This window comes from Amblyraja radiata, chromosome 2 (genome assembly GCF_010909765.2).
Source record: "Amblyraja radiata isolate CabotCenter1 chromosome 2, sAmbRad1.1.pri, whole genome shotgun sequence".
Taxonomy (NCBI): domain Eukaryota; kingdom Metazoa; phylum Chordata; class Chondrichthyes; order Rajiformes; family Rajidae; genus Amblyraja; species Amblyraja radiata.
In genome coordinates this window covers 68288294-68360382 of record NC_045957.1, presented here as the reverse complement: position 1 = coordinate 68360382, position 72089 = coordinate 68288294, and the positions used below count along the sequence as shown (strand labels likewise).

The window sequence follows — 72089 nt, the reverse complement described above, 5'->3', positions numbered from 1 at the left end:
AAATTAAGCTCAAACCCAGTGGAAGAAGAAGAGGTAAAATCTACACAAGATCTACAACCCCCTGGTATCAGATGGCATCCTTTATTGAACCTTTCCCTCCAAAGGGATGGACGTACTCATTGGAACCCCACACTCAAACATTATTGCAACACACAAAATAATCAGACCTACAATGCAATTTTTAAAGTGACTAAGTCTACCATCTGCCATTTTCTCCCTTTCTCTTTCTCTTTTTCTCCAATGAGTATGGCAAGGACGGCATCCATCCTTTGTTAAACTTTCCTAATTTGATTCAAACTGGCATATCATACAACCCATATCTGTATCACTCCAAGATACCGCTTCTGGAAGGCATTATACATTAGAAACAAGGAACTACAGATGCTGGTTTAACAAAAAAAACACAGAGTGCTGGAGTAAGTCTGCAGGTCAGGCAGCATCTCAGGAGAACATGGACAGGCAACGTTTTCGGTTGGGACCCTTCTGATTGTAGGCAGGTCTTCTTCTTCTTGCATATGGCGTGTACAGCCTAAAGTTGTAAGACAACTTGTTCTGTTTGATCTTCTGTTTGTGCACGCCAGGTTGTTTTCATTTGTCGAAACAGGGTGGGCCACGTGAAGGTTGCAATCTCCCACCCCAGGGTATGCAGGTAAGACTATAGGAATGAAGAGTTGTGAATTGTGAAGCTAGAGGAAGAAATAGAGATGGAAGGGGAGAGGGAGGGGAGAAATAGGTGCAAGTCCAGGTGGGGCACAGGGGAAGGGGGGGGGGGGGGGGGGAGAGGAGAGGGAGTGGGGTTATGGGGGAAGGTTGGGGAGGGTGATGTAGTTACCTAAATTGGAGAATTCACTGTTCATACCATTGGATTATAGGCGACACAAGTCGTTTAGCCTGTTGAAAATGTCACCTGTTTTCCTTCAACATCTTCTTGACATAAATACATTCAATGGGTGTCCCTTCCACAGAATTGATCTTGGTGACACATAGTGCAGATTAGGCAGCATGGTGATGCAGCTGGTAAAGCTACTGCCTCACAGCACTAGGGACTCAGGTTCAATCCTGACCTCAGGTCCTCTCCTTGTACATTCTCACTGTGACGGTATGGGTTCCCTTTGTATGTTCAGCTTTCCTCCCACATCCCAGGACAGGCATGTTTATAGGTAAATTGGCCTCTGTAAATTGTCCCTTGTATGTAGCGAGTAGATGGAATAATGTAGAACCTGTGTGAACCGCTGATTGATGGTTGGCATGGACTGGGCCAAAGGGCATGTTTTCAGGCTAAAGCTCTAATCTAAACTAAACTTGTTTGGCACCATATATATGTTTTATCATTTGATATGCTTAATAATTTAAAGCAAGAGGAAACAGACATGTACCTGTCTATTTGTTTCTTAAACATTGCAATTGTCCCTGCCTCAAATACTGAAGCTGATTCCATACACCCACACCCTTAATAGAATCCCTCAGATTCCTATTAAATCTTTTACCCTTCACCTTTATCCTATGCCCTCTGGTTCTCGATTCCATCCACTCTTGGCAAGAAGCTGTGCGTCCACCAGATCTATTCCTCTAATGAATTTATACATCTCTATAAGATCACCCCTCATCCTCCTGCGCTCCAAGAAATAGAGTCTCAGACTGCTCTACCTCTCCCTATAGCTCAGACCTTCGAGTCCTGGCAACATCCTTGCAAATCTTTACTGTGCCCTTTCCAACTTGACAACATCTTTCCTATAACATGGTGCCTAGAACGGAACACAATACTCTCTCCTTCTCTTGTTCCTTCTCTCCAGAGATGCTGCCTGTCCCGCTGAGTTTCTCCAGCATTTTATAGACAATAGACAATAGGTGCAGGAGTAGGCCATTCGGCCCTTCGAGCCAGCACCGCCATTCAATGTGATCATGGCTGATCATCCAAAATCAGTACCTCGTTCCTGCCTTCTACCCATATCCCCTGACTCCGCTATCTTTAAGAGCCCTATCTAGCTCTCTCTTGAAAGTATCCAGAGAACCGGCCTCCACTGCCACTTTTGTGTCTACCTTTGATTTAAACCAGCTTCTGCAGTTATTTCTTACACAATACTCTAAATGTGGTCTCACCAACGTCTTATATAAATTCTCATCAATTTTTTTGGAAGTATTTTCCATTCCACATTTCTGCTGTTGACCATTCGATATTTCCAGTCAAGTTTTGGATCACTGTTCAACTTGGTCAGTTTTATTTATTCCATTATGCATTATCATTGACCATTAAAATATTCAATGGATATGGGAATAGTGGGGGAACATAGAGCTTTGGTTGAATATCAGCCATGATCTTGATGAATGATGAAGGATCAAAACACAAAATGGCCTCCTCCAGCTCTTAATATTTATATTTTTATGATGTATCTCTGCTGAATTATGCTTTGATTCATGCCACATATTATTTCTGTTAGGAAGGGTCACAATTCAATATCCCAATTCATGCACCTTATATTTGAAGTGCAGTTTGAAGTACAGTTTGATTAAATAATGTTCTAACATTTCATCCTTTAAAATACTGGGAAATAGTTGTTAATTCAAACTAACAAAAATGTGACTTTATTCAAATAATATACCAGACAACATTCTCGCTGTGCCTGTCTTTCATAAAGCCAGACAGCCTCTCTGGAATTTTTCATGTTCAAACATTGTTACAACCCGGTTTGAATCCTTAAAGTGACATAGCCTCACAACAGCAATGATTGGTTGTAACCAGTATCACATATGACATAAATGTTGTATTTCACCGTTCATTCCTCCTTTAGGTAGCTCTTTAAAATATATGGGACAAGTTTCTGACTTGATATCTTCTTATGTAGCTCAGTGTCAAATTTTCTTTGATAATGCTTGTGGGAAGCACTTTCAGGTATGTTACTATATAGTAGGAGCAATAGAAATGTTATCTTGAGTACATTGCCTCCAACTCTCAATTTCACTATCAGTAGTTTCAAGCTTGTAAGTTTATATTTAATTTTAGTCATTAAACCAATTTTGGGAGCTGCAATTTGAGGATAAGGATATGGCATTTATTTCTCAGCATATTTTCAAAACTCAATATTCTAAAGCATGAAACTATTATGCCTCAGTTTCTCTAACTTTTCTACGTGTTATAGTATTAATGAAAATTGGCCAACATGCTCTATGCGTGATCTCGCAGTGAAATTTCTGCAATGTATCTCCAGAATGTTATTCTAAATAGACACACGCCATGATTGAGCATTCACCATCCTTTGAAGTAGATAATTCCAAAAGTTTCCAACACTGAATTATTTCCTCAACTCGTCTCTAAATGGCCAACACCCATAACCCATGATTCCAGATATTCCAGTCCAAGGAAGCCCTCTCCTGGCAATTATCTTGTTACATGCACAATCCTGACAAGGCCAGTACTTATTGTCCATCCCTGATTGACCATCAGAAGATAGTGGTGAGACAACTTCAGTCCTACTGTTGAAGTTACACCCAGAGTTCTGTTGGCCAGTGAGTCAGGATTTAGATCTAACAATGATGCAGGACCAACAATATATAAACAAGACAGAATGATGAAGTGGTGTCCACATGTGCCTACTCATCTTGTTGGTAGAGATTGCAGGTTTGGGAGGTACTGTCAGAGAAACAACCTGACCTCCCTCTCTCTCTATCCCTCCCCCACCAAAGTCGCACTAGCTTCTCGTTTTCACCCAACAAAAAAACAGGTTGCTTTTATCATCATTACTTGTTTGCATTTCTTTCATTCATTGTTCTTTATCTCTACATCATCATCTATATCTCTCATTTCCCTTATCTCTAACCAGTCTGAACAAGGATCTCGACCTGAAATGTCACCCATTCCTTCTCTCCAGAGATGCTGCCTGTCCTGCTGAGTTACTCCAGCTTTTTGTGTCTATCTACTGTCAGAGTACTATTGATCCCCTTTTCCAGATATTACATCCCTTGTTTTGATTGATGTAGCTCCAATCCTGCGGTATTGTTACACCCAAAGCCAACTGCGGCCACATCTTGGTAGCAAGCAATCCATAATGTGAAGGAAGGAATTGCAGATGCTGGTTCAAACTGTAGATAGACAGAAAAAGCTGGAGTAACTCAGCTGGACAGGCAGCATCTCTGGAGAGAAGGAATGGGTGACGTTTCAGGTCGAGACCCTTCTTCAGCAATCCATAATTCTCCCTCATGGCTGGAATTTCTTGTAAGAGATAGTCATTGCCTGGCACTTTTGTGCTGTAAATGCCACTTGCCATTTATCAGCCCATGTCTTGGTCTTGGTCTTGTTTTGTGCAGTGCGGAGTGCTTCTTTTGCTGGAGAGTTGCGAACATAATTGAACATTGTGGAATCATGAGCGAAAACCACCAAATCTGAGGTTGTGCTAAAGGGACTGCAGATGATTGAGGAAAAATGCAATACTTTGTGTCTCTTTTTTGTGAACTAGTATCTGCAATTCTTTGTTTCTCCACCATCCTTGGGAAATTTTGAGAACTGGACATACCTGAGCAATTTTCCACAATTTGGGGTAAATGTCACAGTTGTGACTGCTTTGAAATAACTCAGCTACAAATGCAACAAGTTCTGGAGTTTATGTTTACAGCATTGCAGCCAGGATGGTGTCTGGATGGTGTCTGTTCTCTTTGCCTTTGCTGCATCCAGATGTTTCCAAATGTCAGGTGGATTGAATCAAATGAGCTGAAGTTCGGTCTTCATGATGACAGGGATAAACATAGAGCATAGAACAGTACAACACAGGGACGGCCCTTCAGCCCACAATGTTTGTGCCGAACATGATGCCAAGTTAAACTCAGCTTATCTGCCTGTACATGATCCATATCCCTTTATCCTCTGCACCTCCAAATGCCTATCCAAACGCTTCTTAAGCTCCACTAATGTATCCACCTCCAGCATCAACCTTGGCAGTGTGTTCCAGGCCCTCACCACTCTGTGTAAAAAACTTGCTCTGCACATCTCCATTAAACTTTCCCTCTCACCATGTGCCTATGCCCTCTAGTGTTGGGCATTTCCACCCTATCTATCCCTCTCATAATTTTATGTATTTCCTTCGTCTCCCCTCAACCTCCTATGTGCCGCTGATCTCAGGCGAAAGGCCAGATGAGTTAATTACACACCTTTTCTGACTCAAAGTGACCGTGAATACTTCATCCTTGTCTTCAGCACTCATATAGCAGTCCTATTATATGTGAGGACATGGGTGTCCTTGGAGCTTGGTAAATTGTTTCATAGTTCATCATGATTCTTGACTAAATGCATCGACTCATGACTCGGAGCTTTGACTATCTATTGTTTGTGGTGTCTCTCTAGTGTAAGCCATTTTACTGTTTAGATGGGTGAGGTGCAATGTTGCATCTTCAGAAAGCTGGCACTTAACTGCTAGAAATGTCTAGTCCTGATCTCAGCATGTCCTTCATCATGCCTTGTTGCAAACAACCTATCAAGGTATTAAAGCTCCTGCCGCTCTTTACTCTTTGCTTTCTCCCAGTCAATCACTTTTGTATCCAGAATGTCACTTTCCCATGAATTCCATGAACTTTACTAATTTGATTAATTCGCAATTTGGACCTTGTCAAAGACTTGCTTAAATCCATGTACAATATATTAAATACATTACCTTCATCAATCCTAACTCCTCAAAAACTCCTTTCTAGTTTGCCAGACATAGCTCTTTGTTAACAATCCATAATGACTGTCTTAAGTATTCTGTGCCATTCCAAATAATGTTTTATATAGTCCTTAGGAAGCTTTTCATTAGATTGACCAATGTCAGACCGATTGGATATAATCAAAGATGATAGCTCCGCTCTATCATCTTTGGTTATAATTTCTCAGTCTCCATTAAGCTAAATGTGTTCCATCTTAAAATTTTCGTAGGTCTGTAGCAACCTATCTTTCATTAACCATTATCTTGCATTTATTCAAGTTAAATTAACTAGAATGTTATCCTCAAAAACAGACCACAGCATTTTTGCACCACAGATATCAGATTGACCAGTCCTTATTTTTTAGTTCATGCTCAGATCTTTACTTGAAGCTTAAAATAACACTCATTTACACTTGCTGAGTTGCAAGGAAATTGATTTATTCCTTAGCTTTCTTCTTCCTTCTCACATTCTTTGAACAATTTGGCATTTACTCCAGCAGCTACTTGTGCTTTTATGAATACTAATCCTTCCCCCCCCCCCAGATCCTTTTTTGTTGTGTAAGGGAATAAGAACTTAATTCCATGATGAAGCATTCCTGGTCTTACATAGGGCAACTCGATGTGTAGGAATGCTTGCTCACCTGTGTCACAAGAATATAGCCTGCTGCCAAGACGAAAGGTGCACCAATATTACATGTTTTCTCTGCTTGTCTGATCAACTATCCTATGCCATTCATAGCATCTTTCCTATAAATTCAGAAATATCTTGTCAAGTAAACATATGCCAACAATAAATTGGATTTTTTTCAGAAATCCTTAAAGTTATTATGATGACTAAATGTTTAACTCCTCAATTGGGATAAACTTCAAACCAGGCAAGAGATAGACCAGACTTTCTTATTATTGATAATAATTTTGCTATTACCTATGCTTTTCAAAGATTCTAGTTGCATATCTGCTACTCCCATTGCTGGCAAGCAAATTAGTCATATCAAATGGGAACAAGCCCATTGGCCCAACTTGTCCATGCTCACCAAGATGCCTCATATAAGCTTGTCCATTTTGTCGGCCTTTGGCCCTTATCTCTCTAAATCTTTCCTATTCACTTAATTGTCCTAATACCTTTTATTTTATTTTTTTAAATTGTATTTATTAGACGTAGTGTACATTACAGTGATATAAGCCAAAAATAACATAATACATTTCTTGTACCACTTCTTGTTTTAAACTTTACAACGAAGGAAAGTAAAGAGAGTTAGATTTCGTTGTAAGTAAAGAGAGTTAGGTTCGTTGGTATCATTTAAAAATAAATTGGATAGGCATATGGATGAGAAGGGAATGGAGGGTTATGGTATGAGTGCAGGCAGGTGGGACTAAGGGAAAATAATTGTTCGGCACGGACTTGTAGGGCCGAGATAGCCTGTTTCCATGCTGTAATTGTTATATGGTTATATGGTTATAATAAGTGCGTGAGAGAGTGATCAAGAGAGACCCTTAGAAACATAAAACACGAAAGAGAGTTAAGAAGAAAGCCAAAGAAAAAGAAAAGAAAAATAGAGAACAGATATAAGAAAGTAAAGTAAGATAAAAGGGATATACCTACTTCGTATCTTTAAACACCCCTCACCAGATCCTGAAACCATATATTTTCCAAGTTATGTTGCACCTTATACTTGTAATAAGTCGATAAATGGAGACCAAATCTTTTGGAAATGGCTTGGTTTGCCTGCTAGGAGGAATCTCATGTCTTCCAGGTGTAACATTTCGGACATATTTGCAATTCACATTTTTATCGTTGGTGTGGGTGCGTTTTTCCAGAATTTAAGTATGAGTTTTTTTGCCGTTATTAAGCCGTAATTAAGGAAGCTCTTTTGGAACGAAGTCAGCTCAGAGCTGGCTTCCATTGTTCCAAATATAATCAATTCTGCGGGTTCGGTTTCAGTTTTATTTTAAATAATTTTGTAAAAATTTCAAAGATTTCATTGCAAAATGTTTGGATTTTTATACAAAAAACAAAGGAATGTGCTATAGTTGCTTCTTGGGATAGACATTTATCACAGATGGGGGAGATATTTGGAAAAAGTTTACTTATTTTAGTTTTTGAGTAATATAGTCTATGTAAAGTTTTAAATTGGATTAGAATATGTCTTACATTGATCGAGCATTTAGGCACATATAGCAAGTGTTTATCCCACTTCTCTTTTGAAATTGTTATAGCAAGTTCTTGTTCCAAATCTCTTCTCATTCTATCGGATGATGGTATTTCTATATTTAGGATGATATTATACAAGTATGATATTAAATTAGCTGATTTCGCCTTTGTATTCATTGCTTTATCTAATAAGTCTGGAGACAAATTTTGGTATTCTTGTGTATATTTTTTCAAGTAGTCACGGATTTGAAAATATTTAAAATATTGATTACTTCTCAGATTGTATTTAATTTGTAGTTGTTGGAATGATTAAAAAAAAATCCATTTTCATACATGTCTCCAAACGTTTTAATTCCTATTCTTTCCCAGTATGTAAATGATTTATCTATAATAGATGGTTTAAATGACGGATTATTAACTATTGGGGAAAGAAGCGATAGGTTTCTTAATTTTAAGGTTAATTTTATTTGTTTCCAAATTCTAATTGTACTATGAATAATTGGATTTTTACTGTATTTAGTATTATTCAATTTTATTGGTGAGAGAAGGATCGCTCCTATATTAAAAGTCTCTATCCAATCCACCTGCTGGGCAGAGTTGTCCAACAGGTGAATCATATTTTTGACATTTGCTGCCCAATAATAATACCAAAAATTAGGAAGTGTTAATCCACCAAATTCTTTAGGTTTGCACAAATGTCTTCTTTGAATTCTATGGGATTTATAGTCCCATATAAAGTTTATGATATCGGAATCCAATTTGTAAATGTTGTTATTGTACCTGCCTCAACTACCTCCTTTGGCAGCTTGTTCCATATATCCACCAGCTTCTATGTGAAAAACTTGCCACTCAGATTCCTATTAAATCTTTCTGCTATATATATGCCCTCTAGTTTTTGATTCCCCTCTCCCAGGAAAAATATTCTGTGCATTCACCCAATGTATTCCCCTCATGATTTAATGCACCTCTGTCAGATCATCCTCAATCTCTGACACTCCAAGGAATGAAGTCCTAGTCTGCCCAACCTCTCCCTATACCTCAGGCCCTCGAGTCCTGGCAACATCCAACAAAAGTTGGAATGATATGATTAGATTTTTCTACATTTCTTCCCTGTGAATTTTCTCAAGACATTTGGATAACTCAATTAAGACTAATAGCAATTCTATTTAAAAAAAGTACTGCTGATAGTGAACTATTTCCTGGACATGTAAGTCTATATATTTCAATGGAAGTGATATTTATGAAGGCAGATAACATTTCAGCAAACAAGGCCAAATGTCATAGAAAAATAATCTCTTCTAAGAGTGGATGGCTCAGAAAGTGTGGAAAAAACAGCAACATATTTTCCCCATAGTTTTGTTTCTCTTTCCACTATGTTTCAGGTATTTTCTATTTTTATTTCAGATTTCCAAAGTATTTTCATTTTAATTTCTGATGTAATAATGACTTGGATGTAGGTTTCAGCAGTGGTTGCATTGATGAATATTGGAAATGATATCAGGGAAATTTCCTCAATGAAGGGACTGAAAATAAGATCAGGGGGAAGTCTATGGGACACAACGAGTCTGTCGGACCCGTTGGGTCCCATGTTCACACGGGAGTCACTCATTCATGTGTTTTGTAGTCAATGCCTACTATGTTCTGTATGCTGAAGCAAAGCAACAATTTCATTGTCCTATCATGGACACATGACAATAAACTCATGTGAACTTGAACTTGAACTTGAGGGCTGGTCCCCCAATGCAATATTCCACCTCTCCACCAATTCCAATATTGGTGGCCAGTGGGGAGGAGGGGGGGGGGGGGGGTTCTAGAACATTAGTATGGGTGCTGTGAGCCGGAGGGACTGGTTTCCAGAGAGCTAGTTTGAACATTGTGGGCCAAATGGATTCTTGAGCTGGCAGCTCAGTCACTCAGGCCTGGTGGGCTGGCAGCTCAGTCACTCAGGCCTGGTGGGTTGGCAGCTCAGTCACTCAGGGCTGGTGGGCTGGCAGCTCAGATATGGCCAGATATTCTGCCCAAAACAGGTGAGACTCTGTGAGAGAGAGAAGGGTGAGAGGGTGGAGAATCAATTTTAGACATTTTTCATCTTTTTTTACAGATCACAGCAATGAAGGGGAAAAGTCTATCCTGGCCTCGATCTCACAGGGAGCCAATGAAGGGAGGGAGAAAAATACTGGGGTGAGGTTTAATACTTATAGGGGGAATACTTTCTGATGGTCCGATGGGACTCCTCCTGGGCTACTACATGCCTGATGGGCCGAAGGGACTTAAATTAAATCTGAGTGAAATCTCAGTGAAAGGCACTTTTTGTGAACTTTTCCTGGCCTGGCAAGGGCCTTTAGGGACAAAATGCTCCTCCCGGAGGAACTGTGGGCATTTTGGGCAAAAGTGACGTTTCTTGACAAATAGGGGCCTTGTGGGCCAAAATGAGTGGTTTCAGGTAGGCCAAAGGTGGGCTGGCAGTTCACTCACTCACTCACGGCTGGTGGGCTTGCAGTTCACTCACTCACGGCTGGTGGGCTGGCAGTTCACTCACTCATGGCTGGTGGGCTGGCAGATGACTGACTCATGGGTGTTGGGCTGGCAGTTGACTCACGGCTGGTGGGCTGGCAGTTGATTGACTCACGGCTATTGGACTGGCAGTTGATTAACTCACGGCTGGTGGGCTGGCAGTTGATTGACTCACAGCTGGTGGGCTTGCAGTTCAATCATGGCTATTCCTTGAAATTCCATTTCAAGCAGAGTGCAGGCCACCAAATTCATTTCATACCATTTCAAGCAGAGTGCAGGCCACCAAATTCATGTCATACCATTTCAAGCAGAGTGCAGGCCACCAAATTCGTTTCATACCATTTCAAGCAGAGTGCAGGCAACCAAATTCATTTCATACCATTTCAAGCAGAGTGCAGGCCACTAAATTCATTTCATACCATTTCAAGCAGAGTGCAAACCACCAAATTCAAATGCAATTTCATATCATCTCAAGCAGAGTGCAGGCCACCAAATTCAAATGCAATTTCATACCATTTCAAGCAGAGTGCAGCCCACCAAATTCAAATGCAATTTCATATCATTTCAAGCAGAGTGCAGGCCACCAAATTCAAATGCAATTTCATACCATTTTGGCTTTATACTCCTGGCCCCCCGGAAGGGGTGTTACCTTCATCATGGTGATGGACAGGCGAGAGGACCAATCAGCTGATCTCAAGATTTTTTAAACATTCATAACTTTTTTATTTTTCATCGATCGGAAAAATCCTCAGGCTGCCTCAGCGGAGGAGGATTGTGAGTAAGATGGCCAAAAATCATAGCGATATACGGTAGCGCTTTTTTCTAAAATCAATATACAGTGCAGACAGGAAGTGGTCAAGATGAGACTTTTAGTTATATAGATGAAACATGATCTGACAGAATCCATCATGATTCTTCCAGAATAACATCATGGTTGGCACAGATTTAAGTGGGAGCTGGAAAAGTGTAAATAAAGCAAACAATTTTGATAAATGAATAACAAAATGTTAATTGATATGATCATGGTTGTTTTATAGAACAATTTGAGGTGAAATGTAGGAGAGATCATCCCTACCACTAAAGTACAGCACATAACATTTCACATTACTGATACAACATGGCCTAAGTCTCGGCACAATTTGCTGAATTTGGTTCTTACCTGTTTGTCAATTATATTTGGGGCAATGAAATCATTATCATATCATATTGTCATAATGATCAAATAACCAGAATGGGAGTGTTAATACTGGCCAAATTAAAGACACCATAAAATGGAGGATCCCTGCACTTGTCAGAATTGCTTAACCCTTGTCAGCTAAAATTTACAGGTTTTGGATGGCGCCAGCCAGTCTAGGCTCAGAATGGTATGCAGGTTGGTGAGGGGTCCAGGTGTTCTCCTTGTTTTTCCTAAATTGATAAAATGTATAGCAGTTTTGCAAACAAAACCTAAATGCATAATTTCAATTGGATCGCTGCAAGGGCATTGTAAATCCAATCCAATCCAATCCAACTTTATTTGTTAAGCACTTTAAGACAACCAATGTTGACCAAAGTGCTGTACAGAAGAAAAAACAAGACATCATAAACAGACAACATAACAGAACATAACATAACAGCTCACATAAGGCGCATAAATCACATATGAAATACAACAATAAATCAAAAGACATAAAACATGAGTAAAAATAATAGCCATGCAATAAGCAAACAAAATAAGAAACCAATCAAGCAAATAAAGTCGACATCTTACTGGGTATCAAAGGCCACGGAGAAGAGATGGGTTTTAAGAAGAGATTTAAAAACAGACAGAGAAGAGGCCTGTTTAATGTGGAGAGGCAGATCGTTCCATAATTTGGGTGCCGACACAGCAAAGGCACGGTCCCCTCTGAGCTTCCGCTTAGTTTTAAGCCCACTCAGGAGCAGCTGATTATCTGACCTGAGAGAGCGGGCGGGTGTATAAGGGTGTAGAAGCTCAGATAGGTAGGGCGGGGCAAGACCATTTATGGATTTAAAAGCAAATAAAAGAATTTTAAAATGGATCCTAAACTGAATAGGCAACCAGTGGAGTGAGGCTAAAATGTGCGAAATGTGCTCATGTTTACGTGTGCCAGTTAAAAGACGTACAGCTGCATTCTGTACCATCTGGAGACGGGCGATGGAGGACCCACTAACCCCCACATACAGTGCATTGCAGTAATCCAGCCGAGTGGTAACAAAGGCGTGGATTACCGTCTCAAAGTGCTGCCTTGACAGAATTGGCTTTATTTTGGCCAGCTGCCTCAAATGGAAAAAGCTTGATTTAACAACAGCCTTGATCTGACTGTCAAATTTAAGCTCAGGGTCCAATTTAACCCCTAGGTTTGTGATGCTTGGTTTGATATACTGGGCCAGGGAGCCCAGATCTACAGGGGGGGCCCCAGTGGTGCCACCAAAAACCATTACTTCCAATAGTATAAATAATGTTGCGAAACAATCATCATGTTGGTTGATGATTGGTCGAGCTGTTGAGCCTTGGAGAAATTGTTTGAATCTCAGGGCACATGTTTCAAAGTTTATTCTTGTTTGCTTCCTTCTAGAAATTTCTTTCAAATACGATGTATTGGTTTCCGTAATATTGGGTTAGGGAAATGTCTATCATGTACTGTGTTAATCGATATATTTTATTGGACTGTATAGACACCACCCCCATGTGGTTCGGCCTCTGAAGGTTCGGGGACCTTTAAAAGGCCGGTCCCTCGAGGTCCTGCATCGATCTTCTGGGAGAACGCTTAGGACTGTGTGACCTTCTAGAGTGTCTCTGCTTGCACGAGGCTAGGAGGGCTTGGCCAGGCAGATACAAGGATCGAACCCACGGTGATTAGGTACAGTAGTGGGGAACTGTTATTGTGTTTTTCCAAAAATAAAGTTTAGATGCGCAAGTGCTTGATTCAGTGGTTTTTGACTGAAACTAAACTGGGGGGAGGCCTAGAATGAGCTTTTTACAGGAGGAGTGAAGATATCTCTGGATTGTAGGTTGGGAGGAGATGCAAAGTTTGGGGCAGCAAGGTTAGGGACAGGCAGTGCCTTGAGATGTATTGAAAATAACAGAGAGAATTGCAAAATGTGTGTTTGCAAGCATGAGTGTAATAGGTGAAACAACAAAGAAAGCAAATATTTGGATGACTTTATCTTCATTGAGGATAGAATGAAGAGGGCTGGCCAGAAGTGCACTACTTCAATAGACAATTATGGATAGGTGGCAGGTCTGGAAACCTAGGTGCATTTGCTCCTCATCCTTTGCACTATGAAACTCTAACCAACTGACCTACAGATAAAGTAAATTAAATCTCAACAGTGTGTAGAATAGAATAGTGATTTTCTCAACCTCTAAACATCTCTGTTTAAGATTGCATAGTGCTATTTGAGCCAATAGAATATCTGAAGCCTGAACAAATTATAACACCTAAACGTGTTATTAGAATAATATCGCGGAACTTGCGATCCCTTTGTCGAGGATCGAAGCTCCAACCGCGGGGCCTGTGGACTTTAACATTGTGAAGCCCGCGGTCTCTGGTAAAAAGTGACCGATTCGCGAGCTCCATGCCGCGAGGAGAGTTTCAACCATCACAACGTGGGAGCTTCGATCACCCCGAGGGGGGCTTCGTTTGTCGGCTGTGGGGCTTTGATCGCCCCGATAGCGGATAGCTTGACTGCCCCGACCGCGGGAGAACAAAGAGGAATAAGATTGAACTTTATTGCCATTGATCACAGCGAGGAGTGTGGAATCCACTGTGGTGGATGTTTATGCTAACTTTTTTGTGGTTGTGTCATGATGCTTTTCACTTAGTATGACTGTATGGTAACTCAAATGTCACTGTACCTTAACTGGTACATGTGACAATAAACTGGCCTTGAAACCTTGAAATAATTAAAATAATTATAGTATTAAAATAATTATAAAATAGTTTCATGCAAGACTCTTTTTTGCTACTATGTGACTTTGGACTAAACCTTCCAAACTGTGTGGCCAAATGAAAAAAGAACTGCTGTTAATTTATTTGTATGCAGCATAATGAGAGCTATATTGTGTTGCTTTATAAGCTCTTAACTGCAGTTTGTAAAGTCCAGAGCTTCAACTTCAGAGACACAGTTACTGATGTTTACAGGGTTTCTTCAAGAAATAAAATCAGCAATGAATTGCCACACATATTAAACTTCTGATTTTAGGGCCGTAATGTAGAGCTCTGGAGTTTAAAAACATCCTTAGATTGGTCTATAACAGGCTAGCTCTCGAAACAATGAAAATGAAAAAAAAAATGCATGTTGGAAATCTGAAACAAAAACAGATAATTTTGGAAACACTCAGCGAGTCAGGCAACTACTTTTGAAAGAAATACTTTGTTTAAAGACCCTATGCCTGAACGACTAACTCTCAAAGCAAGTTTTAAATTTGTTTCTTCAAGAAGGTGACACCATTTCCCAATATCCTGTAAAATACTGCCTAGTTAATGTTGTTATAGTGTTTACATTTGTAATTACAGCTATATTATTTAATCAATATCTCTCATTCAATGCAAATTTAACTTGTCAACTTAAAATTGAATGTTGTTCAGAATGAAGCCTGTAGACTTGGGTGGTACGGTGGCATAGAGAGCTACTGCCTAAAGGGCCTGTCCCACCAGCATGCGACTGCATGCGGCAAGCGCGACCTAACGTGGTCGCTTGAGCCGTACGGCCTCGCGGGGCCGGTCCCACTTCGATCGCCGGAGCTGTAATGAGTTGTGCGGAGCTGGTCCCGACATCGCATGGGGTTCCGAAAAACTGACACTGTCCAAAAATTCCGCAGCCGCCTTTAGGCCGTACGCACCGCCTCGACGGGCGTGCGCAGCGTCTCGACGCCATACGCAGCGTCTTGACGCCGTACGCAGCGTCTCGACGGCGTACGCCTAGCGCGAACTTCCCGCAGACTTCGCTCGAACTTCACGTCAACTCGTAAGGGATCACTCGACCTCCGCGTGGCCCCTGCTTCCAGTTTGGTCGTGCTCACCGCATGCAGTCGCATTCTGGTGGGACAGGCCCTGTACGGGGATCACTCGACCTCCGCGCGGCTCCCGCGCGGCTCCCGCGCGGCTCCCGCGTGGCCCCCGCTTCCGGTTTGGTCGCGCTTGCCGCATGCAGTCGCATGCTCATGGGACAGGCCTTTTACAATGCCAGAGACCTGGTTTCGATCCTGACTATGGGTCTATCATGAAATTGTACGTTCTCCCCATGACCTGCATGGGTTTTCCCCGAGATCTTCGGTTTCTTCCCACACTCCAAAGACATACAGGTTTGTAGGTTAATTGGCTGGCATAAATGTAAATTGGCCCTAGTGGGTTAGGATGGTGTTAATGTGTGGGGATCGCTGGTCGGTGCTGATTTGGTGGGCCAAAGGGCCTGTTTCCGCACTGTATATCTAAACTAAACTAAACTAAACTTAAATGCATACTCAGTTGGAATCAGATAATTAATTCCTACACTGTCATAAATACAATATTTTATTTGTAAAAATAAAATTTGCAGTATTAGATATGTTAATGTGACCAATCAGTGCTGCTTCAATTGCTTCTTAAATGATTCTTAGATATTTTCTCCCATTGTCGTATACCTTGCTAGAGAGGTCTACTATATGATTTGACATTTCTGCTGAAGGATTTCTTCATATTTTTAAAGCTTGTTTTTCCACGCTTTCTTTTCACTAGTTTTGAGACTTGAAATAGCTTTCTTTATTTTTCAGTGACATTAACAACCCTGTACAGACAGGAACAAAATGTCACCTTGCAATGAGCTTCAGATTCTGATACTGTAGTATTAACTACATATAACTGAGGTTCCCCATAGATTACTGATGTATACCACATTCTATTCCACCACTCAAGTTAGTTCCTCTAAAGTATCATCCACTATTATATCCCTTCCTTCATGTCACATCTATTCCCAGATATCATCTATGTTTCCCTTCACGTTACTGAATTACTTACTTGTGGAACAATGGAGAGCCAATTTGGTAGTCGATAGGGATTTCTACACTTCACTTGGAATGTCACTTAAATAAACAAGACAAAGACATAACATCATCCTCTTCTGAGTCCATGCTGGTTGCAATTGTTAGTAGGCCACTATCGTGCATGCAATCTGTAAATTAATTCACAATAATAATTTATCACAATAATCGCAGTTATCAGTCTGTTTTTAACATAAACCTGAAAAATCAGACTGTTGAAAATACCCATCAAATCTACTCCACCATTCAATCATGGCGGATCTATCTTTCCCTCTCAACCCCATTCTCCTGCCTTATCCCTATTACTCCTGACACCCTTACTAATCAAGAAACTGGATCTTTGCACAGTTCCTCCCACAGAATTGTATTTATTTCCAAAAATATTATTCAGAATTTAAAAAAAATTAAACAGGGACTGTGCAATGAAACAAAAACTGTACAAGAACTTATCAGAAATCCTCAGCATCTCTACATTCATTAGTGTCATATTCAGTAGTTGGGGAGGGAGATTGCAACCTTCACGTGGTCCACCATGTTTCGATGAATGCAATCAACCTTGCGTGGACAATCAAATAAGATCAAAGAGAACAAGTTGTCCTATATCTTTAGGCTGTGCACGCCATACGCAAGAAGAAGAAGAAGAAGAAGAAAATATTCAGTAGTGCCCTTTAACCAAGCACCCTTGCCTTCTCTTGGTTGATGGGTGACCCACCCACACTCTGTCTTCAATGCCCAGCAGAGGAAGGGCCAAAAGACTGTGGTCCAATTAACCTTCATTTGCACAAAGACCAACTACTCTGAATCTGACTCCGCCTCTCCTTATCGATAAGGCTAATCTCACCCAAGCAATGGAATTTTGATATTCTCTTCATCTTACATAGTTACATAGATACATAGACAATAGGTGCAGGAGTAGATGGCACTCCTGCACCTATTCGCTGTGATGGTATTTCAGTCTCAGTCACAGAGGCCGACGTCAGGAAATCCTTCAGAGGGGTGAACCCTCGAAAAGCGCCTGGACCTGATGGTATACCCGGTCGTGTTCTAAAAACCTGTGCGGTCCTACTGGCTGGAGTTTTGTACGGACATTTTCAACCTCTCATTTCTGAGGTCTGAGGTCCCCACCTGCTTTAAAAAGGCATCAATTATACCAGTGCCCAGGAAGAGTAAGGTGACATGCCTCAATGACTATCGACCAGTGGCACTAACGCCGGTGGTGATGAAGTGATTTGAGAGGTTCATCATGGAGCAAATCAACTCCTAACTCGACAAAAACCTGGACCCACTGCAGTTTGCTTACCGCCACAACAGATCAACGGTAGATGTGATCTCGCTGGTCTTCCACTCCGCTCTGGACCACTTGGACAACAAAAACTCATATGTCAGGCTGTTATTCATCGATTACAGCTCGGCATTTAACACAATCATCCCCTCCAAACTGGTTACCAAACTCGCAGAACTGGGTCTCTGCGCATCCCTCTGCAATTGGTTCCTCGACTTTCTCATTCACAGACCACAGTCTGTTCGTATTGGTGGAAATGTGTCAGACTCGATAACAATCAGCACGGGAGCACCTCAAGGTTGCGTGCTCAGCCCCCTGCTGTACTCACTCTATACTCATGACTGCGTAGCCGGTCACAGTGCGAACTCCATCATCAAGTTCGCTGACGACACCACTGTTGTGGGACGTATCACTGATGGGGATGAGTCAGAGTATTGAAGAGAGATTGAACAACTGTCCATATGGTGCCAGCGCAATAACCTGGCCCTCAACACCAGCAAAACCAAGGAACTGATTGTGGACTTTGGAAGGAGTAGGATGGGGACCAACAGCCACGTTTATATCAGGGTCAAGAGCTTCAAATTCCTGGGCGTGCACATCTCTGAAGATCTTTCCTGGTCCGAGAACACTAATGCAATCATCAAGAAAGCTCATCAGCGCCTCTACTTCCTGAGAAGATTACGGAGAGTCGGTTTGTCAAAGAGGACTCTCTCTAACTTCTACAGGTGCACAGTAGAGAGCATGCTGACCGGTTGCATCGTGGCTTGGTATGGCAACTTGAGCGCCCTGGAGAGGAAAAGACTACAAAAAGTAGTAAACACTGCCCAGTCCATCATCGGCTCTGACCTTCCTTCCATCGAGGGCATTTATCGCAGTCGCTGCCTCAAAAAGGCTGGCAGTATCATCAAAGACCCACACCATCCTGGCCACACACTCATCTCCCTGCTACCTTCAGGTAGAAGGTACAGGAGCCTGAAGACTGCAACAAACAGGTTCAGGAATAGCCACTTCCCCACAGCCATCAGGCTATTAAACCTGGCTCGGACAAAACTCTGATTATTAATAACCAATTATCTGTTATTTGCACTTGATCATTTTATTTATTCATGTGTGTATATATTTATATTATAGTATATGGACACATTGATCTGTTTTGTAGTAAATGCCTACTATGTTCTGTGTGCTGAAGCAAAGCAAGAATTTCATTGTCCTATCAGGGACACATGACAATAAACTCACTTGAACTTGAAATCATTTGGCCCTTCAAGCCAGCACTGTCATTCAATGTGATCATGGCTGATCATCCACAATCAGTACCCCGTTCCTGCCTTCTCCCCATACCCCTTGATTCTGCTAGCTCTATCTAACTCTATCTAACTCTCTTTTCAATGCATCCAGTGAATCGGCCTCCACTGCCTTCTGAGGCTGAGAATTACACAAATTCACAACTCTCTGTGTGAAAAGGTTTTTCCTCACCTCAGTTCTAAATGGCCTACCCCTTATTTTGAAACTGTGGCCCTGGACTCCCCCAACACCAGGAACATGTTTCCTGCATCTAGTGTGTCTAATCCTTTAATAATTTTATATGTTTCTATAAGATACCCTCTCATCCTTCTAAATTCCAGTGAATACAAGCCCAGTCGCTCCATTCTTTCATCATATGACAGCCCCGCCATCCCGGGAATTAACCTCATGAAACTAAACTGCACTCCCTCAATAGCAAGAATGTCCTTCCTCAAATTAGGAGACCAAAACTGCACACAATACTCCAGGTGCGGTCTCACTAGGGCCCTTTTCAACCTCTTTGCTCCTACACTTCACTCCTCTCATTGTGAAGGACAACATCCCATTAGCTTTCTTCACTGCCTGTTGTACCTGTATGCTTACTTTCACTTGGACACCCAGGTCTCGTTGTACTTCTCCTTTTCCTAACCTGACACCTGACACCATTCAGGTAATAATCTGCCATCCCGTTCTTGCCTCCAAAGTAGATAACCTCACATTTATCCACATTATACTGCATCTGCCATGCATCTGCCCACTCACCCAACCTGTCCAAGTCACTGCATCCTCTTCATAATTCACACTGACACCCAGCTTTTTGTCATCTGCAAATTTGCTCATGTTACTTTTAATTCCATCATCTAAATCATGAATGTATATTGCAAAATAGCTGCGATCCCAGCACCGAGCCTTGCGGCACCCCACTAGTCACTGCCTGCCATTCTGAAAGAGATGCGTTAATCCCTACTCTTTGTTTCCTGTCTGCCAACCAATTTTCTATCCATGTCAATACCCGACCCTCAATACTATGTGCTCTAATTTTGCCCACTAATCTCCTATGTGGGACCTTATCAAAGGCTTTCTGAAAGTCCAGGTACACTACATCCACTGGCTCTCTCTTGTCCATTTTACTTGTTACATCCTCAAAAACATCCAGAGATTTGTCAAGCATGATTTCCTCTTCGTAAATTCACGCTGACTTGGACCGATCCTGTTACTGCTATCCAAATGCGCCGCTATTACATCTTTGATAATCAACTCCAGCATCTTCCCCAATACCGATGTCAGGCTAACTGGTCTATAATTCGCTGCTTTCTCTCTCCCTCCTTTCTTCAAAAGTGGGATAACATTAGCTACCCTCCAATCCACCGGAACTGATCCAGAATCTATAGAACTTTTGAAAATGATCACCAATGCGTCCACAATTCTAGAGCCACAACCTTGTGTACCCTGGGATGCAGACCATCAGGCCCTGGAGATTTATCAGCCTTCCGTCCCATCAGTCTACCCAACACCATTTGCTGACTAATGTGAATTTCCTTCAGTTCCTTTGTCACCCTAGGTCCTCTGTCATCTGGGAGATTGTGTGTGCCTTCTTTAGTGAAGACAGAACCAAAGTACCTGTTTAACTTGTCTGCCATTTCCTTGTTCCCCATAATAAATTCACCTGTTTCTGGCTTCTAGGGACCCACATTTGTCTTAACTATTTTTTTCTCTTCATATACCTAAATAATATTTTACTGTCCTCTTTTGTATTCTTGGCTAGCTTACCTTCATACTTCATCTTTCCTCCCCGTATTTCATTTTTAGTTACCTTCCATTGATCTTTAAAAGTTACCCAATCCTCTGGCATTCCGCTCATCTTTGCTATGTTATGCAGTATGTCTTCTCTTTTATTTTTATGTTGTCCTTGACTTCCCTTGTCAGCCATGGTCACCTCTTACTCCTCTTAGAATCTTTCTTCCTCTTTGGAATGAAATGACCCTGCATCTTCTGGATTATTCCCGGAAACACCTGCCATTGCTGTTCCACCGTCATCCCTGTTGGGTCCCTTTCCAGTCAACTTTGGCCAGCTCCTCCCTCATGCCAACAAAGTTCCCTTTTTTCACCTGCAATATTGATACTTCCAATTTTACCTTCTCCCTCTCAAATTGCAGATTAAAACTCATCATGTTATGGTCACTACCTCCTAATGGTTCCTTTACCTTGAGTTCCTTATCAAATCTGGTTCATTATAGAGAAGACAAGCAAGAGGGTTCAGGTGACATTTTGCAGTGGAGAAAAAAAGTCAGCAGCGAGCAGTAGTGAAAATAAAAATAAATAAATGGCGATACAGGTCATGGGAAACTGTGCAGTTTAAGTCTGCACATACAGGCATGTTAAGTGATATAACCAAAGCTGGTAATGATTGACTAAATCTGTTATCTGCACATCTATTCAAATGTGAAGCATTTGGATTAAACTGAAGAGAAAGAGTCAAAGTAAGACTAAGTACTGGTTTTAATAGGCACTTGAGACCGACACAAACATATGGGAGTGCAGTTTAGCCAAGCTGTTGTGGTGAATGGAAGTTTAAAGACAGATAATCGCAATTGAAAAACAACAATATAATTCATAAGGAGCGAGTTAGTTCCAAAAATGGAAGGGTTGAACTGGGATGAAATATCAGGTGTGGGTGAAGAATGGTATGATAAATTGAATGGAAGGACTCCAACATGCAATTGTGTTGTTGGAACTAGTGAGGCCATGCATGAGGTTAAGGCCAAGATTCTGGATGAGGATGGTTGGTAGGAATTCGTAAAGGTGGTGACAGTAAACTCAAGGGAGTGCAATTCTAATGAAGGTTGTTAGAGGTTGAACACACCATGAATGAGAAGTCACACTTGCAGAGGTTAAGGGGGAAGGGGCGTGGGCAGTAGTGAAAAATAAATAAATGGCGATACAGTTTTACATTATGAGAAACTGAATATTGAAAGTTAGTCATTACTATTTACCCTGTATGCCTGTGAAACCATTTCACAGTGTTATATTTCCTTCTTTCATAGGGAATATGTTGGTAAACAGAACATGTTGTGACTTTCTTGTATGTAGCATCAGTATTGAACACTTTCATATCAAATGTTCCATGACCTGAATCCAGGATTAAGTAGCCATCCCACAGGGGGAAATAAAATGTGCTGTCCGAGCACTAACACATGGAGAGAGAAATAAAACCAGTGGGCGGGCACCAAATCAAGCCATGCTGTTTTCATGCACCTGGTACAGAACATCATTGATGGAGATCTGTAGCAGGCTGTTTGCCCAACCTCTCAACTGGGGAATAAGGAATGGCATGCAAAGAGCTAAAAAAAGGAAAGGGAAGAAAAGTATGTAACGACATATGTATAAATTAATGTAAAATCATATTGTAATCCTGTAGCAGCTGCTGTAAATTCACCACAGAGTCAGTAAGATGTGCAACCTACATTAATCCAAGACTTTCAGCTTGTGCAGCTTGAGAAGAGCGTTGCAAAGATAGAATTGATTAATATAGATATGGAAGGGAAGCATGAAGGAAAAAAAACATGAGACCACCCATTACAGACCTTGGTTCAGTTTCTGTACGTTCTTCCTGTATCTGAAACAGTTTCAGAAACCACGTCATTTTGCTGTGCAATGTATATGATATATTTGTTACAATTCCCACGCTAGCAGGTGGTCTTTACATAACACCCTTTTCGTGTTTATATTGTGCAGTCTCTAAAGAACAACTAGAGAAATTAATTTGCTTTAATTAGAAATGCAGTATATGACAAAATACGTCTTTGTAATTAACCAGTAATACAGCATTATTTTCCAGTTAAATTCTTGTGAAGCTCCAAGGGCAGGGCAAGCCAAATGAATCAACATATAAATCATAATCAATCACCATAATAAATGACATCAGTCACAAGCTTGGCTTTACCACCAAATGCTGTATTCAAAAGACAGAATCTTAACTCTGCCAGGAGAAGACAAAGACCCCTTTTTTAGATGGATTGTGGAAATTTAAAGTGACAGTGAATAAAGATTTAATTTACATCTAATCATATCACATAAAATAGAAGATGAATTTGTTCTCCTTGGAGGCACTGCTTCACATTTGTGTGAGCTTTCAAAGACATTTTTATCTCTTTGGTAGATGTTATGTTTGTAATTTGTACTTTGCTAGAAATTTTACATTTCTGTAAAGAGTATATTTCCACACACTTATACATATGTATACATTTATATATTACTGTGAGCTGGTTTGACATGTCATTGCTGTTAGAAGGACAAACATTATTTTATTTTTGTCACATTGAGACCTGAGTGGAAAAACACACAACAGCTGCTCACACACAGTCGTGAAGTTCTTCATAACTTACCATGTTCTTAACAAGAAAATTCCATGCTTTCAATGTTACATGTACAGCATTATTATCAGGTAATGCAGCTGTGTCACAGATCCAGCAACTCAGCTTCAAGTCTGACCTCCAGTATTGTACGTGTGTTACAGCTTCCTCCCACATTCTAAGGACATACTGGTTGTTATGTTAACTGGCTACGGTGAATTACCGAAGTATAGGTGGATGGTGAAAGAATCCATGCGGTATTTTTGTGTGCATGTGAGAGAGAATAGGTTACAGCAAAATAGGTTGGGGAATGGCATAGCTCTTAAAGAAGGCTTAGACTCAATGAGCCAAATAGCCTCCTTCTCTCTCACCAGGAAACATGAACCATGCAAACATGTTTGTACCAAATTCCTTTATCCTTTGTTTTTAAAAGATATTAACTGCAGTAATTTTTTACTGTAAATGTGTTTGGCAGTTTCCGACCAACACCTAACAACGGTCATAACATCAGTACTAAAATTGCTGTAAGATAAGTTACATGCACAGAGAAGTACAACATAGTGCGTTGTTCCATTCAATAACTAAAATATATGTTTCATTAATTGCTCATATAAAGGCAATGTTCATTTAAATTTACAATTATTTTTCTTCCCTATGGAGAATTTCAACCTCAGATTTTCCGATCAAGATTAATTCAAAGCTGCTCAAACAATTTATTTTCCGACAAATGGGACAACTGGTACAATTGAAAGCATTCAGTGTACATTATACCATCTTTAGAGGTTAGTGACATGGGATATAAAAATGATTCAACGTATGCAATTACAAATTATTTGTGTGTTGGGGCTACGACACCTTGAGCAAGATTTTCCATTGAATGGATACCGAGAGAAATTACTATTACCGGATTATTGAGTGTTTCACTCCTCGTACCACCCAATAAATGTAATTGCCCAACTACATTTTTGCTAGAACTTAAAAATGTGCTTAATAATTTTCCTTTATTCTCAGTGGAGTGTCATGGTAACTGTGTCCCAATTCGTTCCATTCCCCCCCCCCCCCCCCCCCCCCCCGAGGCCTATTTTATTTCATTTTTGATGGGTGATGTCAACTCAGCATTATGATCCAGTCCCAGGTATCTGCCTCTGCCATCACCATCTCTGATCCAGCAACAAAGACGAGCAAGGTGGCATGCATATCTGCCCAGCACCTGCAATATTTCATACAAAGTCACACACTGCTTCAACAATGGTCTCTGTTGAAAAATATTGTCTAATAATGGGAAATTGAGGAGTTCACAATTACGTATGCTGATGTGCAGGATGACTATACATGAAAGATAGACACAAAATGCTTGAGTAACTCAGCGGAACAGGCAATATCTCTGGAGAGAAGGAATAGGTGACATTTTGGGTTGAGTCTCTCCTTCAGATCATTTACTCATGGGGATCACTCCCCATTAACCTTGGATCTCACCACACTAAAAATCAAATAACAGCAGATGCTGGAAACCACTGCAGCATTTAAAACAAAATAAAATGTTTTTTATGTAATCATGAACTTCAACCCAATAATCCTCCATTTTGTATGGGAGTCAGAACTGTCAATTTTCTATGGGTGGTGAATTGTCAAGATGACAGCTCAAAAATCTCAACTACAATTTCTAGTAGAATCTAAAGAATGTTACTCTTTCCTCTTTTCTTCTTGGATGCATATTGCCTGCAGCTAAAATTAAATTTGAAGAGGGTCCGTTTGCTTTTGGCAGTCTTCAGCTGTGTGTTGGGAGATATTTTACTCAAACATCACCAAGTAACACTGTTGCAGAGCAGAAGACTGGATTAAAACTATTCCCCACCACTCTGAGACACTATGCAAATACATATGGAACAGAAATCGGCAATGCTAGGAAAATCCATGTATACAATATTATACTAAATGCCATATATTTTTTCTAATTTTTAAAATCATAATATTTATCTTATCAACAAGAAGCATGTGGATGACATTAATTAGCAGTATATGCTTAGTTCAGAAATACAGATAATCTCACTCCGCTGGCTATGTTAATCAATGAAAAACAATTTCAAAATGCTTTCAGACAATAGTGCTATATTTTACAGATTATCAAGATTATTGTATTAGAGATTCATAATATTGCAAAATAAATTACCTTTCCATCACAGAACTACCCCACACAGCATGAAATTGGTGAAGAGTAATGTGTCTTGTCACATTTGTTTTACAATTTGACTGTGTGAATGTCGCACATAATGATGCCATATTATGATAAACTAATTCCTTCTAAATAAACTTCCTGTTAGACAGGAATATTGCCAAGAAACAACTGAAAATTGATCTAAATTAATTCTGCCTTCTTACACAATTCAAGGGCGCAACTTCCAAGAGCAATATTCCAAAAACACCATTTCACTAAAATCAAACTGCTGAAGGGATTTAGCAGGTCCTTGAGCATTTAGTTTTTTTCCTCAAGATTCCAACATCTGCAGTCTCTGTGTCTCCATCTCTCTATAATAATTTGTTGGTTTTAATGCATTGTTCACTACCACTTCACTAAGTTGCAAACTAATTGTATGCTGCTGTGCCTCATGTTAAATTAATATATTTTTTTATTTTTTTATTTATTCAGACCTCATCTTCTCTAAATTTTTCAAATCTAAACAATTTTAGTTTCGAGATACGGCATGGAGCAAGACCTTTCAGCCCACTGACTCCACGCTGACCATCGAACTTCCATTCACACTGGCGCTATGTTATTCCACTTTCACATCCTCTCTCAAAATACTACAGGCAATTTACAGAGGCCAATTAACCCAAAAACCTGCATGTCTCTGGTATGTGAGAGGAAACTGGAGCACCTGGAGGTAACCCATGCGGTCACAGGGAGAACATGCAAACTCCACATAGACCGCATCTGAGGTCAGGATCGAACCCAGTTGCTGTGAGCCAGCAACTCTATCAGCTGTGCCTCTGTGCCCCCCCTATCTTTCTTTCTTTCAAAATGGATGATGCCCTGATCCAAAGGGTCTAAACAATGATTCCAGAATAAGAAAACATTTTTTACTTAAATACATTCAAATTTTAATCAGCATGTTTCCAATATTTTGAACAGTGCAGCTTTGTGAGTTTGATTGAGGTTGTTGTGGTTCATAGATCCCATTGTTCGATCAGATAAGAAATTTGGCTGTGAAGGAAACAAAATCTGAATTTCAGCCAAGAAGTTGATGGCTCCAAATCTGCCACATACAATAGCTCTTACCTTCAGCAACAGCAAGGATCATGCACGAGAAGCTTCAATATTAAAAGTATCAACAGAATTTCTGAAGATGTTGCCAAGACCAGAGGGTCTGAGCTACAGTATAGGGAGAGGTTGAGTAGGCTGGGACTCTATTCCTTGGAGAGAAGGAGGCTGTGGGGTGATCTTATAGAGGTGCACAAAATCATGAGAGGAATAGATCGAGAGATGCACAGAGTCTCTTGCCCAGAGTAGGTGAATCGATGACCAGAGGACATAGGTATAAGGTGAAGGGGAAAAGATTTAATAGGAAACTGAGGGGTAGCTTTCTCACACAAAGGATGGTGGGGGTATGGATCGAGCTGCCAGAGCATGTGGTTGAGGCAGGGACTATCCCAGCATTTAAGAAACAGTTAGACAGGTACATGGACAATATGGGCAGTTGGGACTAGTGCAGCTGTACATGTTGACCAGCATGGGTAAGTTGGGCTGGAGGACCTGGTTCCACACTGTATCACTCTATGACACTATGACTATGAGCCAATAATTGTGGGTAGGCAGGCTGCAGCAGGAATTATTCTGTCTGACCTCTGGGACCCAATTTGCCACTGTTATTCGAAGCAGCTGGAAAACTGCAGCAAACTGCAGCATTTTGGCCAGAGAATAATTTCTGGAAAGCCAGAGACCCGGGTTCAATCCTGACCTCAGGTGCTGTGTGAGTGGATTTTCCATGTTCACCTTGTGACCACCTGAGCTTTCTCAGGGTGCTCCGGTTTCCTCCCAGATTTGAAAGACATGTCGGTTTGTAGGTTAATTGGTCTCTGTAAATTGTCCCTGGTGTGTCGCGAGTAGATGAGAAATAGGGGTAACATAGAACTAGTTTGAACAGGTGATCAATGGTTAGCATGGATGGTGGGCCAAAGGGTCTGTTTCCATGCTGTATCTTTTGTTTGTTCGTTCATTCCTTCCTTCCTTCCTTCCATCCATCCATCTGTCTGTCTGTCTGTCTGTCTGTCTGTCTGTCTGTCTGTCTGTCTGTCTGTCTGTCTGTCTGTCTGTCTGTCTGTCTATCTATCTATCTATCTATCTATCTATCTATCTATCTATCTATGAAGGTAATTTGGTTTGAAGCCATTAGTTGGTATGGGGACCTTTAAGATGATCTCAATTACTTTCATTGGTTATTAATCTTACTGAATATGATAGTTAAATATTGGGTGCATTCTTCAGGAGATAGTTTACTTTCAAACAGGAATATGTGCATGCTTTCTCCATGCCATCTTGGTAGTTTAGTATGGCCAATATTCAGACCGGTATCATTTGAATTTAAAGTCACATCTAATCATAAACTAACTATTTTTTGTGCAATGCATGAACACATTATTCAGTTGAGGTTTCCAGACTTTAGGATCTCACATTTGATTCAAAACTTGGGAGAAGGAATAAAATTAGTGCAGTATCTTTTCCCTGAAAATAACTATTTATTATTTATTTATGTGGTCATTGAAAGGAAACTGATTGTAGTTTACAACTGAAAATCGAGTTTGTTAATCCTTAAATGGAAAGGGAGTGAACATCTTTTGTGTATTATTTCTTGTTATGAATGTACAGACTACAAATTTCTAAGATCCAAGCCCATCATTTATCCTCCTGTTCACAAAAGCAGTGGAAACATTTAATAATTATCAATACTAATGACACCTAGTGACTAAATACAAATAATGTTGAACTTTTTTATGCTGAATAAAAACAGACCCAAATTAACAGAAATACTACTTCTATAGCATGTGATTGGTATGGAATCTATTCATGAATATTTGATCCAGCTGCTAACAGTCTTTACATTAAAATTATCATCAAATGCGATAAAATTATCTCCAATGACTAAGCTATGAACGTAACATTTGATTTATGGACTCTCCAACCCCTACTTGAAGAAAATGTTCGCAAATTGGAGAAATTATAACTTTGTGGTGAAGACTGATGATAGACATCAATGCATTAATTATCAGTTCTGACTTAAAGACGAGGTAGAATGTTAAAAAGTGAAATGATCTCACTAAAAGGTTATGGCTCCCTGTCTCCAAAATATCCAAAATTTTTGGTTTAAAAGCACCACAGCGTAGTAAAAATAGCTTGCGATTGTGTAAACAGTGTGCTATGATTTGTGGCTGTCTGACATGCCTGAGGCATTGCCCAGGTGTTCGTGACACACCCATGACCAGGTATGATAATTCAGAGTATTACACCATTCTGACAGTAACAAATTATCACTCACTTATTATTGTTCATTATAAATAATGTAATTAATAACTCCAGAAACTTATTACATTTTATGGATGTATGATTTATTGCACAAATATGCAACTACTTTTACAAATTTAGCACTGTAGCATGTCTCTGTATACCACATGATCTACACTATAATGCTTATTGTTTATGTTCTGTTACTAATAAATAAATCATATAAAGTACCACGACTTTGGTGCGCTCTTCATCATAACATCCTTTTTGTACATCTGCTAGGGATAGCAATGGAGAAGGGATCAGCAGCATTTGCAAAGCTCCTCGACAATTAGGGAACTCTGCTTGTATGTTATTAAGTCATGGATGTCTAAAGTCAACCTCTTGTTCTGTGTTAATGAGACAACATTTTCCTAGAATATAGAACTAGAGTTTGCTTAAACCCTTATGCACTTTTTTCAATTAATGGTACTATTAATTAAAATTAAATTATCCCTGTTTACAATTGCACGTTTATTTCTGCACGATGGAAGCTTATCAAAGCACCATGGCCTAATTATTTAAAATTCCGTCTAAGTGTGGTGACTTCTCTTTTCACAGCAGCAGCTTTTTAGAACAACTTTAAGAAATTAATCTTGAAAAGTCTACTCATGAAATGTAGTTATTAAAAAAACTAATAAATAACAATTTCTACTAAAAAAATATGGCAAATAAATTGCTCCTAGATTTTATTACTGGACATCTTTAATGCTAAGCTAACTTGCAAAGCTAGCTTTTGGCAAGACAGGAAGGCAATCCATTAACTCACAGATGACAAAAGCAGCACAAGATTGTAGTCAGATGATGTCACCCAGGTAAAGTTGTACTGACAAGCTTTTAATTAAAGTTTTCCCACACATCTTTCTCTTTAGGCCTGGGAGCTAATATTCATTATGTGCTGATTGTCAGCCAATTGAAAGTCAAAGGGAAGTGCTTCATTTTCAGAACTGTTGCTGACAGCAACAGAACACTTTGTTGTACAATCTGTTTACTTTCGCTATACACACTGGCTTGCTATAGGGAACCAAATGAATAACACTGTTTATGGTGTTAATTAAATGCATCTGTTGTTAGATATGTACAAGGAAGAAAAAATCTTTGTAGGCAATTACCGAAAAGCCCCAAGCTGTGGCACAACTTGCCAAATTGTACTTGCTGCATAAAGTGCAGACAGTGCCAGCAGGTCCTAACAGGTGCACAGGATCAGAGCCAGGGGCTGCGTCTTCCAGAGATGTGAAGCAACTGATAACCCCAGGCTCAGGAATGCTGACAGGGACTGGAGATAAAGTAGTCTCCAGAGAAAGTTAAAGAAAAAAAGTGTCCAATTGCCAAGGATCTAAGTGGAATAGGATTGCGTCTACAAAAGCTCATCATGTTTTATTCTGTAAAGCACGTCTAATTTGTTTAGACCTATTATCCAGATAGATTTGTTGTACATGCATTAGTAATGTTTTGAGTGAGGTGATTTGGTTTTATTGAGGAATATATCCAAAGTCCTGCTTTTCAGTGCTGACTCCAGTTGTAATCTTTTGTCAATGGGGGTGAGGCAAATGCACCATCAAGAATTTCTGTTTTGAAAACATATTTCTGTTCACAAGCATACCACATCTAACATGGTCGTTCTTACCATCGAGGGGATAGTACCAGCGCTCCCACTCCGGAATTTGTTCATTTTAAGGCGCATTTCTATTTTATCCTCCATTTTCCTTGAGCTTCACCCCCTTTATGTATCGTTCTCACACCTTACACTTCCTTATCTCTATAGCTCCCTCTCTACTGACTCTGTCTGAAGAAGGGTCTCGACCCTAAATGTCACCCATTCCTTCTCTCCAGAGTTGTTGCCTGTCCCGCTGAGTTACTCCTGCATTTTGTGTCTATCATCATGTTTTCCACAAAGGTGGCTTTAAATATTAATCTGTATTGAAATACAGTTAGAAATACAGAAATACATATAAACTAAAATGAAATACAGTTAACAAGTCATCCACAAATCGTTGGTAGGGCTCAAGTGTGAACGAGTCATTTCGTGATCTTATAGTGTGATCAAAAGGTACCACCCCGACCCGTCTCTCAAAAACATGGCATGGATTGCAACGTTACTGTGCCCCATAATCCGATGCACTACGTCTCTGAAGAAGGGTCTCGACCAGACACGTCACCCATTACTTTTCTCCTGTCCCGCTGAGTTACTCCACCTTTTTGTGTCTAACTTCGCAGTAAGTCTCTTGGTCGGTGAAATGTCTTATTGCATCACGTGTGGAGGGTTTGAACCAATCAGTCATCGATTCAAAACTTTTAAAAGTTTTGATATTAAAGGCCCATATATACTGTGTCCACATTCTCCAGTCATGAGCATCATGGTGAACTTTTAATTTCCCTGGGCTATGTGTGTTTTATATGGTTATCTTTTCAGTCCTTGTTTTTCATGAGAGACTGATCATAGATGTAAATGAGCATTAAATGCCTGCAGATATAGGCGGGGGAGTTCTGCAAGGATCACATTCTTTATTTAATGCCGTAAGAACAGAGGGGCTCGGCAAAAGGGCCATCTGTCTATAACTGGGATCATTTAAGAAGAAAGAGATGAAAGTGTAATTAGGCGGATGAATTATGCTGAACACAGCCGAGCGTTTCTGAGGATTGAGTTGCGGATCTTTCTCCACCTTGTCCTCAGCCAAGCGGCAGGAAACAGCTGGGCAGAATTTTTGAGTGCCTTTAATGAATTGAAATCTTCGTTGTTAGGACTTGGTGATTAAATGAAATAAGACTAATATTCCTGGGTGATTTCGCTGAAAGCTGAGTGCCCTGAAAGCAAGACATGCCTCAAAGTGAGCCTCTTTGCCTTGCTTGGGGAGTTGACACACTGCAGAAATGTTCGTCTGTGTATGTGGACTCGGCGTCTCCACATCTCGAAAGCTGCGGTATCAGAAGACGTATCTAATTCATACGATAGGCGAAAGGAGCACAGCAATAAAAAAAATGTACCGAAATTGGAGCAGTTATTAGTCCGACTTGTTACCCTGCCTCCTTAGACCTCTTTGAATATAATTTAAAACTTTCTATCAATTTTGATTAGGCAGCGAATGTATTTGGAGTTTATGTAGAATTATGTAGTTTTGTAAGTAATGTCTACATGAAACATCCCCAAAAGCGGGACGCATACGGACAATGTTCCTCCTGTACAGAATGCAATGAAATGTTTGCCATTTGATCATTCTAACCACATAGAGACGCCGCGACATTGCTGCAGAAATCCGTAAAGGGATTTGTTGCTGCGGACCTTTATGTTGTCCACGCAGGCCCCACTCGTCTCACGTTGAAATTGCCGACAGCAGGAGGTTCTAAGGTCCCCCCCCCCCCCCCCCCCCCCCCCCCCCCCCCCCCCCCCCCCCCCCGTTTTTTATGTCTTCGAAATTATTATAAAGATAGTTTTACTTCCAGATCGTCAGTCTTCTGGAAGAAAACTATTTCGGAAAATATTGGTTCACTCAGGCACTTTGCCAGTGATTCTCTGACGTGTGAAATGTAGCCTTTTCTGTAAATACAGACCGAGGAACCTATTTCAGAGCGCGGGTCTGCCTCATGCCGCTGCGAAATGAGAGGTCACCACACTTAGACGCGATAATAGTACAATATCAATGTAACTAAAATAGCGAAGCATTTAAGATAGGTCCAGTTAAGCTAAAATGCAATTTCGACGATGAGTCCAGCTAACGCAACGTCATTACATGGTGTACGCAACCTTTAGTGCTCTATTAATATACAAAGTTCTCAGGTTGGAAAAAATATATATATCGCATCTACAATTTCTTTTACTTGCTGAAGTTGCAGGATTTATCGCCTTGTGTATTTTTGGTGTTGAGTGTCCAGAGGTGATTACATTTTCCTTGTTGAGCCTTGTAAAAACCTGACTTAATCATGTAAACTTCTGTGTAAGCAAAATAGAGAAAACTTCAAAGGGTCAAAAAGCCTTCGGGGATTTCGACTGAGACGCCAGCAATAGATATAATCTGCTTGCTGAATTCTGGCTATATTTGTCCAGGAACTCGTAGGAGCAAACCCTCTAAGGTAGAGATGCTGGGTTAATTCATCCTTTATCCCCTCAGAGAGTATAGGCTTTGTGAGGCCGGGCAGCTCTTCACTAAGGAGAGCTACTTGCCCAAACCCTAAAATGAAGTGATGGAGTAATTTGAGATAATGACTTCGTAACAGGCTCGGACAGACCACGAATACAGAAGTGAGAGATGTTATCGCCTAAGACTGGCTCTTAAAATATAGTTTTCTTCTTACAGTTAGTCAAAGCTACATTAACATTCCATGCAGAGCTGCTAAACAGGGACTTTAAACAGAATCTTAATTAGCCCTGAAACTGCGCGCGAGGGTTTATTCATTGCGCTCTTAACTAATGTTAGCTGTCAGGATATTTTTTTTCTTGGTTCTTTGGGGGATATCGTGTTCTGCTGCAAAGCATGACAGAAATCAAATGTGGATTGCAAAAGTCCTTGCAGATGAGGAATCTGTATAGTCTGCCCGACTCCAAGACTCTAATGGCCAGGCAATGTTTACAGTACAGAAGGAACATTTATGACAACCTCGCCTACCAGACCCCTGCACAAAACTGCCTTTAATTCCTCAGATGAAGGTAATAAAACGTACGCAAATAAGGTATATGGCAACTTCCTATTATCCAGCGCGGGACGCACAACTCAAATCATTTTTTAAAATCTCTAGTGCGTTGGTGAAGGCTGATGGCTAAATCAAAACAGTAACACACTACATGTCTGTTTATTTTTGTTTATGCAAGTCTGAAGTAAAATTCCAAGATTGTCCTTGCCATTGATTATTGGGCAACTACTGCAGGCATAGGACGTTGGAATTCATTTTAAAATAGCACGGGGGCAATACTAAATCGGGCCGGTTGTAATGCGGGGCTTCATTAATGCTGATAACGCCAATCACAAAAAAAATCGGAGTCGTTAGGTCAGTGCGTGTTAGGATGTATAAAAGACTTGTTAATGCTCTGCCCTCCACTCCACCTAACCTAATAAAAAAACAGTTACATGTGGTATTTTTCACTGACAGGAGGAGACAAAACATTACTCTGGGAAGAGTTATCTGCATCTGGGATATTTGGGCCTTATTAAAGATTTACAATAGCAATTAGGGCTTTGAAACTATAAAACATTTTAATAGCTTCAACGATTTGCACAAAACAAAATATGGACATCCGTTGGCGCGAGGACACTGTTTCGAGGTTTTGACGTGTTTGCAAGACAAAGCGAAAGAGAGCTTTAAAGTACAGCAATAAATGCAAAAATCTGTTTTTGTTGCCTTTTCAGACTGCCTACATGCCTGTTGTTTATATCCCTTCCTGGATTATGAATTACATATATAGATTTTTAAGATATTATGCTGTGCGTTTTTCGGTTTATGAGCACTTTGCTACGTTTAAAAAAAAATAACCGGGTGTTCTTGTATATATGCATTACTATATACAGGGTGAAATATTTCTAAAATCCATTTGCGTTAATGTGGCTACGCTGACTCCAAGGGTCCCCGGAGGTGCGGTAATTAGTATAGTCTAGGTTCCCATGTCTTTGTTCTAGAGAAATGTCAAGGGTTAAAAATCCACTGCTTTTGCCCTATTCCTTGATCTGGAAGAAAAAGAGGCTGTTGGCACCTTTATGGGGCTTAGGCATGCTGATACTTTGAACAGAACCTGCCCACTAACTTTGATCACACTTATCAATCCCAGCTGCCGTCTATTTGTTTGTCATTTCGGTCTTTTCCATCATAATGATTATTTATAGGCTGCAGAATGAACACTGTGAACCTGCTTTTACCAGACACCGTGCCGAAGAGTCCAAGGCAAGAAACAACATTGCTCACCAAATTATAACCAGATCAGGAATGACTTCATTAGCAAATCCTCGCCCATTGGCTGTGCTCATGGGACACACTCCAGTAAACACAACTTCTATTTATACTCAAAGTGACTGCATGCGTTTATCTGTGATACATATTAGCGAGTCTATCAGTGTAAGTACCTCTCGACAAGAGTTAGCGGGCTTTACATTGTCAAACATGCCAAATATTATTCATCAGCAAGTATAATTATTTCAAAACTATTTTAAAATTAAATCAAATATGACCATATGAATTTTGTTTCACAATGATCGTTGTTTTTAACTGTGCACTTGGATATTCCATTTGTTTATATCGCATAAACATTCAAAACGAGAACACGTCTTAAAGGAAGACATTATGCGTGACTAATTGCCAGCAACGAGTTACTATAAATCAAAATAGAATTGTAGACATGAATTGTAACAGTTGATGTGAACTGAAATGTTAGTTTATAACAGCAACAGGCGGAACCTATCCGTTAAATGGCAGCGACGTAAATAAAATATACAAAACAACTGAGTAATTCACTTTGAACACCTATATTACAATGTTTTAACCACTCTTTAGCGTCCCAGTGCTTAATTAAAGTTAAATTCAGGAAGTAGGTAATGTTCAGTGTAAAACTCTTTTTTTCTGTCATGAAGCGTTATATCTTAAAACGCGGCCTTGATGTCTTCACCATTGTGATCGAATTAGTTTTTGCGAGATAATTTCTCTTTTGCATTTTTTTTAAAACGTGTTGTATTTAGCTACTGTTTTATGTGGTCATCAGTGAAGTGTATAAATAAGTCAAACTTTTACAGCACATGTTGATTTATCTGTACAAACTGCAAACGCATTATTCCGAATCGATTCCTGAAATAATATGATCTCAAAAGCATTTGACTTTTTTTTTCTTGTGGTTCATCCATGTATAGAACGCTTTAAAACTTTTTTTTTCCCGTATGCGCAGACCAAGACGTGGTTTTCTCTGCATTTCAGCACATTTAAATTCACAATCCTTTTATAACATATGCAGGCTATTTGTAAATTGAAAGTTGCAGGTTTTTAAACAGTCACGGTGCTTTCAGGTGTGGTATCTAAAAAAAAACCCTCAGGGGTTCGCAGTGCAGATGACTATGTTAGTAACGCTGCCTGTAAGGTTAATAGGACGCATAGGTGCTCTGAAATACTTCAGTATCATTCGTTTGTCAGCGCATACGGAAATCCCGGAATATATGAAATAGGTGAATCGTCTCCGGTACGGTCCAATGATATCCGTTTCCACCTACGATGGGTTTCGAACAAATTAGTTTTAAATTCTATGCTATGATTATGTAGCTCTGCGCTCCCACCCCTCCCCCCTCCACCTCCACCTTCACCTCCACAACATCTCCTACCCCCACCCCCCAGAACAATCGCCGACATCTTCATACCCGTCTAAAATAATCATATCAAGATGCGGGTCTTTGTGTATTATTGAGATTGTTTGTAGTACAACGCATTTGTATTTTGCGAAATGAATACACTTTTTGCGAAATGAATGTACTTAATGGGAACGTTAAATAGTTCTCATGATTAGACTGTGTAGAGTATGGAGAATGGGTGGGACTACATTGTCAATGTTCCTAATGTTAATGAAGATAATTAGTTAATTCAAGGCAAAGATTTCAATGCCTTTCTGTGATATTTAATTGTCATGGAAAGTGGGGGGAAATGCAGCTGATTGGCTTCATTATGGCTTTCAAAGTGTTCCCATTAGGCTTGTGAAACGCGTCTTCAGCTGCCTCGAATAGGCTCATGCATCTCGCTACCCATGTCCAGCAGGGAAAGTGCCCCTGTTTAAAAGGGGCCGGTCACACAATAACACTTGTCACATTTACGCGCGGTTTTCTGTTTTTTTAAACAAACTCAGAATTGTGTACGTCATCAAACGATTGAAGATTTCTCCTTGCGAAAAAAAAACGCGATCGGTGCCCCTTACTGAAACAATAACGCTTTCATTGAGAACAAATGTTGATATTTGAGGAGACAAGAGAAATGTACAGCGGCAATCCAACGTGGAAACCGCCTCGAGAAATATTTGACAACGCCGATATTCCCGCAGGAACCCACCTGAGATTAAAGATTAATTTTCAATAAAATCGGCTCAAATAAAACTCCGTGAACTAGATGTCTGGACTGTTTGGCTTTGCTTTTATATCGCTTCTGCTGGCTTCTACTATTGTTTTCTAAAGCCCCAGAGACACGTTCCTATTCATATCAAACACTATTTAAATAGAGTATACTTTCTTCACCTTGTAGCCTTTGGAGCCCCAGTTACCAAACAGCCGAATTAATAACTACTTTGGTCTATTCACAAAACCAACAAAACTCAATTTTAATTAACACGGCGATAATGACAACCATTATCATATGTTAAAAACAACACTTAAACACCGTACTACCAGTCAGTTACAAATATAACTCACATTGACAAATTCAGATGGAATTATTTAAAAGGATTGCTCAATTTGGGGGAGGGGGCGATTGTGAATTAGTTAAACAAAAATCCCGGAGTTTATATTAAGTTATTATCTTTCTTTAACGGTGTAATGGTAGTGGGTGGAGTGGATATCCAAGAAGTGTTCAGTTTATTTCTTCCTGCCAAAATAAAATCTGCAAATACAAAAATCTTTCTGATTATTGTTGCGGGGGTGGCGGGGCGGTGCTGCAGTTGTTCCCAATCGGTGTCAATGTTATGCCGCAGTTTAACAATGCTTGTTTTTCATCAAAGGATGAAGAAATATTCTTCCAATAAATGATAAATGGCAAGACAAAAGCTATTGCTCTTTCTGAATAAACGCAATACTGTATAACAATATCAAGCTTGGTCGATGAACGGGTCATTAAACACTTAACATCCCGAAGGCTGATGGCTTCAAGTGTTGCAGGGGATCACTTTCAAATGCCCTTCGCTAACGAGAAGTGACCAACGCCAACAAATTTCAGAGCGAAATAAGTCACTGGGGAAGCTATCAGAGCCTGCGTGTCAATTTCTCCTGTTAAAGCAATTTCTCCTCAGCCGCCAGATTGAGGCATTTGAGATGGCAGATGTTTAGACAAGATTTTATAAATTGTCGAATATCCTCCATAATGAACCCCGACTGGCCGCTCCAAACAGAACAGCAACTAGTATTTCTCCCGCTGGGATCTAATACTACTCTTTAAAAAATCGTGCAGTAGAATATTATTACTCATCCCATGGAGTGAAATGCATGGGGCCTTTGAAATATTTCGAGATTGATTACAGCGAAGTCAAAGGCGTTGTTATAGGCCGTCGATTTGTCACAATGGCTAATTCTGGATATTTATGTTCCTTTGGAAAATACGCTAATTATTATAATTAATTGCATATATTTAGCTTTCATTTAAATAGAATGATTCGTGACACCAAATATACCGTGGTCATTGAAAAAAATGAATGAAACAAACAAAAACCTCCGTATGATCTGCAGATTTTCAACCTTCTCTAATCTTTTCACCTTGCTTTATCTCAAAAAAACATCTTGATTCACCAAGATTTCCCTCAAGTTACCCTCGGGGTTGTTATGCATTAATTCCAGTCTTTTTTTAATGTTACATCTACTGGAATTTTCGTTAACGAACCATTAGATGTGGCATGGTAATGCACACACATGTACTTCAAAAATCCACTTTTCCATAGTAGTTACAATAGAAAATGAGCGGATTCTGGCATTTATATCACCGCGATATAAACTGCAACCCATTTGATTATCTAATGTTTCAGATATATAACGGGCTCGATCAAACCTACGATTATCAAATACATCCTGTATTTGGATAATGCCATTTTAAAATAATGAATATATGCTTTTGGTTGCAATTTAAATATTCAGTAGATTGGATACTGCTGTTTTTCAGGAATGTTTAATATTATTCTCAGCTCGCTGCCTACACTCGAAAAGGTAAATAACATTTTTGATTTGAAGTAAATATCAAACGCTTGTTTAAAGATTTTTTAATTCAGATTCCAAAATAAAAGCAAAATAAAATATTTTAATGACAAATGAACCGTGAAAAAGTAATGCCGAATAATTCAAACAACGTTTTGAAGAAATTGCAGTTACAGGCCAGTCAATTTTATTTACATTTTAAGATATAAATTAGCAAAGAGTGCTTATAACAACCAAACAGATTGTAATTGTCATCACGTTTCCAAAATAACAAGCAGATTTATTTACAAAATGTTCAGTTTCCATTGCAATACAACTTGCATAAATTACTAGAAGCTTTGTGTTATCATTACAAAAATAAATATCAAATGTTTTCCATTTTTCAGAGACTCAAGTTCTTCAATCACATTGTTCTACTGTATATCTACAAATAGTTTTACAATAAAGCCGCATTACACCTAGAACGTGGCAAATAAACGGATCGTGAAGAAAACCTGAGAAGACATTATTTTCCAAAAATCACATATACAGAATAATAATTAACGAACAAATGCACAGATATGTTGCACGGATTTGCTCTCTCAATAACATAATCTGTGGAATTAAAATAGTGCTCTGTGGGTCTTCTCTATACAGTGGCACAAGATGTGATCCGGTATTATGTACATTTTTTTGCTTAATAGCTGGGGGATGGCTCGCTGACATTTTCAAAGCAATTGTGACACCTACCTGCAGACCAAGGAAATAAAAGAAAACCCAGTCAACCAACCCATTCAATTGTTATCGCACAGCTGTCACGGTTTTAAAGACGCAGTAACCACAACTCGCTTCAAATACTGCAGGAATTGTGATAGGGGTTCATGCTTCCCTTACACCCTAAAGATTTCATGCCTATAAATTAGCAGCCTAATCAAGTTGATTCAATTTTCTGTGAGAGGAATATTTCCTTTGTGTGATTTTAAAAAATATTTATCGTTTGCTTTCAAGGCTTTGATTCTAAACTTAATAATTTAGATGTTTCAATGCACATGATCACTTACTTGCACTGCTGATAATACATCTATAGATATGGTTGCACTCCTACTGTGCAGACATCACTGGGGTCTGTCAAAAAATACAACCATCGTTTAGTCACAGCTCTCTGTCTGTATATCTATCAACCTACAGCTAGCTAATATTGCAAGTACAATTTTAATTCTTGCGGAATAAATAACATCGTGATATGCGTTCGGATACCCAACTCAAGCTTGTGGCAATTGACACCAGAGCTTTCTACTGAAATAGTTGTTTTTTAAGGGTGATGGGTGGCTATAGTTAACGGCCAACTTTTCACTGTAAACAGAAAGCTTGCATCAGCACGTACCTTTTTTGGAGTCGTAGTTCATGGCTCTGAAGTGCTGCTCCAGCTGAGAACTGGTATTTTTCAGCGGATCAGTACACTGTTTGTGTATAGAAGCAGTGTTTAAGACAGTCTCGTTGGTGCTGTACCGCAGTATGCCTTGGCTTTGCAGGTGATTAAAGTTAGCATAGTTCGTATAGTTAGTGTAAAAGGGGGACGTGTAGTAAATGGGCCTGCCAAGGATTGAAGTAGCCGGATAAGTAGAGCTAGACGATGATGACGAGGAGGTCGGCGATGAAGAACATATCTGACCGATCTGCTGTTTAATATCCGAGGTGGCGATTTCCGCCAAAGACCAGAGCTTGGGTTTGCTGCCTTGAGTTTGTGAAGTTGAAGAGATTATACTGTTCAGGCGATTTTTATTCCCACTCCCTGAGCTCTCTTCTTCTTGCACATTCAGGAGTGTGGCATCCACTCTAGTGAGAGGCGAGGAATTCATAGTTTTGTGGGATAGGTCCCTGCCCTCTTCCTCCTCATCGCTGCCACCATCATCATCAACATCATCATCATCATCATCATCATCTTCATCATCATCATCAACAATACAATTGTCACATTTTTCCTTCGATTCTGACCCAGATTCGCAAATGCTGTCCTCCACTCTGTTTACTTTATCGCCTTCGCATTCGGGGGAACAGGAACTGTCAGTCAGTGTGTCAACGTGTAAACTAATACCTGGAACAAAAACAAGACGTGTTTATGATTAAAAAATGTCGGATTCTCCCGTTTTACCATTTTCTGTTGAAATGGGTACTTGCATAACCATACCAATCTAACATACAAAAAGGCCCCGGTGAACGATACACAATCATTCAAACACAGGCAAAAGTAACATTCATTTATAATGCTGTGCAAGTGGATTTAGTGGATATTGTACTGATTATGTAACAGCATCACGATGTGGCGTAATTGATAGTAATCTTAAATTGGCCAATCCCCCCTCCGTTTAAAATAACACAACACATTTTTGTGGATGTCTGATTGTCTGAAAATGATAGTTAACGTTGCAATATTTAACTTCTAGATGCTGTAACACGGATTTGTCAATATGCGGAAACCCATTACGATCTCATAACCTGTGCTTAGTGATTTTACAAAACAAGTGGCAATATATTTTGTATCAGTGATTCCTAAATCTTTACGCCCGCTTGCATGCACAGAGGTTGTGTGGCATCGTCCCCAACGGGTTCAGGAGCACGAATGCATTAAATATCGATTCCGGTATTTGTTTTAATATCTATCTTGTCTATCAGAATTGAGCAGGTCATCGGAAGGAATTGATTAAGGAGAATCTAGTCCACAATCACAAACCTTCATCCTCGGCTGAAGTTTCGATGTGATCATGTTTTTTCTCAGAACTTTCTTCTTTGCTTCTTTCACTTTCGCCTAAATCTTCTTCCTCCTCGTCCTCACTCTTGTTCCTGGGAGCCCAGGTCATTTTATTCTCCTTCTTGAGTCTCCTCCTGGCGTTGGCGAACCAAGTGGAGACCTGGGTCAGGGTCATCTTGGTGATGATGGCCAGCATGATCTTCTCCCCTTTGGTGGGGTAGGGATTTTTCCTGTGCTCGTTGAGCCAGGCTTTGAGCGTGGCCGTGGCGTCGCGGGTGGCGTTCTTCCTGTAAGCGGGGTCGTTGAGTTGATAAGGATAAGCAGCGTTACCGTAAGGGTGGTAGCTGAGGGTTCCAGCCATCCCTGTGGCGTGGGCATCGTAGGGCGAACCCTTAAAACACATCAAGAAACGCCATCGTTATTGCAATATTTTCTGCACTGAATTTCCAACTTAATACTGATACAAGGAAGATAAAGGCAGTGTTATCAATTGATCTGAAATACTATTCAACGCACTAATGATGGTTTCCGTGTAATTTGAAATAAATATCGATAATGCTGTACGTATTTATGTTTTTATTTTAATTCTCAGAGTACTATTTTCAGAGCACTTAAACATGGCGGCGAGCCTCCTTCCTACATTATCTTCAAACCACTTGCAGCAACTTGTAAACAATCAATCCAGCTGGATGTTTTTTTTCTAAACAATTGCTGCTTATGGACGTTGCTATTGCTGTTGCTGCGATTTAGTTGCGCCGATTTAAACACCGAGGGCATCTTCTTCCGGGCTTATATAATGATATGCGTAAACGGCAGTACAATTACTATTCGCCTTTACTTCCGAAAATTAGCAATCTTTTAACGTTCACCCTTTGCTTTTCGCCACTTTCCACTCCAATGCTTACACCTCGCCGTTTCCCTCAATCGTTAAACTTTTTTTTGACTTAACAGATGCCGCCCGTGGTATCAGATTTTTACACAACTAGTCCAAATGTTTCTTATAGAATAAATCATTTCTCTTTGTGCATGCGATTTCTCACCGAAATAAAAGCGCAACACGGAGTTTCTGGGTTTGTCTGTTGGTATCTCAATCTCTGTTCCATCAAGCTAGGTGATAAATTTAACAACACATTCAAACATGTTTCTAAAACTAAACCTCATTCAAGCCAAAACTCTCGGAATTAAAAAAGATCTAATTATATCAATAATAACTCCGTAAATGCAGTCAGTTTAAATTTATTGACGTACCATGTAGGACGGGAATCCAGTAGCGGGGTCAGCTGAGTACTGAAGCGGGTTAGTGAAGCCTGCAGAGGGGGCTGTGAATGCTGCCGAGCCTGCGTAGGGACTGAACGCGGAGCCGGACGAGGCTCTGCCCAGTTCGTCGCTCCTTGGGGCGGTCAGCGCGGAGGCACTGTATGCTGGGCACGAGTAAAGAGCCAGCGACCCTGCTGGCTGGTATAGATAACCCTGAGGATAAGACATTGCTTTCCAAAAAACAAAACAGAACAAAAGATTTGTTTAAAAAAATCAAGAGATAGAAAAAGAGAGAGGGAGAGAGAGAGGGAGAGAAAGGAGAGAGTTCGTTTGTTACTGGAGAGCCAGCATAGAGCTGCGGTTCCTCCCCACCCCCCGTTTTGGTTGAGTGCTGGGTTAGGAAGGTGTCTGCATGGAGCTGCAGGAACTGCTCTAGAGCCTGAGTGCTTTTGCTAAGCGCCGCTGCTGAGTCCTGGTTAGATAGAGCGGCGGCGGGCAGCGCCTGTCAATCAGACGGCTTATTTACATAGCAACGCCCCGCCCCCCTCCGGCCCTGGCAGCTCCGGGTTGCTTCAGTCAACCAGCGGCTGCAGGCACTCAGTTCCCAGCCAGGGACCACTTTCCGCAGCCGCTCTTTCTCTTACTTCTTCATCTCTGTTCCCCTTTAGCTTCGGCATAACGGTTGCTTCGTTTCAACCATTAAATGCTGCCGTGCATTGTCTCTTTCCTCCGCCGCCCGCCTTGCTCTGTACATCGCCAGTTCTTGTCCTTGCTTCGTCAATTGCCCCCTCGTTTCTCTCTCGCTGCCTTTTTTTTCTCCCCTCTCCGTCTGAGCGATTCTATTTTGCAAGGCTTCACTTTCCTGCCGCCCCTGTGTGAGCCCTTTCTGAAACATCTCTTTGCAGGATTCAATGCACCGGGGAAAAGTGCACACAATAACAGTCGGCGCAGTACTCCTACTCTAACTCAACTGAATGCCTTAAAGTGAGAAACATTGCCAGTGCACTATCCAACACAACTCAATGTTTGTGATTACTATATAAATCTGACACTATTGCAGGTAACCGATTGGAAATGTGCGATGTTATGCGTTCATTTAGAATATGTCGATTCTTGAATGCCATTTGCTGTAGTTTATCTATGATTTATTTATGATTCTTATTTATTTTTTTATCTTTCAATTGAGCAAGTCCACTTTCCACATTTTTGCCGCGAGATTTCTTGTTAAACATCTTCGACCGCTTATTTCCCTCACTGAAAGACATTCGTGGCCTAGTGTTAATTCCACATAGATTTATAAATTGAATAGTAAAAATACTGGTTCTGGGTCGTGGAATATATTCTGCTCATGGGAGTTATTCTTAGCGTTTCGGGAGTGCAGTAAATTTCCCACAACGAAAATTACACATAGTTACTTAAAATTCGACAGGCAATATTAGAATTTCAATTCGCCAGAAATAATGGGGGATTGTAAATAAAAAATGAATCTAGATTGACGTGTGTGGAAATTATGTTGGACAAGCTGACGTTGTTAAACGTTTGTTTAAGATTGTTCGCAAGACTAATTGCATATCAGCCGAAGGAAAAGGCGTGCGCGTTTAACGGAGTCTTAGAAATTAGTCAGAGATATCAGCTTGAAAAAAAAATCAATCAATTAAGGAACGCTGGAGTATATTAGGAAGTGTCAAGAGCAAAAGAGGGGAAATGGAAATTAAACGTTCGCTGGCTAGCTGTGGGGCACATTTTAACGAACTTGAACCAAACAGGCGGTAAAATGAGAGGAATGCGTTCCCAGCTTGTGCCGGTGAAAAGGGTCAAATGAGGGAAAGAATAATGGCGAAGTAATTTGAACTTGGCAGTCGGACAGAGGTTACGGGAGAGGGAGCTGATGGATTGTGCGCAGCTTGCGCTGACTGAGACAACGCCGTCGTGAAAGAAGTCGGCGGAGCGGCGATGTTACCAGCCCAACTGCCCAGCTTTCTACATATATTATTGAAACGACACTTACGCGCGTTGTGGTAAAGTAACTTGGATTTATGGGAGTCACGGAAACAAAAAAAACCAATTGTAATCGCACTGAGGTGGATCACAACTTGACCGTCTGTTAAATACTTGCAAACCTGATCTTGAATCTAATCACTCGTGTGTTTTGAGAGTATTTGTAAATGAAAGATTCCTTAATAGATGTAGCCAAAAATGTTCATTGTTTATTTTATGTATTGCGTGTTGAAATATAATTAGACATTTCAGATTTCTTATAATTACTTCACGTTGTTTCAGTTACATCTGTGGTATCCATCCACGCACTGATATCTCTACTTCTAGCCCGCGCGGACGCAGACTTCTGCATGGCTGACTTGATACTATGCACCGTGTCTCATCCGTAGATGATAGAGGTGCTATGTAATTTTAATGTTGCCGGCTAACTAACAGTCAATATCATAAACCAGGAAGCGACCTGTCTTGTGTAGCTGTTTCAAAGAACTGGTTGTAAATTGATTATTGCATTACGGATTGAATAAAGCGATTTGACAGAATTACAGTCAGAAGGTTCATCTTGGTTTCAGATTTAGTAGAAATATCTAAGAACAAAATAATAAAACGGAATAATCCCATCTTCAACATACTTCCGGACATTCCATAGAATTAAACACGGCGATTTAAATGCTAGTTGTCGTCGAGTTGAACTATGAATATCTAACTCTACTCACCGTTTCTTTGCTTTCATTCTAATAATTGCAAAAAACTAGACGTTTTAATGGGAGACCGACATGTCACCTGAGACAGACGCTTCCTTTTTGAATATGTAAAGCAACCAGAAATTCTGCATACGCAAATCGAAGATATTTTAAACAGGCAGCTCACGGTGTTACGGTTTTCCTCTCACTCTTTTTAAAAAGAAGCTGTCATCCATACACAGCGCGTGCATTTGCAATCAAGATAACTAACACACACAATTACAATTGAGATTAGTAAATTTTCCGTGCACGCTCCTGGGACTCACACTTCTCACAATTGCAAATCACAGGAGGCTTGTCCCGCCGTAATTCGTCTTCTCTTGCATAAATTTGTATTAATGCACACTCCCGCTCATTATCACACTGTAACAATGAGAACAGTTTTTTTTATGGCTGGGATACGAACTTGCATTCACCCCCCCCCCCCCCCCCCCCCCCCCCCACCCCACCCACCACCCACCACCACCACCACCACCTTGCCCCCTCTCCGTATTAGTATTCCTGAGTAGTGCTGCGGTTGCCACTGAAACATTTCACTCGCCACGTCTAAGATTAGTACTTTACCAAAAAAAAAGTCAAATTTTACAAGCACGCTTTATTTAATACGGACACTTCCTGCCATGCTGCTTTATGAACTGTTTCGTGTTCAGAGCCTAAATAATTGTCCTGCTGAAGAACAGAATCCTATCCAGGATTTAAAAGTGCGCAAGAGTAAAATGAGTAGGTTCTCGGCCAGTAACCCTTTGCGACCCCCAGGTGCTTATTCTCTCTATAATTGGTTAACACTTTATTCTCAGTGAAGGTGGCATTTCTGGCAATAACTTATTTCTGTCCGAACCAGAGTTATGATGTACTGTGTTAAACTCCAACTTCATTCCGGGCCCATTCCTATCCGGATCAAATTGACGGGCGGCCGCATCATTCGCAGCTCCTCAGACAAAACGTGCGCAAATAAAAGCGCTAGAAAAGTGAAATTACTGGCGTCATTATTAGTTGGACACTGGTAATTTTCATCGCTGTTTGCTCATGTCGCCAATACACATTATTTTAAAAGTTGCATTATTGTTTTAGAAAATGAACACTTGTTCCCGTGGGCACGTCGATCGCTTAATTTGAAATCATTCTCATTTGTGCTTCTGTAATTTTTTCTTTTTATTTGTTAAACATCCCACTGCCAACCTTTTTTAAATTCTGAAGTTCGCTATCGCACTGCCAGGACCTGAAAAATAGCTTAGTTTATTGACAGATTTTTGTCCTACTGGATATTCTCGGTTTAAATCAAAATAAAGTTGTCTATTTCGTTGGACTTGGAGTGCTTTGAACGCGTGCATGTTTGAGCAGTGGGAGATATACATTATGCGAAATGTATTAATTTAATATTGTTTAAGTGAAATGTGTCCAGCACTTTGAGAAACCGCTGTATCGCACAGAGCGCGATTTGAAAAGTATATAAGTCTGCGGAAATGGTGAGCCGAAACTTTCGGATTCAGAATTCGCAGTAATTGTAATATGGTATGGACAATTTGCAAATGCCCACACATTCATTAATACACAGATACAGCTTTTAATTTGAGGTGGAGTTCTGTGTTGATTCAATGTCGGAAACTCAAAACAGGGAAGAGGTACAGTGTTTTCAGAAACAAGGGAAACCAAGTTCTGACGATTATTGCCCATTATGACGAGCTCAAGTTGCCCGCTAATACATACTTCTCAATGGATACATAACCGGAGAACGGTGGAATGGATCGCAATGTAAACCTATACGTGGCAACTAAGGGTAACCTGTTGCTCCGCTCATGATCTACCGAGTTTTAACTTTCTTCGCGATTCGTTCCAATGTCAGGAACCGAGCGAAATGCCAAAAAAAACAAAATAAAAAATCTAAAGTTTTCGAAGAGGGAAAAATACTTCAGAACTTTATTATATATTTTCTTCCTATAGGACCCTCGCCGAGGTGTTTAATATTAAAAAAAAAAAAAAACACACCTCGGCGAGGGTCCTCTAGGAAGAAAGATTCGGATCTCCACAGAAGTCCAACGCGCAAATTTCCACAGTTCTACTTATTAAATTTCAACTGTTAAATGCCCCGGCAATGCAAGGCTATACTGACAGAAGCCGTGGGGAGAGGGCGCTCGAACAAGGTTGACTGATGCGACTCCAGATTAAGAGTAAACCGCATGTGAACAGTTCAACCAATGAAATCCAATGTAACCGGATTTCCAAGGTTTTGTCAAAATAGCGTTTTTTACATTTATTTTCCAGTGTATATGCCAGGTACACGTTTCTTAAATCAAAAAGACGAGTAAATTGGATGCATCGAAATTAAACGCAGTGGCACGGCTACCCTTAATTCACCTCTAATTCGTCAGTTTACTAAATCACATAACCAGTCGCAGTTGGAAGTTTGCAGCTTCGCAAAAGCTCATACTTATCCAGTGAGTTAACTGTTTACATAATTGACACCAATATTGCTAATTCTGAAACTTGAAACTATGAAAGCATGATATTTAAATAGAAATGTATCATTTTTTTTCTTGGAAGGCAAGTCCGGTGGAGTCGCCGACAATAAGCAGTACCATTAAATTGATGAGATAGTTGTCTGTGCATGTCCTGCCAACGTATTGTATACTTCGGACAATCAGAAAACTAATCAGAAAAAAATAGATTGGGATATAATGATCTGTAATTTTCACAGGTTGATGGAGCACCTCTTGAATAAATAGACTACACATGTATTACTGTACTACTCAAATCAACGCGTCGAGTACGAAGATGAACGTCTAAAGAGAGAAAAGTAGCATCCTCAAAACGGATCGTTCGACAGTTATACAGCGTTTGTCAAAAGATCATTCATTGTGTGCTGCTTGCAGAAGTAGACCGAGGAAAGAACTCTGCTTGTGCGTTTAATCATTGTCCTGGAAGGACGGCAACTGGTGTGAATATTAAATATAAAAATGTCTTACTTTATTTTTTTCCTAATGCATAAACTTTTTAATAGGTTTGCTTTTGAAGGTATTACGTAAAGCTGGTTGCGTTGTCATTTCTAATTATTTATTGCTTTATCGCAGCGTAGCCTGGATATTTTGGGGTCCCAAATGCGTGACATAAAGGCAGTCCATGCTCTTATTGTGGGTGTTCTTTGTATGTCATTAAAAGGATTGCGGAGATTACTGGAAACAACTAGTGTCTTTCATTCAAACTTCTAAACTTAAATCCATGCTATCCAATAAATCACCATTTGACGTAATCACCGCTAAAGTAAAGTGAATTTCGATATATCTGATATTCACGGAAAGTACTGAATTACTAGTACTATTATAGTTTTGAAATTTGTAGAATGGTTCATTTTTGTAATATACCAGCAGATTAATTCGCAATACTTTGAAGCTGTTAGTTTTCAACAGTTCATTACAGTCCCAGCTCAAACGGTTTTCTTTGTTTCGGTCATGTCACTACGTACCTCGGGTACCTCAATACCAAATGGGAGTAGGATCACTGCGTCTTCATTGGAAATATGTGAAATCGCTACATTTCGACCGAACTTTACATCAGAAGTCGCTGGTCAAATGTTAAAATACAAAATAAACCCTCCAATACTTTAACAGGCCATGCATAGACAACTATCTCAACAATATATATATATATATATATATATATATATATAATATAATATATATATTCCCCTGGAAAGACAATATAATTAGATTGATTAATTTTAAAAGTGTTTTAATGGATGCCCAATTGTATGTTCATGTAGTTTAGTTTCAGTCAGCAAAATGACTTATTGTTTAATGACATGACTACAACCATCCACCTAGTTTTTAGCTGATTTGATTTTAAGGAAGACATTGGTCTTGTGTTTTTGGAGAAAGTGCAACCAGCAAATCTTATCTTATATGTAAAAAAGTATTATAAAGCAGTGCAAAACAGGGGCTGGACGAACAGCGGGTCAGGCAGCCTCTGAGGAGGGAATCGACAGGCGACGTTTTGGGTCGGGATCCTTCTTCGGGGTTCAACGCACGTAATTGTTGCAAATTAATTTACAAACTTTCTCTTCGTTCATCGTCCCTACAACTTAACCGATTAGCTGGGCACTGTTTAACCACATTCACGTAAGTTACTGTATATATGCAGTATTTTATTTTATCCAAATAAAAACCGTAGTCTCAAACCAAACTGGTTTCATCGAAGTCGGTTGACATTGCAAAGTTTTCAGTCATCACCACTAAAAGTTACTTCATTTGGATCCCTGGTCTTGCCTATTGAAAGATGCCTATGTTTTCTCAGATAAAATTACACCTGGAATTGTCACGTTAAAAATAAGTAAGACGTTTCCAGATGTTTAGTTCTGATTTCCACGCGTCTACCATACGTTTTGGAGCGCGTTTGCGTTTTACTACGTTATAGAAGGTTTTGAAAGCCAATTTTTAAATCGTTGAATGGATCTTGCTAAAACAGTCTTTGCCCACTAAATGATTAGATAAAACATTCAACATTACATGAACTTTAGCCTCAGCGAAACTGGAGACGTTCACCATAACCTATATGGTATACAAAGTAAATCTAATAGATGCATGCGTTTCAAGTCTGGTTTGCTAATACTATTGGGGTTGTTTCGACACCGTGTTGGTCAAGGCCTTTTCTTGCCATGCTGCCAGTGGAATTCGCTTAAAATAGACGAAATAAATCATCTTGGTCTGCAGGCGTCTACGTGAATAATACAACGTGATTATATTTTATGGCAAATGGAACATGAATGTCGACATATAGTTGGGGTATTAACTGGAATGAAGTAACGTCATAACCTCAGTCTCTCTGCACTTCCAATATATATCTGATTATAAGCCAGCGAACACCGCTGCGGTTCTAGAATAACGCAAAGATTGGAGTCTGGAGCAAAGAAACCCTCAGGTGTCGCACTTGTGTTTGACATTTGTGGAGTATAATTACAGCGGTGTCAAAGTGGATTTAAAGGCATTACTCCCCAGACCTCCCATCCATTTTCCAAAAATAGCTGTCAATTTTCTTTAACATTATTATTTATATTGCAACTGCTTGGCGTAAGGTTCACATCTGCACACTTACGCACAGAAGGTGGTCGTGCGGCCCATCGAATGGATGCCGACAGTCAGAACAAACCCGTTCCCTCATCTATTTGCCAATACCATTCTCTCACGTATGTCCATTGTCCTTTTTACCTTCCATACATTATAGGCAATTCACAGGAAGTAGTTGATCGAGAGATCAGCACGTCGTCTGGATATGGGAGGAAACCCGACCTCCAAGAGCTGCGAAGGGCGCAATGCCTTTGAAAGGCTGAAAGGAGAGGGGATATTTGGCAGGTGGGGGAATCCTGTTGGAGATCACGGAAATTGTAGCAGATGATCCTTTCAATGCAACGGCTGGTGGATTGTCTTTCATTTCTCCAATGTCGAGGAGGAGCACGCATTCTGAACACTGAGTGGAGTACACTAGATTGGAAGAAGTGTAATTCAATCCCTGGATGGAGGTCCTCAGTTCAAGCCGTCCAGGAGGAGAAATGGTAAGAGTACAAGCTGTGGAAATGGATGATATGCGATGTATGGTTCTTTCCACTATGGTAGGGGGAAACATGTATGATAACGTATGAACATATTTAAGATATACATGTGTCTCCCGTGCCCGCGCTACCATTCCTGCCGACCCTCTTCCGTTGTATGGTGCTTTCCATGCAATCACAGGAGGTGTACACCTGTCATTATCTAAGATTGCAGTGGGATCTTGATCAACTGGGTCAACGGGCCAAGGAATGGGAGATTGAGTTTAACTCCGGTAAATGCAAATCGTTGCCTTTTGGTAAGACAGACCGAGCGAGGTAACACAGGCAGTAAATAGTATGACCCTGGTAGTGTTGTAAATACAGAGAGATCTGTGGGCGCAGGTACATAGTTCCATGAAAGCAGTAATACTGGCAGACAGGGTGATATACACACTTTCTGATATTGGTCAGGCTTATGTATATGGGAGAGGGTCCATGTACAGGTAAGATGGACTAGTTCAGTGAGGGAACTTGGTAATCATGGATAGATTGTGATGAAGGGCCTGTTTTCATGCTGTATAACTATTATTCTGTGACTATGAGGAGGAGCACTTCTTCTAACGAGGCACACTTTGAGGTGATTATGAATGGCTCCATAGCATGGCAAGACAAGAAACTGCAGATGCTGGAATTTTGAGCAAAAATCAAAAGGTTGGAGACTTCAATAGGCCAGGAAGCATCTGTTTAGATAATCGACCTCCTAAATCTGAAGAAGGGTCCCGACCCATAACATTGTCTCTCCATTGCCTCCACAGATGCTGCCTGGTGCTCTGCGATCCTTGAGCCTTTTGTTTTTTGTTCAAGATTCCAGCATCTTCATTTTCTTGTGTCTCCACAGACTCAATGATTGCCTTGCCGAACACCTGCACTCTATCTGCAGCAAAGACTCAGAGCTTCCAGGTGCCTTTACTGATGGTGGGTGAATGGAGGAAAATTAGACCAAGTAAATCCTAATGTGCTCAAACAATATCCACTAACGGATGACTATCAGTTTTGTGTGACATTATATAATAAGACTGGTGACACTGGAGACAGCTTTAAAGAAGCTAAGCATAACGTATTTTAGTGGAAGGGTTTTTGCTACCAAAATTAGTGTGGTGCCACATTCTTCCTGGTGAGGAAAGGCAGTGAGGATTCTTGTTTCAGAAATGGTGGGTTTGCCTTAAAAGTAGAGATAGCACTGACTGGCCTGCATTCGCTCAAGAATAGAAAAAGCAGGGAAGATCTCACCAAAACAACATATCTGAAATGCCTGATAGGTTAGGAACAAGGAAAATGTATCCCCAGGCCAAGGATTTAAGATCAGGGTACACAGCTTCAGTACGGAAGGTTGACTGTTTAAAAGTGAGATGGACATTTTTTCACTCACCTCACTTGGAGTTGTCTACATGGGTGGCTGTGGAGGCTCAACCATGGAAACACAGCTTTAAGGGTTTCTGAAATCAAGGAATATGATAATATTGCTGGGAACTGGCTGAGGTAGATGATTATCCATGATCTTAATGAATGGTGAATGGGCTTGAATGGCAAGTCAGCCTTCTATGTTATTTTTTCATTATTTTTATCTTTTCAAGCTGAAAAATATGAAATTTAAAAGCTCAAGGAATGGAAAATGTAAATAAGATTGTGCTTAACGTGCTAAACATTGAACATAGAATAGTATAGCACAAGAACAGGCCCTTCAGCCCATAATGTCTGTGCTGAACATACTGCCAAGCAAAACTCATATCTGCCTGGACATGATCCACATCCCTCCATATCCATGTGCTTACCTAAAAGCATTTTCAATGACACTATTATATCTCCTCCAATAACAACTAAATAAATTAAAATTAATTAGATTAATAAAAATAAGTATCAATACTGACGTTCATCATAACTTAATTATCAACATGAAATTATTCTTCCTTGCCCAATGGTTGAATTTTTCTAATTCCAACTTTCCCAGCACTTGCATGTTATGAAAGGTTTCAGTCAGTGAAGGAAGAAAATCCATGTGGATACTGTTCTAGTTTAATTTTGCATATCATACCTGGGAAATAGATATATCAAGGAAATGTATGTTGTTTGCAAAGAAATGGCAAAGCAAAGCAAACATTTTTTTGATGGATCTTTAACTTCAATAAGACTAAGTTGGACAGACAAAGTAGAACACAGTTTATTTTGTGTAACTCAGCAAACAGGCAGCATCTCCGGAGAGAAAGAATGGGTAACATTTTGGGTCGAGACCCTTCTTCAGGCTGAAGGGTCTCGACCCTGAATCGTCACCCATTCCTTCTCTCCAGAGTTGAATGAATGAATGAATACGTTTATTGTCATTGCACAATACTGTGCAACGAAATTCCATTACATCTCCTCCAGTTAAAAAAAATACAAACACGACAACCATTAACACATATGTACATTTATTAGTAAAAAATAAATAGGTATTTTAAAAGAATTTAAAAGAATTTAAAAGAATTTGGCGGCATTTCTTGGAATTAGATTTTGCTACCCCAGCATTCTCTGTTGGAATTTAGCTCTTTTATCGCACATGGGTAGAAACTATTTTTTAGTCTACCGGTGCGAGCCTCCAGAGTCCTGAATCGCCTCCCAGAGGGTAGCAGAGTAAAAAGGTGGTTGGCAGGGTGGGATGTGTCCTGCTTGATATTTGTGGCCCGGCGCAAGCATCGGGCCCTATATATGTCATCCAAGGAGGGCAGTTGGGCATTTGTAATGTTCTGCGCAGTTTTTATAATTCCCTGCAACGCCCTCCTCTCAGCCACAGTACAGCTAGCAAACCACACCAGGATTCCATAGGAGAGGATACTCCACGGCGCATCGGTAGAAGGACAACAGCAGCGGCTGTGAGACGTTTGCTCTCCGCAGAGACCTCAGGAAATACAGCCGCTGATGTGACTTCTTCACGAGAGTGACGGTGTTCATTTGCCATTTGAGGACCTGGGAGATGTTTATTCCCAGGAACTTAAAGCCAGTGACTCTCTCCACCATGTCTCCTTTGATGTATAAGGGAGCAGGTTCCTCTCCTCTTCCTCCTGAAGTCAACGACCAGCTCTTGTCTCAACAGAGGCCCAGGAGCCGTGACAGTTGCTGCCTGTCCTGCCGAGTTACTCAAGCACTGTGTCTATCTTCAGTTTAAACCAGCATCTGCAGTTCCTTCCTACACAGTTTCTTTTGAGTTGTACAGTTAGTGCCCGAGACCATGACATTTCTATGTTTTTGAATTAAACTGGTAAAATTAAAATATTACTGAAAATAAATTAAAATATTACTGTTTTCCCTGTGAACTAAATAGCATTAATTACAACCAATACTGAGTTAGTTTTTCATTATCCTGTAGCAATAATACCAAGGGTTATCCTTTCAAACACTCAAAAGTATTCCTGCCAATTTGAATTGTAAGGCAGTGCTGAGGCTTTCAATGGAAAGCAAGGTTATTGCTATCAAAAAAGAGATACTGAAGCAAACCATTTTTGAACTGATGCATTGTAATCAGTTAAAAAATGTTTTTTTTGAGTTCCTACATTTGATATTTTACATTCCTAAAAGTAACCATCATGTCAGTTCATAATTTTTACCACTTTTTCTATTTTCGCCCTCTAACGTCCCTGGATGCATTGGTGCAATTAATAATGCTGCTACCTTAGCACTTCAACAACCTGGATCCAATTCTGACTTTCAATGCTCTCTGTGTAGTTTGCTTGTTCTTCTGTGATCATTCGGGTTTCCCCAATTTCCTTCTGCCTTCCAATGACATCCAGGTTGGCATTTGTTTGACCACCATACATTGTTTCTTGTCTGTACATGCGTATAGGTGAAAAGGTTATGCTTGCGTGCTATCTAGTGAAATCAAATCATACTACATACGAGTACAATAAGACTGTACACAAGTAGTGGAAAGAGAAAATTACCAGAGTGCAGAATATAGCATTACAGGTTTACAGTTACAGGGAAAAAAGTCCAAGGTCTGCAATGAGCTTGTAAATTTGGGACAACACCCTAGTTTAGAGGCCCGGGAGTTGTGACAGAGGGAGGAGCGACCTCCGTGTGGTGAGTTAAAAACCCATCGCGGGGCTTATCTCAACAGAGGCCCGGGAGCCGTGACAGAGGGAGGAGCGACCTCCGTGTGGTGAGTTAAAAACCCATCGCGGGGCTTGTCTCAACAGAGGCCCGGGAGCCGTGACAGAGGGAGGAGCGACCTCCATGGTGGTGTTAAAAACCCATTGCGGGGCTTGTCTCAACAGAGGCCCAGGAGCCGTGACAGAGGGAGGAGCGACCTCCGTGTGGTGAGTTAAAAACCCATCGCGGGGCTTGTCTCAACAGAGGCCCGGGAGCCGTGACAGAGGGAGGAGCGACCTCCGTGTGGTGAGTTAAAAACCCATCGCCGGGCTTGTCTCAACAGAGGCCCGGGAGCCGTGACAGAGGGAGGAGCGACCACCGTGTGGTGAGTTAAAAACCCATCGCGGGGCTTGTCTCAACAGAGGCCCGGGAGCCGTGGCAGAGGGAGGAACCAAAATCTGCAACGTTCCATTCGCAGATTTCACTTCCAGAGAAGGAGTCTGGTGGAAGCCTCTGATTGGTCAAACGGACTAGAGGAAGCAGCTGATTGGCTTGTATCCCGGGTAAGGCTTTATTGTATTCGGTTAAGGGGGAGAATGAGGGCCAGGGCAGTTTACTGTTCTGGATGTCAGATGTGGGAGGTCATGGAGTCTGAGTGCCCTCCAGATGTCCACATCTGCGCCAGGCGCGTCGAGATGGGGCTCCTAAGGGACCGTGTTAGGAACCTGGAACAGCAACTTGATGACCTCTGTCTGCTCAGGGAGAGCGAGGAGGTCATAGATAGGAGTTACAGGGAGGTGGTCACTCCAAGACCACGGGAGACAGAAAACTGGGTCACAGTTAGGAAGGGCAACGGGCAGAGGCAGGGACTGGTGAGTACCCCGGTGGCTGTACACCTTGAAAATAAGTTCTCATGTTTGAGTAAAGGTGGGGGAGACAGCCTACCTGGGGGCAGCGACAGCGGCCGGGCCTCTGGCATAGAGACCGGTCTTGTTGCTCAGAAGAGTAAGAAAAAGAAGAGGAGGGCTATTGTAATAGGGGACTCTATAGTCAGGGGGTCGGATAGGCGATTCAGTGGACGCAGACAGGAGACCCGGGTGGTAGTTTGCCTCCCTGGTGCCAGGGTCAGGGATGTGTCTGAACGTGTCCAAGAAATCCTGAAATGGGAGGGAGAGGAGCCTGAGGTTGTGGTACATATAGGTACCAACGACATAGGTAAAAAAAGAGAAGAGGTCCTGAAAGAAGAATTTAGGGAGTTAGGTAGAGAGTTAAGGAGAAGGACTGCAAAGGTAACAATCTCAGGATTACTGCCTGTGCCATGCGACAGTGAGAGTAGGAATGGAGCGAGTTGGAGGATAAATGAGTGGATGAGGGACTGGTGCAGTGGGTATGGATTCAAGTTTCTGGATCATTGGGACCTCTTTTGGGGGAGGTATGACCTGTACAGAAAGGACGGGTTGCACTTGAACTCGAGGGGGACCAATATCCTGGCGGGGAGGTTTGCAAAGGCTACTGGGGAGACTTTAAACTAGTATGGTTGGAGGGAGGGACTCAAATTGGGAAAGCTAGCAGTCAGTGTGTGAGGCAGGAGGCAGAGAATGGTAGCACTCTGACCCAAAATGTAGGGGAGAGAGAAGAAAAAGACAATAAACAGAGAATAAGAGAGGGTGGGTTTCTTAAATGTGTATATTTTAATGCTAGGAGCATTGTAAGAAAGGTGGATGAACTCAGAGCCTGGATTGACACCTGGAAGTATGATGTTGTGGCGATCAGTGAAACATGGTTGCAGGAGGGCTGTGATTGGAAACTAAATATTCCAGGATTTCGTTGCTTCAGGTGTGATAGAATTGGAGGAGCAAGAGGTGGAGGTGTTGCATTGCTTATCAGGGAAGATATTACAGCAGTGCTTTGGCAGGATAGATTAGAGGGCTCGTCTAGGGAGGCTATTTGGGTGGAACTGAGAAATGGGGAAGGGGTAGCAACACTTATAGGGGTGTATTATAGACCGCCAAATGGGGAGCGAGAATTGGAAGAGCAAATATGTAAGGAGATTGCAGATATTAGTAGTAAGCACAAGGTAGTGATTGTGGGAGATTTTCCACACATAGACTGGGAAACACATTCTGTAAATGGGCTGGATGGGTTGGAGTTTGTAAAATGTGTGCAGGATAGTTTTTTGCAGCAATACATAGAAGTACCTACTAGAGAAAGGGCGGTGCTGGACCTCCTGTTAGGAAATGAGACGGGTCAGGTGGCAGAGGTATGCGTTGGGGAACAGTTCGGGACCAGTGATCACAATACCATTAGTTTCAATATAATTATGGAGAGGGTCAGAACCGGACCTAGGGTTGTGATTTTTGATTGGAGAAAGGCTAACTTTGAGGAGATGCGAAAGGATTTAAAAGGAGTAAATTGGGACATTTTGTTTTATGGGAAAGATGTGGAAGAGAAATGGAGTACATTTAAAGGTGAAATTTTAAGAGTACAGAATCTTTATGTCCCTGTTCGGTTGAAAGGAAATAGTAAAAATCGGAAAGAGCCATGGTTTTCAAGGGAAATTGGGCACTTGGTTCGGAAAAAGAGGGAGATCTACAATAATTATAGGCAGCATGGAGTAAATGAGGTGCTTGAGGAGTATAAAGAATGTAAAAATAATCTTAAGAAAGAAATTAGAAAAGCTAAAAGAAGATATGAGGTTGCTTTGGCAAGTAAGGTGAAAGTAAACCCAAAGGGTTTCTACAGCTATATTAATAGCAAAAGGATAATGAGGGATAAAATTGGTCCATTAGAGAGTCAGAGTGGACAGCTATCTGCAGAGCCAAAAGAGATGGGGGAGATATTGAACAATTTATTTTCTTCGGTATTCACCAAGGAGAAGGATATTGAATTATGTGAGGTAAGGGAAACAAGTAGAGTAGCTATGGAAACTATGAGATTCAAAGAAGAGGAAGTACTGACACTTTTGAGAAATATAAAAGTGGATAAGTCTCCAGGTCCGGACAGGATATTCCCTAGGACATTGAGGGAAGTTAGTGTAGAAATAGCAGGGGCTAAGACAGAAATATTTCAAATGTCATTAGAAATGGGAATAGTGCCGGAGGATTGGCATACTGCGCATGTTGTTCCATTGTTTGAAAAGGGGTCTAAGAGTAAACCTAGCAATTATAGACCTGTTAGTTTGACGTCAGTGGTGGGCAAATTAATGGAAAGGATACTTAGAGATAATACATATAAGCATCTGGATGAACAGGGTCTGATTAGGAACAGTCAACATGGATGTGCCTGGAAGGTCATGTTTGACTAATCTTCTTGAATTTTTTGAAGAGGTTACTCGGGAAATTGATGAGGGTAAAGTAGTGGATGTTGTATATATGGACATCAGTAAGGCCTTTGACAAGGTTCCTCATGGAAGGTTGGTTAAGAAGGTTCAATGGTTGGGTATTAATGGTGGAGTAGCAAGATGGATTCATCAGTGGCTGAATGGGAGATGCCAGAGAGTAATGGTGGATGGTTGTTTGTCAGGTTGGAGGCCAGTGACTAGTGGGGTGCCACAGGGATCTGTGTTGGGTCCACTGTTGTTTGTCATGTACATCAATAATCTGGATGATGGTGTGGTAAATTGGATTAGTAAGTATGCAGATGACACTAAGATAGGTGGGGTTGTGGATAATGAAGTAGATTTTCAAAGTCTACAGAGAGATTTATGCCAGTTGGAAGAGTGGACTGAAAGATGGCAGATGGAGTTTAATGCTGATAAGTGTGAGGTGCTACATCTTGGCAGGACAAATCAAAATAGGACGTACATGGTAAATGGTAGGGAATTGATGAAGGCAGGTGAGCAGAGGGATCTGGGAATAACTGTGCACAGTTCCCTGAAAGTGGAATCTCATGTAGATAGGGTGGTAAAGAAAGCTTTTGGTGTGCTGGCCTTTATAAATCAGAGCATTGTGTGTAGAAGTTGGGATGTAATGTTAAAATTGTACAAGGCATTGGTGAGGCCAATTCTGGAGTATGGGGTACAATTTTGGTCGCATAATTATAGGAAGGATGTCAACAAAATAGAGAGAGTACAGAGGAGATTTACTAGAATGTTGCCTGGGTTTCAGCAACTAAGTTACAGAGAAAGGTTGAACAAGTTAGGGCTTTATTCTTTGGAGCGCAGAAGGTTAAGGGGGGACGATAGAGGTCTTTAAAATGATGAGAGGGATAGACAGAGTTGACGTGGATAAGCTTTTCCCACTGAGAGTAGGGAAGATTCAAACAAGGGGACATGACTTGAGAATTAAGGGACAGAAGTTTAGGGGTAACATGAGGGGGAACTTCTTTACTCAGAGAGTGGTGGCTGTGTGGAATGAGCTTCCAGGGAAGGTGGTGGAGGCAGGTTCGTTTTTATCATTTAAAAATAAATTGGATAGTTATATGGACGGGAAAGGAATGGAGGGTTATGGTCTGAGCGCAGGTATACGGAACTAGGGGAGAATACGTGTTCGGCACGGACTAGAAGGGTCGAGATGGCCTGTTTCCGTGCTGTAATTTTTATATTGTTTATGGGAGGACTGTTCCATAGTCTGATTACAGCAGGCAAGAAGGTGTTTTTGAAACTGTGTAGGATTAGTATAAGTGGGTACTCAAGGGTCATACGGAGTTCTGAAGGGCCTATGGAACTCTATAAGGCTTATGGGACACAATCATCTAACTACACTAAAATATGAAAGAGGACTCAATGTACATCTATGTGTAAGAAATTATAATTGATAAATTCACTTAATCTTTTCAGAATTAGAATGGCACACTTGCTTATCTACATCATGGAAGAGGTCAATATATCTTCTGCCCAAATGGGCACTCCTGAACTTATACTTCCTGACCACAAGAGGCAACGTTAGCTGAAACACCTGGTGTTAAGCTCCACGCCAAGCAAAACCCTGGAAGCCAAACCTGGTTCTCATCAATAATATCTGACTTTAGGCCTGAACATAAATGAACCCCTTAGTTTACTTCTGGGTTTCTGATTTCTATAACTGGAAAAGTGTTGAGCAAAACATCACAGTGATTTATACGAGACATATTATTTCATTCCATTACCCTGAAGGGTGTTCCGGCAATTCAGGCCTTGGACTTCTCCACAACTGCCATCAGTGTTTCTTTATAATTGACAGACAGGTTATGTACCTATAACACGTTGACATAAGCAATGTCACTTCTACCTTCCCATGGGACTGATGAATCGCATGGTAATTGTGGTTGGCAGACATGAGTGTCAGGTAGCCTAAGGATGGTAACCAGCAACCTCTGAATTTTAAAGTGAGCATTTTCTGAGCGTTTTCCGGGCTCCCCCTTCAGATTTTCAACACTTGTTAAACTGTGCTTATTGAGCAAAAACGCCAAACATGTTATCCCTTGATCCATCCGTTTGAATTCTATGCAGTGTAAGCATATGGTTAACTTAATGGATGATGGACTACCTTAGAAGTGATTGTCCCTGTCATATCATAATAATAAAGCCAAGTTACAGAATAATATTTTCAACCTTATTTAAATTTGCCTGTAAAGTCACCCTGATTGATAGTGTCGAATGTGTCACATAACAGTAGCAGCGCTTTGGACTCTGCTATTGGAATTCATTCCATTGACTTATATGGAGGTTCAATTCAACCCTTAACCTGTTAATCATAAAAAGTGAACTTCATTGAGCCTCAGTACAGTGCATTCATTCTCTGCAAATGTCATAGAAAGCTGAAACCTCTTCATGCAGACTTTAAGCTTGAGGGTAAAGTGGATGCGAGTGTTCAAATTGATTTTAAAGTTAAATGGAACAAGACTTTCCTCATGCAGGTATTTCAGTTAGCTTGATTTTTTCATTTAATATGAGAACAAGTCCTGCCAGGTGATGGAAGGGTTGATGGGTTGATTGGATCTGGTGTGGTGTGGGATTGGGATTCAGAGGGATTGGATGTCCCAGTTGGGATCAGGAAATTGGATACAAACAAAATAAAAATAACATGTTATAGTTAACATGGATGCAAATGGAAGAGAATGGACAAGGAGGAAAATAATAGTTAGGCTAGAAGGGAATTACTTCTCTGGAGCAAGAACAAACACCAGATGGCTTACCCCGTTGCTTCACCATCATTGCCGGGGACTTCAAACAGGCTAGCTTGAAGATGCTTTCGAATGACCATCAGCATGTTTTTTGCTGCATCAGAAGATCAAGCACTCTTGAACACTGCAATTCAACTCAAGAGTGATTAATTGTCATATGTACCAACAACAGAACAGTGAAATTCTTACTTGCTGATGCATAACAGCCTAATAAATGCGATATCACACAAATAATGTCCAATAATACAAAATAGAATAGGGTAATAACCATAATACTAGGTAAACATAATAGAATAAGAACTGAAGTCTATAGTGCAACCAAATACACTGGCCTTAGAAGATCATAGTTGCTGAAGTTAATGTTGTGTAGTGTTCAAGAACCTGACGGTTGTTGGGAAGAAGCTGTTCTTGAAACTGGTAGCCATGGTTTGCAGGCTGCTGTACCTTTTTCCCGATGCAATTGGCGAAATGAGTGCATGGCCAGGGTGATGTGGATCAATGATATTGACTTCCTTTTTAAGGCAGCACCTGTTGCAGATCCCTTCGGTGCTGGGGAGGTCAGTACCTGTGAAGGACCATGCAGTATTTACCACTCCCTGTGATCTCCTTCATTCCTGGGTGCACGAGTTGCTAAATCATGCCACACTGCCACTAGTTGGTAGATTCTCCATCATACACCTGTAGAAATCCAATGGTATTTGTCAACATATTGAATCTCTTGAATCCTCTGAGAAAGTAGAGACATTGATGAGCTTTCTTTGTAATGACATTGATTACTCAACCATCAGAGATGCTTACTGCTTCATTCCTCGCCTGTATTTTGAAGAGTCAGACCACCTGGCCGTACTCCTTTTTCCTGAGTACAGGCAATGACTGAAAAGCACAGCTCTGGCAAAGAAGATTGTACAGAGCTATTAGAGGTAGAGTGACTGTACAACTGTCTGGATTCAATAGACAAGGCAATGTTCAAGTACTCGGCAATGGACCTGAACGAATCGGCAACTGTTATTACCAAACATACTGTTGCGAAGGAAATGTGTGCATGAGCTTGTTTCTATGAAGACCATCCAAGTGTTTCCTGATATGAAGCATTGCATGAACAAAGAGATTTGCAATATACTGAGGACCAGATCTGTGGCATCCAAGTCAGATGATCCAGAGTCATACAGAATTCCAGGTACCTGAGAAGGCCATCTTGAATACAAAGATGGGAATAATATTAGATGCTTGTAAGCCACTGGCATGAGGACCAGTCACAATAATATTTGTGTTGGCAGGTTAATCTGCCCCAGTATGTAGATGAGTGGAAATATATGGGGGAAATTGATGGAAATATGGGGTATAATGTGAGTTATGGGAGCAAAAAGGACACAAAATGGTGGAGTAACTCAATGGGTCAGGCAGCATCTGTGGGGAACATGGATAGGTTGGGTGGGGACCCTTCTTCAGACTGATTGTGCTGGGGGAAGGGGGAAGAAAGCTGAAAGAGAGGAGGAACAGGATGAAGCTTGACAAGTGAGAGGTGGCTACAGGCGAAAGTTGCTTTGTTAGGTAGATGGCTGGACAAAGGCCAAAGATAAAAAGGTGTGAGATAAGGATAGAAGTGCAAACGGTGACACCAATGAAAGGAATGTAGGTGGAAGGCATGGGGGAAGGAGAGAAATGGTGTTGTTGGGGGCACGGGGAAGGGGGGCAGAGAAGGAAGGGAAATAAGACTTGTTTTTCAATTAGTTACCTAAAATTAGAGAATTAAACATTCATACCATTAGGCTGTAAGCCTTCCAAGCAGAATATAAGATGCTGTTCCTCCAGTTTGCGAGTGGCCTCAATCTGCCATAGAGGGATGCCCAGGACAGAAATATCAGTATGGAAATGGGGCAGGGAGTTAAAATAGTTAGCAACATAGATACATAGACACATAGAGAATAGATGCAGCAGTAGGCCATTCGGCCCTTCGAGCCATCACTGCCATTCATAAGGTTAATTTATTGTCACATACCCACCAATTGGTGTAGTGAAATTCAAGTTGACATTGCAGCACATTAATAAGAATACAACATAACATTATAAAGAAATGTAACATAAAACATAAAAACATTCCCCCACAATGGTTACCACTGTGAGGGAAGGCACAAAGTCCAGTCTCCATCCCCATGTCCACTTATAGTCGGGTCTATTGAGGCCTCCGCAGTCGCCGCTACGGTGGCCCGATGTTTCAGGCCCTTCTCGCCGGGTGATGGTGCTCCAGCGTCGGGAGAACCCTCTCATCGGCTTGGGATGCCTGGAACGGCCGCATCCTTACCGGAGACCGCGGCCTCCGAAGCCAACCACCACTGGCGATCCCGGCGAGAGATCCCATGCTCCCGATGTTTAAGGTCAGTGCCTTAGACCTGCCTTAGTTGGCCGCTCCACAGACCCGCAGCTCCGCGATGTTCATCAGCGGTCTCAGCACACTGGAGCTCCAGCGCGGCGTACCGGGCAAGGCATCGCCCGCTCCGCTCCGCGATAGCGCTCCAGTGCTGTGCCGCCGCCGAAGCCGTGGTGCTCGCCGGTCACCTCAGGAAAAGCCGCTCCAGACTGGTAGGCCGCGAGGACGGGTCGAAGTTGCTGCTCGGAGGAAAGCTGCCTCTAGGACCAGGTGAGGACTGAGAAATACAGTTTCCCCCTCCCACCACACATAAAAAGAATAGACCTCCAAACAAAACACTTTTTAACATACTAAAAATAACAAAGGAGTGAAAGGACGGACAGCTGCAGGCAGGGCAGCCATACCCAACAGGACGGTGCCCCCCTACATTCAATGTGATTATGGCTAATCATTCACAATCAGTACCCCGTTCCTGCCATCTCCCCATACCCCTTGATTCTGCTTGCCTTGAGCTCTATCAAACTCTCTTTTGAATGCATCCAGTGAATTTGGCTGCACTGCTTTCTGAGGCAGAGAATTCCACATATTCACAACTCTCTATGTGAAAACGTTTATCCTCATCTCAGATCTAGCTGGAGATCTAGCAGGCCTTGACGGACCAAGAGCAAGTGTTAAGTTGCCCAGTCTAGGATTGGTCTCACAGATGCAAAGTAGGGCAGGATTTAGCATTTAGGTTCATTATTGTCACGTGTATCAAGGTACAGTGAATAGCTTCGTTGTTCATGTTATATAAAAAGAGGTGTCTGATGGTCAGTGTGGACTCAGTGGGATGTAAACTCTGTTTCTATGCTGTAGTTCGCTGAGATTCTAAGACATCTTGACCTATCTCACCTCTCATTGCACTAGCATTTCCAGTGCGCTGACTGTGTATTTAGGCCTCGTGATTTTATTTACGTATTAATGGTATTTCATTTTAGTACATTTAACTTTAGAACGAGAATTTTTTTAATAAGGCATAGAATGCAAGTTGGTCTTTTCAGTCCTCTCCACTCTTCTAATTTAATTGTATTAGATTTGTTGCAGTGCAGTTACTTGCCTGCTGGTGCTGAACAAACAGTTTCTATTTAAATCTATTTGGTAAATTAATCTGCTTAAATGTGGAAATTTCAGAGAAATATCAGAAGAAATAACTTAAAATATGCATCACTTGCTGCAGGACAGTTAAATGCATCCTATGTTAATCATTGCTTTTCTTGACAAATAAATCTAGCTGGTTTGCAATGTATTAAAACATATCAGCACTTACAAGTACAAATAAACACATTCATATGGATATATAAACACACATGGGTGTACATGTGCATGTGTGGTATATTAACTGATATAAATATAAGAAATCAATTGCTGTTTCCTTCTTTTAAATCAAGTGTTATCCATCATATAATAACATTTATGATGGATGCCAACTGATTTGAAAGAAGGAAACAGCTATTGATTTTTAATATTTTCTCAAAACTTGTTTACAGCTGGATAATACAGCAGCTGTGTGGCTGGTTGTCTCTGTGTGGAAGGGGAGTATTACCAGTGCTTTTTGATGAGATAAATTGTCTAGAATGAGTTGAATGGCCAAAGGGGATACTTTGATGTTATGTCAGTTCATTTACCCTTATGACTAAATGATTATTGATTTTATATTTTTAAGCTCTTGAAATGTGAAAATAAGTTTGCAGAGAAGCCGGCTGTGTTAGTTTTATTAATTTATTTCTGCAGGGCATAATTCACTTTGGGCCAGATTGTGAAGGTTTTTCTGGGTTCATGACCGACCTCAGATACAGATGCAGAAAAATGGCTTATTTATATAGTCATAGCAAGTACTCCTAAAATCAATAGTGTCAGGGATTGGATGATTAAGCTTTACTCCCATCATGGTATACATTGCTTTGGCTGCCTCTGAAATAATCTCAAGTGGGACTTGATTATTTGATCAAATATAGGAAAGGGTGGATTTGCTGGAGAGAAATATATTTTCTTTAACTGCACTTGACTTCAGATAAACACATACTTGATCCAAGTATAATTCTGATCAAATCTTTGAATTGTACTGAATCAGATATTATATTTCTGAACTCCGTGGCAGAGAATGTAATCCAGGCAAAATATACAACAGTTCAAATCCACATCTAAAGTGTCCTCCATATTTTCATGTTTTACTGCTAAACACAACGTCAAATCAACAAATTCTAATATTTTTTCACATCAACAAGTTCTTGTAAAAGCTTATTTTTTATTTGAATTCAATTGTAACACAAATAATTGAATTTTACTTTAAACATTATTAAATTGTTTCTTCTTTTATATATGCATTTATTGAAAACTGACCAAACTTATCCAAGTGTCAAATGTCATAAAAAGCTAGCAATATTGATGATAATATTTGGTCATTTAACAATATTGATAATTGTTAAGTGTATGAATCAGCTACTGTAGCTGAAAATAACTCATTGTTCTCTGCCTTGTTATTCATGCGTGTGCCTGGAAATTAATTTGCACTTTGCAATGTTTCTGTGCTTAATGTGTTTGGTTCTCAATCACTTTAAATGGTTTCTTATTGCTCCATGCTGATAATTCAAATATAAACTGATATTCCCAATGCATGTAAGAACTCCTTCAAGGAAGCTTAAATCAGTAAATAAAAATCAGAATTATTGCATATGTTGGAAATCTGAAATAAAAGCAGAAAATGTTTAGCAGGTCAGGCAGCAATTATGCAAAGCAAAACACCTAACATTTCAGGTCTGGATAGCTTTGTAGAACTCAACAGATGTTTTAAGTTCTGGAGAAAGATAATGGACAGAGAGAAAATTCCCCTTGACTATAATCGAGTGGATACTGAATAATTCACATGGTAGTGGTGCTGGCCGAGAGAGGGTGGTGAAGGCTTGTTATTCACACTAGTGAAAGCTTGTTAGACCTGATCTGTCTGGATAAATGAGAACAAAAGCGAGAATGATAATCTATATTAATAAAAGTCTGATCTTGACCACTTCCTGTTGCTCTTTATATTGATTTTAGAAAAAACGCTGCCACTTATTGCTGTGATTTGTGGCCATCTTACTCAGAGTTCCCCTCCGCTACGCAGGACAAGAAGATTTTTTCCCATCAATGAAAAATATAAATGTTATTAGTGTTTAAAAAATGTTGAGATTCTCTCTCTTGAAGGCCGTGCCCTTTCCAGAGCGACTATAAAACCCGGAAGTGTTGAGTGCCTCAGTCAGTCTCTGCAAGATGGGGGAGCGAGAGGGTCACGTCTCTCAGTCTGAGCTGTGAATAACACTGAACACATGTCTACTAAACTGTGAGTGGTTTTACTGACATGTCAGTGCCCTTAATGTGGTTTGAAAATATAGTTCGGAAATGCTAAAGCTGTGTTGCCTTTGGTTTGGAAATGCTCAAGCTGTGTTGCCTTTGGTTTGGAAATGCTAAAGCTGTGTTGCCTTTGGTTTGGAAATGCTAAAGCTGTTTTGCCTTTGGTTTGGAAATGCTAAAGCTGAGTTACTTAATTAAAGTTGCCTTGCCTAATTATAGTTGCCTTGCCTTCTATATAATTAAAAGTCTAATCTTGACCACTTCCTGTTTGCGCTTTATATTGATTTTAGAAAAAAAACGCTACCACATACGGCTGTGATTTTTGGCCATCTTACTCAGAGTCCCCCTCCGCTCATCAGGTGTCGAGGATTTTTCCCATCGACGAAAAATAAAAGAGTTATTAGTGTTTAAATAATGTTGAGATTCTCTCTCCTGTCAATCACACCAAGAAGGCCACGAACCTTCTGGTGGGAGAGGGGGAGGAGCTATAAAACCGAGAAGTGTGGGCGTGGCTCAGTCTCTGCAAGATGGAGGAGGGAGAGGTCACGACTTGCTGTCTTTAGTGGCCTTGCACCCTGCTTGAAATGGCATGGAGCTGCACCTGAATTCGGTGGCCTTGCACCCTGCTTGAAATGGAATTTCAAGGAATAGCCGTGAGTCAACTGCCAGCCCACAAGCCGTGATTAAGTGAGCTGCCAGCACAACAGGCTTGAGTGACTGAGCCGCCAGACCAAGAATCCATTCGGCCCACAATGTCCATACTAGCCCTCTGGAAACCAGTCCCTTCAGCCCACAACACCCATACTAGCGCTCCAGAAAGCCCCCCCCTCCCCCCCCTCCCCCCCACTGGCCACCAATATTGGAATTGGTGGAGAGGTGGAATATTGCGTTGGAGGACCAGCCCTCCCGTGTGATGCTGGGACCAGATGGGTCCTACTTAGTCTAGTAGGTTCTAGAAATTTGAATCAATCATTTGAATGCCCAACTGATGGTAAAATACTCAGCAGATCGAACAGCATTTGTTAAGGAAATAAAACAATAACAGAGGTTACAGATTGTTGACTTTTTAAGTATTGTGGTTTAGCTTTATTATTGTCACTTGTACTGACGCACAGTAAAATGCTTTGTTTATCATACTATCCAATCAGATCAGATCATACTATACATAAATACAACCGTCAAACTCAAGCATCATAGATAAAGCAAATGGGAAGCTATAGAATATAGTTCTCAGCATTGTAGCACATTGGTTCCAGAGTCACAACCAATGTCAACAATGTGGTAGAGGTGAATCAAACAGTACCCCTACTTATGTGAGGACTGTTCCGAAGCCTGACAATGGAGGGGAAGAAGCTGTTTCCATGCTTGGTAGTGCGTTGTTTCAAGCTTCTGTGCCTTCTGCCAAACAGGAGCAGGGCGAGTGAGGAATGATTGGGGTGGGTTAAGTGTCTGATTATGTTAACTGCTTTCTGAGGAAGTGTGATGAATAGATGGAGTCAATGGTGGGGAGCCTGGTCTGTGTGATATTAGAACTGGCCAATTCTAATATGGACTGGAATTGTTCAGGCCACTTTAGGCCTGGATTCCCAACAGAAGCTATAAGCAATATTTGGAGGGCGAGTCTTTGTACAATCCTAAGAGCTGCAACATCCTATTTGGAAAATTAGGTGCTGTTGTTTGAGCTTATTGAGGTCTTCAATGGAACTTTGAAAGACACTAAAGTCAGAAAAGTTGCGTTGAAAGTGGGAAGGAGAATGAAACTGATGGGTAATTGTTAGCTTTGAGTCTACCAAGTGTTTGGCACAGCAATCCCCCAATCTACTTTTTCCCCCCTTCTCCAGTGCAAAGGAAAACCTATTGTGAGCACCAAATAGAGTATACTAATTTCGGGGATGTACAAGAGAATTGCTGCTTTACCTGGATGTTAGGAAGGTAAAAGTTGAAAGGGCAAATTTTAGATCTTCACATATTGCATGGGAAGATACCATGAGAAATGGAGAGAATGGTTTTAGGAATGGAATAGTGAAGCAGAGTTGAAAGCCTACTGATCCTTTTGGTATTCTGAATGGGTCTAGCTCATGTTTCAAACCACCTCTGCATCTTGCCTCGGTTGCCAGTGGAATACATGAGCCATATTTGTCAGACTGTCTTCGTTCTCTACAGGGGATTCACGACTGCAATAAAGGTGGCACAAGAGGCAGGCACTGGATGAATAAACCAGTTATTTTCAGCTAAATGGACACATACCTACATGACACATCATTTGGTGAAGTATTGGAGAAAAAAATAATTGTTTACGCTCAGCGTACTATTATACTATTTTGTATTAACAAAGCAATTAGGGAGAAGAAAAATGTTTCAAATCCAAGTGAGCATATAATTAACAAGTAACTGCAAACAAATGTTATACCACACCAGCAATGATTGGTAGCTAATAAGAGGGCTAAACCACTGAGTACACAATAGAAACAAGGAACTGCAGATGCTGGTTTACGCAAAATGACACATAATGCTGGAGTAACCCAGTGGGTCAGATAGCATCTTTGGAGGACATGGATAGATAATGTTTCAGGTTGGGATGCTTCTTCAGACTGATCAAAGTACACAGTTATGTTTTCCTGTTTTCCAGGAAGAGGTAGCTCAGATGAACTGTTCAGACCCGGGAATCAGCTTATATTATATGCATGTATCAAAGGTATCAAAGGTATTTTATTGGTCACATTCACATACACCTAGGTGTAGTGAAGTGAAATGCTTCTTGCCATTTTGCAGCACATAAAGAAGCAATACAGACATAACATTAATAAGAGTTTTAAACATAAAGAACATCCCCCCACAATGGTTCCCATTATGAGGGAAGGCACAAAGTCCAGTCCCCAACCCCAGTTCACCCATAGTCGGGCCTATTGAGGCCTCCACAGTTGCCTCTATGGAGGCCCGATGTTCCAGGCCGTTCTCGCCGGGTGATGTTGCTCCGGCATCGGGAGAGTCCTCTCAGCGGCTTGGGAACCCTGGAACGGCCGCTTCCATACTGGAGGCCGCGGCTTCCAAAGCCAACAAGGCCGCGCCGGTTGGAGCTCCACAACTGCCGATCTCATCTAGAGATCCCAGGCTCCCGGTGTAAAGTCAGCACCGCCACCCGCAGCTGATCGCTCCACAGTCCCGCAGCTCCACGATGTTTTCCTCAGCGATTTTCAGCTCACCGGAGCTCCAGCGTGGCGACCTGGGCAAGGCATAGCCCGCTCTGCGATAGCGCTCCAGCGCTGTGCCGCCGCCGAAGCCGAGGTTCTGGGCGGTCCCCGACAGGAAACGCCGCTCCAGGCCCGCTGGTAGGCCGCGAGGACGGGTCGAAGCTGCAGCCTGGAGAAAAGCTGCCTCTCCGACCAGGCAGGGGCCCTGAAAGGTAGTTTCCCCCTTTCCCCCCCCCCCACCCCCCACATAAAAAAGTCTAGACCTCCAAACAAAACACTTAACTAACTAAAATAAAAAATAAAAAGATGAAAAGACAGACAACTGCTGGCTGGGCAGCCGTGCACAGGACAGCGCCCCCTACATGTGTATCCTTTGATTTAGTAGAGCACAGTAGAACAGTTTTATAAATTGTAACACAGTTATTCAATAATGTAATAAAACTATTAGAAAATTACTCAATGTGAAATATAAGCAGATATTGTGTTCTGTGGGAATACCAATGCTTTTTTAGTTTTAGTTGAGTTTAGAGATACAGTGCGGTAACAGGTCATTCGGCCCACCGAGTCTGTGCCAACCAGTGATACCCGCACACTAGCACTATCCTACACACACAAGGGAACATCTTCAACTTTATCAAGCCAATTAACCTACAAAACTGAAGCTCCCGGAGAAAACTCACGGGTGTCACGGGAAAACGAACAAACTCCTACAGACAGCACCCGTAGACAGGATCAAACACAGATCTCTGCTGCTGTAAGACAGCAACTCTACTACAATGCCACCATGCCCCCCCCCTTTTTTGATAGAGAAACAAGGAACTGTAGATGCTGGAATCTTGAGTAAAATACAAAGTGCAGGAGTAACACAGCAGGTTCAGTCTGAAGACGGATCCCGACTGGAAATTTTGCCTTTCTATTTCCCCCAGAAATGCTGCCTGACCCTCTGAGTTACTTTGTGTTTTGCCCGACTTTTATGATGATGTCTATTGGGAAATCCACAGTGTGAAATTCTATTTGATTAATAAAGTGCCATTTTGATGTTGAAGGGCACTAATGACTAAGTTTTGCTGCCTATGAAGAAGATGGTCATATGTGTTATCTTTTTTCTCAGTCCACGAAGTAACCGGCAGAGCTGACTTAGTATCAAGCTCTGCAATGTCGTCCTGAAACTGAAGTGAGCTGCATTCTGGGAAATGTCAGTTCAGTTCAGTTTAGTTTATTATCTCGTGTACTGAAGTACAGTGAAAAGCTTTTGTTGCGTGCTTTCCAGTCAGCGGGAAGACAATCTCATTTACAGTGTATAAACACATAAGTGAATAATGTTTAGTGCAAGCAGGAGCGGATTTAGATGAAGAGAGGCCCTAGGTTATTCCACTTGTGAGGCCCCTCCCAATCCCACACCCCCATGATGAGAGGAAGATGGAAGCGTCCACCAGATTGACACCGATATGCAGCTGAGCGTGGCCAATGAGATATGCGCTGGAAAGCTGCACTTTTTATTTATTGCCAGTGCTAGTGTCGAGTTACCAGCTTAAAACACTATTATTCTGAAATGGAGGGCAAGGAAAATTACTGAAGTGTTGTTTAGAGACAACAATGCATTGTGACAGCATATGTAAGAAAGGCTTATGACAGTGTCAAAAATATTATACACCAGGCCCGTACAAAGCTTTTCAAAAAGTGGGGTGGCATGGCAGGATTACTAAAAAATTATGTGAAATAGGTCACGCAGTGCGTATCACAAGCACGAAGCTCAAAGACCCTTGCGGCCGGGGCCCAGGGCCCGCTTAAGGGCCCTGGAAGCTTTGGGGTTTTAGATGCTCTCTGGTGCATTCTGAGCCTTATTTTGGAGCATTTCTGCACCAAATTTATGACCAGTATTTCAGAAATAATTTTGGTTGAGTCAAGAGTAATGAGTAGTTGGAATGGGATGATTGGAGTCATTGTTGTATACATTTTTTAAAATCAAGAATTGAAGCTGTCCTTGTTTTAATAATCAAGTTGTGCTGTAAAATGTTATGCACAATGTTATAAAGGAGCATGCAAACA

General features: G+C 40.9%; 1 protein-coding gene and 1 long non-coding RNA gene across 4 annotated transcripts; one reads left to right on the top strand and one right to left on the bottom strand.

Moving 5' to 3' along the window:
* Nucleotides 1–38817: 38817 nt before the first annotated feature.
* On the bottom strand, nt 38818–43148 carry irx2 (iroquois homeobox 2). 3 transcript variants are annotated; one of them, XM_033048240.1, is made up of 5 exons: nt 42630–43147; nt 41364–41772; nt 40017–40727; nt 39694–39757; nt 38818–39382 (listed from the first exon to the last, which is right to left on the bottom strand). In XM_033048240.1, the coding sequence occupies exons 1-4, from the start codon at nt 42864–42866 to the stop codon at nt 39714–39716; spliced, it is 1401 nt and encodes a 466-aa protein (XP_032904131.1). In that variant the 5' UTR covers nt 42867–43147; the 3' UTR covers nt 38818–39382; nt 39694–39713. The 3 variants fall into 3 exon arrangements, with proteins under 3 accessions (XP_032904131.1, XP_032904114.1, XP_032904122.1); XM_033048223.1 differs by lacking the exon at nt 39694–39757 and having other exon boundaries at nt 42630–43148; XM_033048231.1 differs by having other exon boundaries at nt 38818–39757.
* A 75-nt stretch (nt 43149–43223) lies between these two features.
* LOC116990506 lies at nt 43224–48556 on the top strand. Its single transcript, XR_004416566.1, has 2 exons — nt 43224–43698; nt 48072–48556. It is a non-coding gene; the product is annotated as an uncharacterized LOC116990506 (long non-coding RNA).
* Nucleotides 48557–72089: the final 23533 nt, after the last annotated feature.

Bases quoted from the DNA above. Each gene is read 5' to 3' on its own strand.
- irx2 (XM_033048223.1), bottom strand. From the start codon at position 42,866: ATGTCTTATCCTCAGGGTTATCTATACCAGCCAGCAGGGTCGCTGGCT. The intron at 41,773-42,629 runs GTACGTCAATAA...ATGTGTTTTAAG, and splicing joins CTGGATTCCCGTCCTACATG to GGTTCGCCCTACGATGCCCA. The intron at 40,728-41,363 runs GTTTGTGATTGT...TTTTTGTTCCAG, and splicing joins AACTTCAGCCGAGGATGAAG to GTATTAGTTTACACGTTGAC.